This window comes from Babylonia areolata, chromosome 6 (genome assembly GCF_041734735.1).
Source record: "Babylonia areolata isolate BAREFJ2019XMU chromosome 6, ASM4173473v1, whole genome shotgun sequence".
Taxonomy (NCBI): Eukaryota; Metazoa; Mollusca; class Gastropoda; order Neogastropoda; family Buccinidae; genus Babylonia; species Babylonia areolata.
Window position 1 is genome coordinate 33,958,410 of NC_134881.1, and position 52,500 is coordinate 34,010,909.

At 43.5% G+C, this 52,500-nt stretch overlaps 2 protein-coding genes across 2 annotated transcripts; both read left to right on the forward strand.

The window, feature by feature from the left end:
• Positions 1–265: 265 nt before the first annotated feature.
• On the forward strand, positions 266–4,903 carry LOC143283499 (histamine H3 receptor-like). The gene is made up of 4 exons (XM_076589741.1): positions 266–551; positions 1,533–1,682; positions 3,822–4,041; positions 4,486–4,903. Exons 1-4 carry the CDS (start codon positions 266–268, stop codon positions 4,901–4,903), a joined length of 1,074 nt encoding a protein of 357 aa, XP_076445856.1.
• A 20,980-nt stretch (positions 4,904–25,883) lies between these two features.
• LOC143283500 (uncharacterized) lies at positions 25,884–49,212 on the forward strand. Its single transcript, XM_076589742.1, has 15 exons — positions 25,884–25,888; positions 27,586–27,684; positions 28,311–28,436; positions 29,210–29,214; positions 30,751–30,927; positions 32,194–32,258; positions 39,441–39,571; positions 40,133–40,239; positions 40,775–40,848; positions 41,031–41,138; positions 46,430–46,486; positions 46,935–47,038; positions 47,600–47,706; positions 48,249–48,322; positions 49,125–49,212. The coding sequence occupies exons 1-15, from the start codon at positions 25,884–25,886 to the stop codon at positions 49,137–49,139; spliced, it is 1,254 nt and encodes a 417-aa protein (XP_076445857.1). The 3' UTR covers positions 49,140–49,212.
• Positions 49,213–52,500: the final 3,288 nt, after the last annotated feature.

The following is a 52,500-nucleotide window of genomic DNA, read 5'->3' on the forward strand; positions in this document are numbered from 1 at the left end:
GAAAAAAGCAGGAACTATTGGACATATTTACACTGTCGAAGCAGACATATAGCCCCCCTTCATTGCAATATACAATCGAAAGTTGACTTTGGAATGTTAGAAACTGGTTCCCGATATAATGATTTTAGGTGTTGCAGAGAGAATTACACTATGATGACATAAGCCAAGAAAGAAAGAAACCAACAACACATCTTATGTGTCCTCTCATTCATCTAAATCGTTTGTTTCCAGTCTTGCACAGATGCCCAGCGCAACATCAGAGAACATGACGACCCCAGCAGACACAGCCGTCACAGTTTCACCCACCTCTTCATTCGAAGAAGAAGACGACGACGACAACCCCTCTGCCCTTCCTCTACCCTGGTCCGTCATTGTCGTCGTGTGTGTCACGGTTGCCATAGTGACGGCGGTGGGCGGGAACGTGTTGATCTTGCTGTCCTATGGGAGAGACGGACAGCTGAGAGACGTTCACAACCTGTACCTGCTGCACCTGGCTGTCTGTGACCTGTTGATAGGGGCTGTCAGCATGCCTCTCTACCTCATCTACACGGGTCGGTCCACGTTCGTAGAGTTTGTTTGGGTTTTTTTGTCAGTCATGTTTTCTGTTGTACAACCAACTGTAAGCAGAGCCACAGATTCCTAATAAAAACTAATTGCAGATAGAAAAAAAAAAGAATTTCAGCTATATGGTAATAGGATACAAAACACAAGACTTAAAACCCACTTGGGAGAGGAGAAGTTGTGTACTTAGAGTCTTCAAAGAAATTGAAGATGGCAGCATAAGTGCAGTTTTCTGGCTTTTGAATAATATTCACTTGTCTTCAGAACAGTTCAGTGTTGGTTTGAAAAAGGTGGATTGGTGAAGGAAGTGAGAGAGAATCTAGACAGTGAGAGTACATTGGGGTGGGGGAAGAGGAAAAAGAAGGGGAGGGGAGGGAAGGGGGAAATGGGCAGGGTGGGGATGAGGGAAGCTGTGATTTGGTTTTGTCTTTGATGCTGAGGCCATATGGTGCTGTAGTACTGAGATGGTGGATAATCTGTTTCTCCATGTTCTTTCATTTGAAGGAGTCACCAGTGCTGTTGCGCCAGACCACAGACATGGAGAAGTGGGTTATGCTGTGGGGATCAGTGTTGAAGTGTATAGCCACAGGGGTTTGCTTTTTCTGGAGGTTGCTGTCCTTGAAATACTTTGGAAGCGCGCATTGCTCTTAAATCATGCATCCTTCTAAGTCTCTCTCCCTTCTTTTTAATCCCCACCTCCCCCTGCCACCCCCGCCCTCCGACTCTCCCAACTCTTCTTCTTCTCTCGTTCCTACCCAACCTGCCAACATTGCTCATGTATTCTGGTGTGCATGTTTCTGTAATATAGACATTGTATAATCACATTATTCATGCCTTTATCATTTAGTATTGTGTCGTGTAGACCCTAATTATGGCGGAGACTGGGTGTAAAACTGTGCACTAGTAGTAGTGATTGTGTTGTTTTTATCCTCAAGGATAAGTAAAGACTGTTGTCTTGTTCTGTTGGCTAGTGCTGTACTGGAGGTGGCCCCTGGGGGTGGTCATGTGCAAGCTGTTCCTGGTGACGGACTTCACGCTGTGCTGCATGTCCACGCTGATAGTCATCCTGGTGGCTGCAGACAGGCTGGCCCTGCTCACCCTGGGGGCGTCCTATCAGGGAAGTAGGGGGTGTGGGGGGGAGGGGGAGGAGGAGCAGGAGAAGAGAACTGGGGGGGGGGGGGCGGGAGAGAGGGGAGGGGCTGAAGGGAGTTGTGTAGGAGCTGGGCGCTAAGAGGCGTCGGAAGGGGGGGGGAGAGGGATAGTGCGTGGAGGGGGCTAGGGAGGGGGGGGGGGGTTGGGGGGTTGGGGGCAGGAGTTAAAACAGAAAATGGGTTGATGTGTGGTTGTGGTGGTTGGCGCTGGTCATGCATTTGAGAAACGTTAATTTAAGAACTGATCGTGGTGGTTGACTGTGGTCATGCATTTGAGAAGCGGGGATACTTACGGATTCTCACCCTGGGAACCTCAAATCAGGATAGTGTGCGGGGGGAAAGGCGGGGGGTACTGCGGGAGGGAAGGGGAGGGGTGGAAGGAAGTTGTATGGGAAGAGGCATGCAAGAGCTATGTTGGAAAGGCTTTGAAAGGTGAGGGTTTTTTTGGGTTTTTTTGGTGGAGGATGGCAATGGTGAAGCCGAGGTACAGAGAGATACTCAATCTGGGGTCCTTTTGTCAGGGAAGTGGGGGAGGAGGAGGAGCGGAAGGAGAGGAGGGTACTCGAGAGGAGAATGGGTAGGGATGTAAAGGAGTCGTGGGAGAAGGAAGGGGCGGGGGGGTTGGATGGAAGAACTAATGTTGTAAATGGGATAGATGTGAGGTTTTTTTTATGGCTGCTGGCGGTGTTTATACATCTGTGAAGCTGGGGGTATGGATGGTTAATATCGTGACGAGCGTTGATGTACATCGGTGGTTCATGTTTAACGCCTTTGTGACTGCGCGAATGTGTATATGCAAACGTGATTTATTGCCCTGTGCCAACAATTCCTAATAACTACAACTAACAACTTATTCTTTTAAGTGAAATACTGACTCAAAATCTGACCAAGTGTTATGTCTGAGAAATATGTGTATACAAGTGCATGTCTTAAGTCATAATGTGATAATTTAAGTGATTAATGTTTTATTTATAACGCACGCATCGGTTATTGGCCAACAAGTTACATCCCCTCTCTCTCTCGGCCAAGAAAAAGATATAGGACAGTCGGAGCTGCGATGGACCCCAAAGGCCAACTAGCCCCCAAGGCTGCAGCACTATGAGTCAGGGCAATCTTGCTTCCTGGTTTGAGAGGGTCGCCGACCTTTACTGAAGACTAAGCTGCACATGAATTCCCATTGCAGTGGGAAGAAAAAAACCCAACACATTGATAATACAACTCTCACTTTTCTGTTGGCTGAAATGAAAGCGTATACATATCAATTTCTGATAATTATAAGCCTAGCGTCGAGGTCTAAGTAATATTGATAATAATGATGTTAACAGTAATGATAACAACATCAACAACAACAACAACAATAATAATAACCATCATCATCATCATCAGCAGCAGCAGCAGCAGCAGCGGCATCAGATGCAGCAGCATTATCATCATAATGATTATAATTATTATCACAATAATCATAATAAACAGGATAATATGCGGTGATAATTATGTTGATCACGAGAATTTCACCTCAGGGCAAATCTGTTAGAGAGTAATGTCATCGCACGAGATTATATTCAGGTGTAAAATCCACCAGGTTTTTGCTTCCCCGGCAGACCAAGATTCACTTCTTCCATGGAAAACGTTTGCCAACAGGATTTCGCCCTATTTCCCGTCCCCCTTAAGCACTCACACGCGTTCATTAACATATGCAAAGAAATACAATAAATATAGAGATACATAAAGACACACACACACACACACACACACACACACACACACACACACACACACCACACACACACACACACACACACACACACACACACAGAGAAGGAGACATATACAAACAGACGGACAGACAGAGACACAGGGAAAGAGACAGAGACAGTTAAAGTTTCAAATAGGAATAGAGAAGGGGAGACAAACACACACACACACACACACACACACACACACACACACACACACACACACACACACACACACACACACACACACACAGAGTAAAGACATCAGTTCACGCGACTCGTGTATATTCTGCACAGGTTGTGGAGACAAGAAAACGGGCCAAGATCAAGCTGACTATTTGCTGGATCTGTTCCTTCCTGTTGTTCTCGCCAGCCATCCTGCTGTGGGATGTAGTCCGCGGTCACTCCGTCATTCCTTCCGACGACTGCGATGTGGAGTTTTACGAAAACTTGCCCTTTGTTCTGATCACGGAAATCATCAGCTTCTCTGTGCCCTTTGTCTCTCTGAGCATCATCAACACACTGTTGTACGTGGCGCTGAAGAAGAGAAGGAAGCCGAGTCCTAGATCTGAGCAGGAATTGGCGGAATGCAGGTTTGAAGGCTGTGGAGTCAGCACGATACAACTTGGACAAAGAGACGGGAAAATGACGGAGACTTCAACCTCAGGTTATCGGTTTTGGTGTAAGTTGAAATCGAACGTGGTACATCAATCAGACAGAAGCCGGAGCAGTTCTGATTCCTCCTGCGATGACGGTGAAAAGGTTCCCAGTCTCTTGACACCATCTTCTGGTATACCGTGCATGTATTCTTCTGGCACCAGATTTCCTATCAGTTTGTCAAGCGATCAGTCTCAAAATACTTCGTTTTTCCAGTCCACGACTTTGACAAGCCAATCGCAAACACCTTCTGGCGGTGGCATATCCTCTAACCAGTCGCGAACGTGTTTAGTATCTCAATCGGCGGTGTCAACGGTCCAGTCACAAACGTTTTCACGGTCCGAAGAAAACCTTGTGTCAACCAGTCATATGTCAACCAGTCAGCTCCAGACGTGCTCATTGTCCCAAAACACCGTCTCGGACAACCACTCACGGGTGTTGTCGCTCTTCGCAGCGACTTCACAGATGCTCTCCACTTCCAGTCGTGGACACACGATGAAACAGAAGCCAGCACGTCAAGAGAAAGAGAAACGAGGAAAGAAAGTTGCCGTGATACTGACAGGCCTGGTCCTTGCCCTGGTGCTGTTCTGGTTGCCGTACAGCATCACCACGATCCTCCTGGCCGTCTGCCAGGACTGTGTGGACAAGGATCTCTACGAGGTCTTCAACTGGCTGCTGTGGCTCAAATCTTGTGTCAACCCTTTCCTCTACGCTTACAACTCTCCGCGCTTTCGCCGCAACTTTCAGCAGCTGCTCTCTGGCGCCCTGCCACCGGCGCTGAAAAAATTCCCCTGGTAGACTGAAGCCCGTCGGTAGGACACTAGGAAAGGCAGGCAACTGATTAGTGCGTCTAGCTGAAACTCACAGTCAACGAACCAGGGAGAAAAGCGAAACTTCTTCTGCGTTCCCCAGGTCCTGCTGTCAGATGGTCATTCCGGTCTGCAGTGCGAAGTACGCCGTCTTCCGCTAGTGCAGCAGGTGGTCCCCAGAGCCTCTCGTGGAGTTCCACCGCACGGGGCCAGGTCAACCTCCTCAGTGCACCAACAGTTGGGCAGAATGAAAAGTGAAACAGATGTAGAGAGAAACTAAAAAGAGTGACATGACTCCTCCCTCGTCAGCAGTAGTTTTCAGATATTAACTTCTTCTTCTTCTTCTGATGATGATGATGATGATGATGATGATGATTATTATTATCATCATTATTATTATTATGATGATGATGATGATTATTATTATTATTGTTATTATTATTATTATTGTCAGTACGATCATCATCAGTATTATTAGTATTATTATAATCTTGTCAAGATTTCACATAAATCCCTGTATCATTTCCAGTTTTCCAGTTTCCGCTTTATATTTCCGCGCAACATTTAATACTCAACATAATTATGCCTACTACGCTCAACCTTGGACTGGTTGCTAGCTATTGAATACAGTTATTGAATATATATATACATATATATATATATATATATGTGTGTGTGTGTGTGTGTGTGTGTGTGTGCGTGTGTGTGTGTGTGTACATGTATATATATTGCATGTAGTAGTAGTAGTCTTCAGTTTAACGTCTTCCACTCTAAGTGATATTAGACGAAAAAAAAAAAGGGGTGGGTGGGGGGGGTTGGGGGGTGGAAGGCGGTGCGTGGAGGTGGGAACGGTATTGAGTAGAGGGTGATGAATGATGTGTGTGTGCGCATATGCGGGGGGTGGGGGGTGGGGAAAGATACAGAGCATTGGAAAAAATAAGACATTATATTGCGTGTGTTTGTGTGTGTGTGCGCGTGTGTGTGTAACTGCGAGAACATCGTTATTGAATCAGAATCTGATTCAATAATTCTATGGATTTAGAAAGAAACAGGCAGATTATGTCTAACGTTCTAAACATCCTGATGCACATGAAACACTGTTTTCTCTTTCGTGTATCATGATAGTTTCAGTCAGCTCATATTGATGAGTAAGTAAAGAAACTGTCATCCTCATCTGTTTATTTTTTTTAATTCTTATTTATTTATTTATTTTCTAACTACATCCTGTCATAATATCAATCTCAGTTTTCTCAAAAGTGTTGTATCTGTCAGATTTAATTAAAGCTGGGATTTCAGTAGGGATTTCATTGTTGGTGCGAAATGAATATGCAGTATTGCCCCATACTGATTTTTGTAATGAAAGAAAATAGTTATTGATTTGCTGCAGTGAGCACGCTTGGTTCCAATTCATTCGTCGAACATAACTGTTTCTATACAAGACATATGAGAGAAATACACAATCAGATCAGAAGTGCAACGAGCATAAGATAACTCACTATATGAATGAGGACGATAGAAATCGACATTCACACTCTTAATCAAAACGAACTTCGGTGGATCAACCAGCGACATTCAAAACACACGTCGAACATCGGCGAGTGAGATGGAGGGTTAGGATTCATGTCACTTCGAATCTCCATCAGCATTGTCAACTTGTGGCGGAATCATATAATCATTATCAGACCAGAGAGGCTGATTGTTCTGCCATTCTTCGCGGATAATGTGATGGTTAAGTGTGTGACAAACTTCCTGCTAGCAATTGGGCAAATGCATAAATGGTGTTGGAAAGTTGGATCATTTTCAACATCGATTTATTCAACTTAAAATTTTATGTATACGTTATTTTGCTTATTTGTTTTATACTTTATATTGTGTGATCTTTTCCTTTTTATCTTATTTTGTGTGTGTGTGTGTGTGTGTTTTTATTCGCAGGTAATTTACCAGCAATTACAGAAGAGACTGGTGATATTTAAATTAAACACGCTTGTTTTACAATGGGTAGCTGTTTGATGTGTTATCAAAGAAGCTGTCGAATAAATAGAAGACTGTTATAACCTTGATGTTACAACCTCACTGAGCAGTTAGTAGATATATAACTATGGATTATATCTGATACACATGATTTTACAGTTCGGCGTACAGATCGATGAAAGATGCCATACATGTACATTATACATGTATTTAGTATAACACCATTTATATGCGTATGTGTCTGTGTGTCTCTTAGAACAACGGCAGATGTGTAAGTCGGCCAAAGTGCTAATATCTTCACCGTTGGAAAATAAAGATTCATTCATTCCTTCATTAATTCATTCACTCACTTATTCACTCTCTTTCTCTCTCTCTTTCTCTCTCTCTCTCCCACACACACATACTCTCACTCTCTCTTCCTCCCTCCCTCTCCCCCTCCATCTCTCTCTCTCTCTCTGTTTGCTTCTTTGTCCCATAATCTGTCTTTGCTTCTCTCATTTTTTCCCCATCGCCTCTTCTCTTTCCCGTTCTCCTCCCCCACACCCACCCCAATTATTCCTCCACACACTCTGTTCTTTCCTTGTTTGTATTCACTTGGTTTGCTTTGCTTGATTGTTTCTTTGTGATCATGTCTAAGATTGTTAACTGTGTAACTTTCCATTGTTTGTGTTTTTGTTTCGCTATTGTTTTTTGGGTTTGTGTGTGTGTGTGTGTGTGTGTGTGTGTGTGTGTGTGTTAGCGCTTTGCACAGTTATCTCAATTTGCTGGAACATTCTTTGTATATATTTTGTTAGTATTCGTTTGTCATTTCTCTGATGCTTTCACATTTTTTTTTTTAAATTAAAACGTTTACACGCACCATTTCTTTTTTTATTCAAACTCATGTCTTTCCTTTATTGGTCTTTTCGTTCCTTTTCTTTTTCTTGTTTCTATTTTCCAGTTTCTTTTTTCTCTCTCTTTTCATGTTGTATTATCTGACTAAAAACGTCTACACCCCTATTCTGTCTTGTGTATCTGGGCAGTTCATGTGCGTTTCCTTGTCATAGACGCATGCTTCAATGGTCTGGCAATGATGGTCAAGAGTGCGTGTATTTTGTGTGTATGCAATCTTGTAAACGCGAATACAATCTGATGTTTTATTTCCCTCCCCCAAAATAAATATTTGCTGAACGATATCATAGCAGAAATACAGAAAAATAGGAGCTGTCTTTTACACATCAAGTCAGGAAGTGTGTTCTACAAGAAAGTTAATTCAAGCGTTTCTGAACAGCACCGTTTTAAACATCGAGGGAAAGGCGAAATATTAATAAACAGCACAAAAGATGTGACTTTCGTGCATGTGTGCATGTATGTGTACGTGGCAGTGTGTACATATGAGTGTGTGTGTGTGTGTGTGTGTGTGTGTGAGTGTGTGTGTGTGCTTGTGTGAGAGAGAGAGAGTGGCAGACAGATAGAACACACACACACACACACACACACACACACACACGCACACACACACACACTAAGCGGGGAGAAGGGAGAGAGATGTGAACTTAAGAGGCTCCTAGTGGATGCCGACAATGCAAAACACAGGTATCACCCTTTCGACCGTCGTTTCCACGTTTTGCTACGCACACGACGATACTTCTTCTTCTTCTTCTTCGTTCACACACATACACACACACACCACACCACACCACACCACACACACAAACACACAGACACACACTCACCACACCACACACACACACACACACACACACACATATATATATATATATATGTATGTATATACCACACCACACACACACACACACACACAGAGATTAGAACACAAAACATTTAGTTTAGTTGTGTTGTTTTTGTGTTGTTTTTTTCTTTTATTTTTTTTACCCTTTATTGTTGTGTCTATAAACCTTTCATTCACAGTTTTCGTGACAAATAGATATGATTCTGATTCTGATTCATACACTTATGTATGTATGTATGTATGTATGTATGTATGTATGTATGTAATATTCAGCTGTCTGTTTGAAACAATTCCTTATTCTACTTCTTCACACGCACACCGTGGTATCAGACTAAAAGAATCGTCACAAGGAAAGGGTGATTTCAAACATTCTTTATTGCTCAGTGACACGAAAAAAGACTACAAATGGTGATAACACACGAAAGAACACGCACTAGTTGAAAATCGGTGTAAATGTGACAAATTGTGGAAGTATATATACAAGGCCATAGTTCTCACCACACTGCGCTATGGATGTGAATCATGGACGGTCTACAAACGCCACGCCAAAAAGCTGAACCACTTCCACACCACCAGCCTCAGAACACTTCTCGGCATAAAGTGGCAAGAGAAGATCCCTGACACAGAGGTGCTCACTCGTGCAAACCTGCCCAGCATCTACACCATCTTGATGCAGGACCAGTTGCGCTGGGCAGGCCATGTAGTTCGCATGCCAGACCACCGGCTCCCCAAGAAACTGCTGTACGGCGAACTCCAACATGGCAAGCGCTCCCATGGAGGCCAAAAGAAGCGCTTCAAAGACACTCTGAAAGCTTCTCTGAAGGCCTTCAACATCAGCCACGACACATGGGAGCTGAATGCAATGGACAGACCAAAGTGGCGTTCAGCTGTCCACACAGGCGCCAAATCCTGTGAGGCCAACAGAATCGCTGCAGCAGAGCAACGCAGACAGATCCGGGCGCGGATTGGCCTGACCAGTCATCTGCGCACCCACAGAGCCCAACCCACCCACCCCCAGGATGACTAGATGGTCCTCGTCGATCCCGACTTTGGTCTGTCCATTGCATTCAGCTCCCATGTGTCGTGGCTGATGTTGAAGGCCTTCAGAGAAGCTTTCAGAGTGTCTTTGAAAGCGCTTCTTTTGGCCTCCATGGGAGCGCTTGCCATGTTGGAGTTCGCCGTACAGCAGTTTCTTGGGGAGCCGGTGGTCTGGCATGCGAACTACATGGCCTGCCCACCCCAGCTGGTCCTGCATCAAGATGGTGTAGATGCTGGGCAAGTTTGCACGAGTGAGCACCTCTGTGTCAGGGATCTTCTCTTGCCACTTTATGCCGAGAAGTTTTCTGAGGCTGGTGGTATGGAAGTGGTTCAGCTTTTTGGCGTGGCGTTTGTAGACCGTCCATGATTCACATCCATAGAGCAGTGTGGTGAGAACTATGGCCTTGTATACTTTGAGCTTCGTCTCCAGGGTGATGCCTCTCCTGTTCCAAACGTTCTTATGGAGTCTGCCGAAGGCAGCGCTGGCTTTTGGCGCGTCTGGCATTCACCTCGTCGTTGATAACAACTCGTGTGAGAGAGTGTACTGCCCAGGTATGTGAACTTGTCCACCGCGTTCAGTCGTTGCCCGTTGATGAAGCTGTTTGGTTCAACGTAAGGCTTTCCTGGAGCTGGCTGGTGCATCACTTCAGTCTTCTTTGTTCTGATTGTGAGGCCAAAGTTGTCACAGGCAGCAGAGAACTTGTCGACACTGTGTTGCATGTCAGCTTCGGAGGCAGCGTTGAGAGCGCAGTCATCAGCAAACAGGAAGTCGTTGATGGTGTCTGTCCTCACCTTGGTTTTTGCTTGAAGCCTCCTGAGGTTAAAGAGTGAGCCATCTGTGCGGTACCTGATGCCAATGCCTACGTCAGCGTCTTTGAAGGCATCTGTCAGCATGGCTGAAAACATGAGACTGAACAGGGTGGGGGCAAGAGCACACCCTTGATTGACTCCGTTGGAGACAGGAAATGGTTCTGAAGTCTCTCCGTTGTCTTGGACCCGGGCCAGCATCTCATCGTGTAGTTGCTGTATGATAGTGATAAACTTTCTGTGACACCCGTACTTCGCCATGATTCTCCAAAGGCCATCTCTGCTAACAGTATCGAAGGCCTTAGTCAGATCGACATAGGTGGAGTAAAGGTCGGCGTTCTGTTCCTGACACTTCTCCTGGAGCTGCCTGGCAGCAAACACCATGTCGATAGTTCCGAGTTCTTTCCGGAAGCCACACTGGCTCTCTGGTAGGAGACCTTGCTCAAGGTGCGCTATGAGACGGTTGAGTAGCACTCTGGCCAGAGTCTTGCCTGCGACGGAGAGCAGGGATATTCCACGATGGTTGTCACAGGCCTGACGGTTTCCTTTGCGCTTGTACAGGTGTATGACGGAAGCGTCTTTGAAGTCCTGTGGAACTGCCTCATGCTGCCAGATGAGCTGGAACAGCTGATGAAGCTTCTCAGTCAGCGCCATACCACCTTCTTTGTAGACAGCTGGAATGGAGTCTGAGCCAGGGGCTTTGCCATTGGATAGGCAGACGGATAGCTTTCTGGGTCTCCTCCAAAGTTGGAATGGCATCCAACGACTCACTGACTGGCACCTGGGGGAGTCGGTCGATGGCTTCATCATTGATGGTGGAGGGGCGGTTCAGTACGCTGTCAAAGTGTTCAGCCAATCTCTCAAGGATTCCGTCCTTATCAGTGATCAGGGTAAAACCATCAGCACTGAGGAGTGGAGCAGATCCGGAGGTGGTGGGACCGTAGACTTCTTTCAGGCCGTTATAGAAGTTCTTCATGTCGTTCCTGTCTGCAAAGCCCTGGATCTCATCAGCTTTGTTGCTCAACCAGGAATCCTGCATCTGCCGCAGCTTCAGCTGGATGGTGCTGCGTGCGCTCTTCAGTATGTCTATCTTTGACTGTGACTTGGGATCTTCAATGTGGGCTTTGTAGGCTTGGCGTTTGTCTTCTAGCAGCTGCTTGATCTCAGTGCAGTTCTCATCAAACCAGTCTTTGTGCTTCCTGACAGAAGGCCCCTAGGCACTCCATGGCAGTGTTATACACCGTCTCATGCAGTGCAACCTATGCTGCCTCCACATTCTGGTTGTCCAGCACGGTGGACTCAAGGCGTTCCTCCAGGGTGTCAACAAAGCTCTGCTTGATGTTGCCTAGCTCCAGCTTGTTTGAGTGCTTTCATGCCCTGAGGCCGTCTCTTGGGCTGGATGCGGAGGTTGAGTTTGGAGACGATAAGGCGGTGGTCTGTCCAGCACTCGGCGCCGCACATAGCCCTCGTGACTCGTATGTCCTGCCTGTCCCTCTACCTGACGATGACAAAGTCGATGAGATGCCAATGCCCAGAGCGAGGATGCATCCATGACGTCCTGTTACGGGTTGGGAGGCAGAAGATGGTGTTTGCGATAAGAAGGTCGTGCTCGGCACATGTCTGGAGAAGTAGTTGGCTATTGCTGTTACAGTTACCAACCCCATGCTTCCCAATCACTCCTTCCCAGGAGGTGCTGTCACAACCAACTCTCGCGTTAAAGTCACCAAGAATGATGAGCTTGTCTGCGTTGGGAACAGTGGTGATGACAGCGTTCAGGTCCTCGTAGAACTTGTCCTTGATCTCATCCGGGTTGGTCATCGTGGACGCGTAGGCGCTGACAATGGTGGTAAATTTCTTCCCGTTGCATATAGGGAGTTTCATCGTCATCAGGCGATCGTTCACTCCTTTCGGGGGGGCAGCCAGCTTGCCAACGAGGGTTGTATTCACTGCAAAGCCAACTCCAGCCTCATGTCTCTCTTCAGGTCTGCGACCACTCTAAAAGAAGGTGTAGCCTGTGCCTCGCTCACAGAGTTCGCCTTCTTCTGCCAGTCTGGTCTCACTTAAGGCAGCGATGTCGATGTTGTACCTGGCTAATTCACTCGCAATGAGTGCTGTGCGTCTCTGTGGTCTGGCTGAGTCGCCTCTGTCCAGAAGCGTACGCACGTTCCATGTGGCAGTGGTCAATGGGGTGCTCCTTGTTTTCTTCTTTCTTTCCTTTGTGTGTCGACCGCTTGAGTAGGGTCCCCGTCAGCCGCAGTATGCTGACTAGGGTGGTGTGAAGCAGGCAATGTTTAGGGCATCTTTTCTAGCCCCTTCCTCATGCCATGGAGGTGAGCAGTGCTGTCCTGAAGAGGGCTGCTCAGTCGCTCAGGGGCCTGCCGATCTCCACCGCTGCTCCAGTCGGTGAAAAACGACCCTATGGCCTGAGCCGCCTGTGTGCAGGTCCGCGGCTACGACTGCCAGTGTACCCACACCTGTCGCTTCGTCGCTCGCCTGTCGCCACAGGGCTTGGGAAAAATGATGGTATGGGATGAAGGATGACTGATGACTTGCGCGATGACTTTGTTTATAGTGAGGAGGAGTTGCGCACCGTCGACCTCACTCTCGTGTCCGAGACCGTCTGTATCCAGTGGCAAGACGAGGTCAAGACGACTGGAGATGGAAACGGATGCAGTGGATGACCAGGATGTCCTATGTGCCTCATCCTGCCCTCAGCACTCCACAGTGCTCTGCTGCAACCGCCTTCCTCTCCGTTGAACCATGAAGGTTTCTTCCGCAGAGTCCGCCGGATCCAGTCTTCACATGCTTGGGTAGACAAGCCCTAACTCACCGAGGGTTTGACACCCGTCGGCTACACTCACCTAGTTTAGCCAACCTGTTAAAGCCGTTGCCCGGGGGTTGGGCGCTGCCGCAACACACACACACACACACACACACACACACACACACACACACACACACACAAGCAAACACTGACACACACATCTGATCATTGCTTATCAAACATTAACACACAACAGCGTGGACACACCACAACTCATCCCTGGACCACCTGTTGGAAGCATGACCCCAGCCGTGAACGTGACCCATTGAATCTCCGGGAAGCTTACACTACAGCCTCGACAGGCTATCATGCCATATTGACGTGGGAGAAAAAAAAAAAAACACGTAGAACTTCTTCTTCTTCTTCGTCCTCTTCTTCTTCTTCGTTCGTGGGCTGCAACTCCCACGTTCACTCGTAAGTATACGAGTTGGCTTTTACGTGTATGACCGTTTTTGCCCAGCCATGTAGGCAGCCATACTCCGTTTTCGGGGGTGTGCATGCTGGGTGTGTTCTTGTTTCCATAACCCACCGAGCACTGACACGGAATACAGGTTCTTTAACGTGCGTATTTGATTTTCTGCTTGTCGTATACACACGAACGGGGTTCAGGCACAAGCAGGTCCGCAAACAATTATGTTTGACCTGGGAGATTGGAAAAAAAAGTCTCCACCCTTTATCCACCAGGCGCCGTTACCGAGATTCGAACCCGGGACCCTCAAATTGAAAGTGCAACGCTTTAACCACTCAGCTATTGCGCCCGTCTGACCCATTCAATCCCCGGGAACTTACAGCCTCGGCAGGTTTCCATGCCTTATTGACGCGGAAAACAAAGAAACAAACACGTAGAACATACGAATGTATTCCTCCAAACGGAAATACTGTAAAAGCAAAACGAATTCTGACGCCAGAGCAATGCACAGAGTCACGAGTCGAGAGCTGTCAGCGAATCGGTCGCTGAACTCCGCCATGCCAGACAAGGCAAGTGTAGATGAAAGCCATGGAGTTATGTCAACCACCACCATGGCCATCCAAACCTCCTGGACAGGGTAAAAAGCCATGGAGTTATGTCAACCAGCGTGCAGCCATGCAAACCTCGTAGGTTCAGGTTTCCGAGTGAATAGATCGATCTGTTTTCCCCTCACTGTATACCCCTACCCCTATCTCCCCCCGCTCCAAAACGCCAACATGGTACCCTCTTTCACTGGTTACACATTGATTGATTGATATCGATATTTATATAGCGCCCATTCTCGGTCGGAGGAAGACCCAAGCTGTAAGCTTAATATGGTGGTCATTTGCACAACAGGCTGCCTATTCGGGTAGAGCTGACGCTAGTCGGCGGCTGTCGCTGGGCACCCTGGATGTATGTATGGTGTGTCCATCGAGATCGATGATGACCATCGTTGTCATCCAGATGGGGGATGGGGGATGGGGGGAGGGTGGTGGTGGGGTGGGGGAAGGATGCTCATGAATCTATCTGTGAGTGCGCAGATGGCTGAATAGTCCAATCTGCGCACGAAATGTTCGCTGACAGTTGGGGCAGACAAAGACAGGCATATCATTGTCAGGGAGCTTGTTTGCCCGTGACTTTCTGGCCTGCCTCTTCTCGACAGCTGCAGCAGTCCTGTTGGCCTCGCACAACCTGGCGCCTTTGTGCACAGCAGCGCGCCATTTGTCACGGTCCACTGCAGATTCCTCCCAGGAGTCAGGGTTGATATCAAACGCTTTCAGAGAGACTTTCAGAGTATCTCTGAAGCGCTTCTTCTGACCTCCGTGTGATCTCTTCCCTTGTTGCAGCTCGCCATAGAAGAGCCTTTTGGGCAGCCGATGGTCTGGCATGCGCGCCACGTGTCCAGCCCAGCGAAGCTGGGACTGCATCAGGATGGTGAAGATGCTGGGAAGGGTGGCTTTTGCGAGCACCTCTGTGTCAGGGGTCTTGTCTTGCCACTTGATGTTCAGTAGCTTCCTGAGGCATGTTGTGTGGAAGTGGTTCAGCTTCTTGGCATGTCGTTGGTACACTGTCCAAGTTTCGCAGGCGTACAGTAGTGTGGGGAGAACTACTGCTCTGTAGACCTTTAGCTTGGTCTCAAGACTAATGCCTCTTCTGTTCCAGACATTTGCATTGAGTCTACCAAAAGCTGCGCTTGCTCTTGCAATCCTGACGTTCACTTCATCGTCGATTGTCACATTTCGTGACAGTGTGCTGCAAGGTATGTGAACCGCTCCACCGCACTGAGTCTCTGACCGTTGACTGTGATGTTGGGCTCAACGTAGGGTTTCCCTGGGGCTGGCTGATGGAGAACTTCAGTTTTCCTCGTGCTGATGGTAAGGCCGAAGTGCCTGCTGGCAGTGGCAAACTTGTCGACGCTGAGTTGCATGTCAGCTTCAGATCCAGCGTTGAGGGCACAATCATCAGCAAACAAAAAGTCTCTGATGATGTCTGTCATGACCTTCGTTTTTGCTTGAAGCCTTCTGAGGTTAAACAGCTTGCCATCTGTTCGGTACTTTAGGCCGATTCCAACATCGCCATCCTCTGAAGGCATCAGTAAGCATTGCAGAGAACATGAGGCTGAACAGCGTTGGAGCCAGGACGCAGCCTTGCTTGACACCATTTGTGACAGCAAAAGGAGCAGATGTTTCACCATGTCCTGGACTCGAGCCTGCATGCCTTCATGGAATTGGCTGACCAAGGAAATAAATTTCCGAGGGCATCCGTACTTGGCCATGATCTTCCACAGTCCCTCTCTACTCACGGTGTCGAAGGGCCTTAGTGGAGGTCGACATAGGTGGAGAACAGATCAGCATTTTGCTCCTGACATTTCTCTTGCAGCTGCCTTGCAGCAAACACCATGTCAGTGGTTCCGCGCTCTTTCCGGAATCCACATTGGCTCTCAGGCAAATAACCTTGGTCAAGGTGTGCTGTGAGGCGGTTAAGTAGGATCCTGGCAAGTATCTTGCCTGCGATGGAGAGCAAGGATATGCCCCGATGGTTATCACAGGCTTGCCGGTTCCCCTTTCGCTTGTACAAGTGAATGATAGATGCATCTTTGAAATCCTGGGGGATCGTCTCTTCTTTCCACATGAGTGAGTACAGCTGATGAAGCTTCTCAGTCAGCACAGTGCCTCCATCCTTGTAGACCTCTGCTGGTATGGAGTCTGAGCCAGGTGCTTTGCCACTGGATAGCAGACGGATTGCTTTCTGGGTCTCAAGAAGTGTTGGCGGATCGTCCAGTGCTTCGTTGGTGGGGACTTGTGGGAGACGGTCTATGGCTTCATCATTTATGGAGGAAGGGCGATTTAAGACACTGTTGAAGTGCTCAGCCCATCGTTCAAGAATGTTCTCCTTCTCGGTGATCAAGGTATTCCCATCTGCACTGAGGAGGGGGGATGATCCTGAGGATGTGGGGCCGTAGACTTCTTTTAAGGCATCATAGAACCTCTTCATATCGTGCCTGTCAGCATATCCCTGGATCTCATCAGCTTTGTCACTCAGCCACTTATCTTGCATCTGGCGTAACTTTTGCTGAACAGTCCTGCGGATGTCATTGTATGCATCCTTTTTTGATGTGGACTTTGGGTTGCTCAGGTGGGCTTGATGCAGACGGCGTTTCTCATCCAGAAGCTGCTTGATTTCATCACAGTTTTCATCAAACCAGTCTTTGTGCTTTCTGGTCATGGGTCCCAGGTCTCTGAAGCTGTACTATAGATCAGCTCACGCAGGGTCCTCCAGTCAGACTCCACATTCTGGTTGTCCAGAGAGGCGGATTCCCAGACGATCTTCCAGCAGCTCCACAAAGGACTGTTTGATGGTGATGCTTTTCAGCTTAGCGATGTTGAGCGTTTTGGAGCCTTCTGGCCTTGGGGGCGTCTCTTGGGTTGGATTCGAATATTCAGCTTCGAGGACTACAAGGCGATGGTCTGTCCAACATTCGGCGCCGCACATGGTCTTTGTTACACGTACATCTTGCCTATCCCTTTTCCTGACGATGACATAATCGATGAGATGCCAATGCTTGAGCGAGGGTGCATCCATGACGTCCTGTTACGGGTAGGGAGGCAGAAAACTGTGTTGGTTATCAGCAGTTCGTGCTCTGCACAGGTCTGAAGCAAAGCAATCCATTTGGGTTGCAGTGGCCCACACCGTGCTTTCCAATCACTCATCCCAGGAGATGTAGTCAGAGCCAACTCTAGCATTGAAGTCCCCAAGAATGATGAGCTTGTCTGCTTTAGGGATGGCAGCAATGACAGAGTGAAGGTCCTCGTAGAACTTCGCCTTCACTTCATCCGGGTTGGTCATGGTTGGGGCGTAGGCACTGACAATGGTGAGGTGCTTCTGGCCAGATGCCAGTGGGAGTTTCATGGTCATAAGCCTATCGTTGACTCCCTTTGGGATTCCAGCTAGCTTGCTGACAAGTGCTGTTTTTACTGCAAAACCACGCCAGCCTCACGTCGCTCTTCGCTTCCTCGTCCACTCCAGAAGAAGGTGTGTAACCAGATCCCCGTTCACAGAGCTCGCCTTCGCCTGCAAGCCGAGTCTCACTCAAGGCTGCGATGTCGATGTTGTATCTGGCGAGTTCGGATGCAACTAGTGCTGTTCTCCTTTGGGGTCTGTCCGTGTTATCTCTGTCCAGGAGAGTCCTTATGTTCCAAGCACCAATGGTGAGAGGAACGATCCTTGTTTTTTTCTTTTCTTTCTCTTTGTTTCGACCGCTGATGTAGGGTCCCCGCCAGCCGCGGTATGCTGGCCAGGGTGATATGGAGCAGGCAATTTTTAGGGCACCTTTTCTAGCCCCTTCCTCATGGCAGGGAGTGAGCAGTGCATTCCTAAAGAGGGCTGCTCAGACGCTCAGACGGCTGCCGAGCTCCATCGCTGCTCCTGTCGACGAAGAACGACCCTATGGCCTGAGCCGCCTGCGTGCAGGTCTGCGGCTGCGACTGCCAGTGTACCCACACCTGTCGTTTCGTCGCTCGCCTGTCGCCACAGGACTTGGGGGTGATGAAATGATGAAGGATGAAGGTAATTTTGGATGACTGATGACTTGCGCGATGAGTTTGTTTAAAGTGAAGAGGAGTTGCGCAACGTCGACCTCCACTCTCTCGTCCGGGTCCACCAATTTTCCAGTGGCAAGACTAAGTCGAGACGACTGGATGATGAGCACGGATGCAGTGGATGACCAAGATATCCTTTCAGTGTCTCATCTTGCTCTCTGCACTCCACAGTTGCGTTGCTGTAACCGCCTTCCTCTCCGTTGAACCGATAGGTTTCTTCCGCAGATTCTGCCGGATCCAGATTTCGCATACATGGGTAGACACACCCCGGGGACCAACTGCGTGTGGCATGCACACAGCACAGTGGAGCTAGATGGCCGTCGGTGGCTCTCCTGAGCCGACGCCCCTTTTATGGATCTCCATAAGGGTGTCTAGCCACCCGCCTCACCAGTCCCAGAAGGGAGCGGTGGAAGTGCCGGTTGTAGTCGTCGGCAACCCGACCCTGAACAGGTTGTACTGGATTACAGGTTACCAGTAGCAGATCTAATGACCTGACCTGACATCACGGAGGCCAAGCCAAGGTGTGTGCTGTAAATAATACATTTGGCGGGACAGAAAAAGGAAAGGAAGAAAAAACACACACACAAAGAGACGCCCAGCCTGGTCTGTCATGTTGTTTTGAAAGAAAACCAAACCCCCCCTTTTTTTTTTCGTTTCATAGAAATGAAGCAGTTGCAGTGTGAATCTGGTTACTTGTTTGAGGGACCAGAGTGGGTAAATGAGGAGATCTTTGTCTTCTCGGATTGCGCGCGCAAGCAAACACACACACACAGACACACACACACACACACACTCGCGCCCACGCACACGCATACGCACACACATCCCCACACACTCCCCCCCCCCCCCCCCCTTTTTTTTTCCTGCATGTAGTTTTTTTTCCGATCTTGTCCTGCACAGATTCCTGATTTCGTTACAAAGGGAAGGTTGTTGTGCTTGCTGACGACCACATTCATTTCTCTCGTGAAAGGGGAAAAAGCGAAAAACGAAAACTCTTCTGTTCCAGCTGATCTTCCCAGCTGTCAAGGAGATTAAGCGTGCAGAAGCCATCGCGTGACGACTCACCCCATCTGTTTGAACGGAAGTTCAGAAACGTCATTCTGAGATAACCCTAATTCACATTTAAAGTGAATTAAAAACAACAACAACAAAAAAACAAAACAAAACAGCAACAATTAAACCCCCCCCCCCAAAAAAAACAAAAACAAAAAAAAACAAAACAAAAAAACAACAACCCAGTATGCACCAAAGTCCATGTTTTTGTTTGAAACTTTTTGGACCATAAGGGAATAAGTGATTTTAAGGCAGATTTAACCAGTTCAGTGCCAGAGAATTTTGTAAAAATAACAAAAAACAAAACAAAAAGGGCTCTCCCCTTGCCAGGGAATTTTGAGGAATTGGGGGTAATAAATCACAAAAATATTCTATCACGAAAGCTGTGGGCGATACAGAAAGAAAGTAAACGTTTTTGTGAGGGAAAATGAGTGTAGATTCTGCTTCTGGGCTCTTTTACCCAATCAGGTTGATTGTAGATCATTGTTCAGGCATATAAAGTCAAGATAATAATTTTTTGTGCAACAAAAAAGTCTTTTTCCACCTCCACATAATAACATCCATAAAGAAAAGAAACAAAATACAGCTAGAAATAGCATGCCTATTGTCAGATTATACCTGTAGAAGAAATTAAAACAGGCCATAAGTTTATAAAAGCAAATCACAGCTCGTGCAGACATGTGAAAGTAAATCACTGTCCCAACAATGACAAAGGTTGGTAAAAGGTCAATCACCGTCTCAGAAGCTGAGCTGGTAAGCTTTTTGACAGCTAAGAGCGTTTGGGAGTGAGAGGGTGAAGTTCTTTGTTGACATTCAATCCTTTCAAGTTGCACGTGGGCCGATTAAAACCTCTGGCTGTGCATCCGGCTTGCCACCTCTTCAAACAGGTCAACCAGCTGATTCAGAAAAAAAGCGTAAAAAAAACCCAAAAAGCGTGAAAAACAAAAAGCACGTGTTTCACGTCCCAGTGCAGGTAGCACCGTGCGTTTCGTGAAAATCGTGGAGCATTGGCAGTTGTCATCCTGCAGTCTGCATTGGAGTGGAGCACACTCATTCCTGAAAGCCACGCCTCCTTCATGAACTCTGGCTGACATTCGACCTATCGTCTTACATCACTCCTCTCCCTCTCCTCCCCTTCTTCCAACGCTGGCTGCACGTATTCTGTCAGTCATAGCCACTTGTTTAAAAAAAAAAAAAAACACCAAAAAACGCTGTCTGACTGGATAGGTGGACTGAATTACCATCAAATAGGCTGTCAGTTTCGTCACTGTCGTTGTCAATCACCTTCGTTTTCAAACCAATCTTCAGAAAAGAGAGATCCTTCTTCATCGCGAAAGCTGTCCATAATCACAAGCAGAGCTTTCACATTTGTGTACATCTGCTGACCGTGACCACCTCCTTTACTGGACGCAGTTTTCAATGCCTTTTTTGCACATGAGGCAGCCCGCTTTTTCACGGTGTATCACGTGGTCAGTTTGCAAATTATTTTCGAGTGGAAAGGGGTCTTCTACCTGATGAATATTCATTTAAATAGTATTTTTTTTATAATCCAGACACATCAGAATAACTGTTGAGAGTCTGTTTATGTGAACTGAACCAAACTCGGGAAAATCGGAACATATACAGGACGTCAGTGGACGTCTTATCGGCACTGTGGCAATACTTTATGTTGGACGTCAGCTGACGCCTTATGGGCACTCTACTGGTTTTAAACATTGCGATTTTACTGGAACATGCCTTGTTAGCACAGACTTGGAATAAGTGATTAAGTCAGACTTATTAAAGTATCGAGCTTACTTACTGGAACATGTCTTGTTTGCACAGACTGGGAATAAGTGATTAAGTCAGACTTATTAAAGTATCGAGTTTACTTACTGGAACACGTCTTGTTTGCACAGACTAGAAATAAGTGATTAAGTCAGACGTATTAAAGTATCGAGCTTACTTACTGGAACATGTCTTGTTTGCACAGACTGGGAATAAGTGATTAAGTCAGACTTATTAAAGTGTCGAGTTTACTTACTGGAACATGTCTTGTTTGCACAGACTGGGAATAAGTGATTAAGTCAGACTTATTAACCCGTAGGCTGCCTATATGACGAGATAACTCGTCATAGAAAGCATGTACGCTTCGCTGCCACAATGACGAGATAACTTGTCATCGAAATATTCTGACTTTTCCCTGCTTTGCATTCAGTTCGTTGACAAAAATGCTGGTAGCTTTCGGTTGGGGAATCTTTCTAGATTCTCTTCATAGCTAGAAATACCATCTGCGTCATTAGACAGTCCTTTATTTGAACGTTTTGGTTGGGTTACTGGCCGCAGTCTTGCCTGGCTCCTCTCCTTGCTTGCTCAACAAAATGTCCGACTGACTCTGTGCTCAAGACATGCGATCGTGACGAAATAAATCAACCAAGATTACTTTCTTTAGCTGATGCTCAGAAAGAACTGAAGCATAAATTCGAAGGAGAAGAAAGTGGTAAACATTTATAGGACGATTTGATAGAAAATAAAGGGAACAATCAAGAGAGTGGCCAAGATTCGACTATCAGTGAGTGATGCCGGCTATTCAGCTCTAGCAGGCGACAGAAGTCACCGAATTTTTAGCAGTGTGAGCTATTTTCTTGGCACTCAGCCAATGCAGTCTGGTGAGAACTGGATAAAGTGACTGTGTGAGGGGGGTGAAGAGGAGGGGGGTGGCGACTGAGGGGGCGTGGCCTCACATCCATATTATCACTTGCAGAAGTCACAATGTATTATGTATCTATTTCTTTTTCAGTTTTTTTGACTCACTTGTGTAAACAAAGTGAGTCTATGTTTTAACCCGGTGTTCGGTTGTCTGTGTGTGTGTGTGTGTGTGTGTGTGTGTGTCTGTGTGTGTATGTGCGTCTGTGTGTCCATGGTAAACTTTAACATTGACATTTTCTCTGCAAATACTTTGTCAGTTAACACCAAATTAGGCATAAAAATACGAAAAATTCAGTTCTTTCCAGTAATCTTGTTTAAAACAATATTGCACCTCTGGGATGAAAAAAAAAGCGCCAAATTATATGCAAACTGCATTTACAGTTATATTTATATTTTTTGTATTCTCTAAACTTGGCACTTTGATCTGATATTCTGACACAACAACAAGAGCAGTCATTATCATTTTTTTATTCAAACAGGAATTCTTTTGCTAAGCATGGAAGTTTTATTTATTTTGCAAACGTTTTGGTCCAGATAGTAAAAAAGGGAAATTAATCTGCAATTAATGCTATGGGACTTAATTTGCTTTAAACTGATCTTTCTCATCTTAAACATTACATTTTGAAATTATACTCAAAACATAAAAAGCTTGTGTTCACTATGTTTATTCGCCCAAGTGGTCTTTTTCGGAAAAAACTAAAATCAATACGACGAGTGGACTTTACAGATCTATTGGCTGAGCCCTGAAGGTCATGGGCAAAAATCAATTGCGTACACATATTTATATACATTCAAAGCGCATGCTCATATTCTTCGCGAACGCGAACGATGCCATTTTGTTTCAAGTTGTTGACCTGCCCGTTCAATCCTATATTCAATCGACAATACACGATTACATGTGATGGAAAGTTGGAGAAGGAGACCGTGAAATATTTATCCAGAGAAAGATTTGTGAACGCCTCATCACTTACTGGATTATGCCCCAAACTGCCATAAAAATATCCACAGAATCAGTCGGAATTCATAGTTAAAAATTGTAAACCTGTGAGTTAATACCCATGAACTGATTACGATGAAACGAAAAAATTTCCAGTCTTGACTTTTCTCAAAATTAAGTCCTTTTCACTTCTTACGGCGTTTAGAAGTACTTGTACTTGGCTCTACATGTTATTAGTTTAACAAAATACTAAATTTTCATGTCAATTTTAAAAGTATAAAACTAGAATGAACATAAAAGGGAAATTGAATTGACCGTGTCGTTCTACATGCCCAGCGGGTGTAACTAAACTTGTACATCTATCTAGATCTAGAGAAAACAGCTAAATGTTGCAGTGTGATTGCAGGATAGCCACGTCTCCTTTACCGCGGACTTAAAAAGATTTTTTTTTTTTTTTATTGCCCTTAAAGATTTTTTGAATGCCCAAGATACACCAGAATAATATGATTTAAAAAGCATTCTCACTGTAGTGCCAATACCGCAATTGATTTATCGCCCTTTAAAAAAGTATGTTCAAATATTAAATTTTAGAACGTCAGTTAAGGAGCCACGATAGTGTAATGGGAAGACAGTTTCTTCTCACCTGAACATGCGGGGTTCAAATCTGATTATGACTTCTTCTTCTTTTTTTCTTTTTTTTTAACCCAAAGCTTTATAATAACAAATACAGAACACATTTTAACGATTAGATTTTTTTTTTTTTAAGTGTATCACAAGTGAGTCTTGAAGGCCTTGCCTCTGTTGTGTATATTTTTTTTAATTTGCAGATCTAAGCGCGTGCAGCGCTGATTTTGAATCTACTCAGAGAGGAATTTGACCGTAATCATTTTTATGAAAATCTAGAATGTGAATCAAAGTCATGAGTATGGCCACGAGGTCAGCAGTAAAGACTGTAAATTGTTTGTACAATTACAAGTGGTACTTTTTCTCATGGTTCAATTCCGGATTTCCAAAAGCTGCTCCCGTTTTGCCATTATCAAGAACCGATTCACCTGTATACATTTTTTGATATTATTACTATTTCTATATTTATTTTCCACAATCATGAGAGCATGCAGAGCTATTTAATATATTAGTCGATTTATTTTTCGAGATTTGTGTAGTCCATAACAAAGTTGGGTTTTCTCAAGTCCCACGATGGTGTGGTTGAGAATGGCGGTTCTCTCCCTCTCTTTCTCGATGCACACTTCCACTGTCCATTCCTTGGCAACTTCGAACACAGTTACGTTAGCACAGTTAGCATTGTTTCGGGGTTTGTCACTGATCTTGTTCTGTGTGTAATGGTTGCCGTTGTGAGGCCACACATTGAACTAGCGGGTATCAAGTTTCCCCCACCGATCCTCCCCCTTCCTCCCACTCCAAATCTCGCCACCTGGGACCCCCCCCCCCCTCCCACCAAATCTCGCCACTTGGGACTTCCCCCCCTCCCCCACCCCAGATCTCGCCACCTGGGACAGAAAGAGAGAGAAAGAGAGATCAGAGAGAGAGAGAGGCAGCAATGTGGTTTTGTGGTGCTTGGGATAATCAAAACAGAGCGGTGGTTCACACCGAAGAAAGAGAGAGAGTCAGGCCCAATGATAAGGATTTCAGCCTTGCTTTTATTTCCCATCTATCCTAACCAATCTACATTCACAACATTTTGTACACAAATATACCTACACGGAGGAGGGGGATGGTGAAAGGAGAAAAACAACCCCGTGCAAATGAATATGCATGTCGAAGAAGGTACACACACACACACACACACACAAGCGCGCGCGCACACACACACACACACACTCGCTCACTTACACATGATACGTATTTATATAACATACACAGACACGCTCACACAGAGATGACAGGTGGACGGGAGAGATAGGGGTGAAAAAGAGAGTGCGGAATGGAGAGGGTAGGGTGGGGGTCTCCAAGTGCTGGTGTGAGCGGTTTACAACTGTTCACGATTTTTTTTTTTTTACCCGCAAGCTCATCTCGCCCGTGGGGTGAAACGATGTGAGTTCGTGTTTCTGCAGTCAAAAGCGCCATTTTGTCAGGTTCAGTCGGTCTGGAGGAGAGAAACCATACAGCCTTGGTTGTCCGGCCTGGTAAGTACGTAGCTGTGTTTAAATGAAATGTTTAGTTTTGTTAATAACTTTGTAAATGAACTCATTCACCATCCCAGTACTGCTGCAAGAGAGCCTCTTACCTGTTTATATCTGTCGCAAAGGTAGTCATCGATAAATCGCCAGTTTACCTTCACTGGGTGTCCACAGGAAGGAGTATTTGAAGTTCTCGTTTAAAGTTCTATAAACTAAAATGGGAAAACATTACAACCACACCTCCCCCACCCCGTTTCGGCTTCTTTTCACACCCATTTATTTATGTTTTAAATCAGAAGGTAGGGATTGATCCCAGAACGATAGCAAGCGTGTTGAAAACATCGGAATGGGAATATTACTCATTGAAGAAGGAACAATGTTGGAAAGATAATCACCCCAGACCTCTCCAGCCTTTTCCCAATTGAGTAAAGAGGGCAGGGGATGGGGACAAAAAGGAGGTATATTTCCAATATGTTTCCAGCAGCAGGAATGGTGGGGGTGGTGGGGGCAGGGTGGAAATCATGTCCAAAAAAGACGAGAATAGTTTACATTATAGTGACAGGTTTTGGTAGCAGGGATGGTGGTTCCCATTCCTAGCCAAAGTGGCTAAAAACAAACAAAACAAAATATTTCATTATTGATATTTGAAGTCATCTCTCATTTTGTTTTCAGTTTATCATTTTTGACTGGTCACCTTAATCATAGAAAACAGAAAAATCTGGTTACTGCAAAATGTGGTCAGTAACTTTTAGTTCAAGCATTGAATGGCAGATTTCTTTGTTCACCCCTCCTCCATCATAACTGTCAAGTTTTTGTATACATTTTAGATCAGCTTTTTTATTCTTCATTGTGATATTTAAAAAGTTTTAAAGGGTGTTCAAATCATCACAGATTATTGATAGTGGTGTAGAATTGAGAAAGACAGAAAAATGAAACTGAACTCAAAGACATACATGAAACGTAAATCATTGATCAAAGATCTCTACTGATACGTTGTTGAAACATTAAAAAAAAAAAAAAAAAAAAAAAAAGTAAGACAACATGCATGCCCACATATTATGCACGACCCAAGCACACATAAAAATCCACACCTGCACTCTCTCTCCACCCCCCCCTCCCCAACCGCTTCCCTCCCCACACAGCTTAGTAGGGATGGTGTGGAGGGGGGATGTAGTAACAGGAGGGGCAGGGTGGAAGTCTTGCCCAAAAGTGTTGGATATAATTGTGGTTTACATTATGCACAATTTTAATCTTAAGTCAGCTTTTCATTTTTGCAGTTTGTTGAAAGGTGTGAAAAGAGTGCCTGAAAGTGTTCCTTTTTTTTCTTTTTTTTTTCAAAATGAAAAGATAAGAATTTTAATGATCATTTATATTTGTCACCCCCCCCCCCCCACACACACACACCTTTGAAATCAATGTTTTCATTTGCTTTTATATTTAATTTTGTTGAAAAATATCAACGGCGTTATTTAATATCCTCCATGCCCCAAAAGGGATTAAAAGATGAAAAAGAAAATGTTCAGGGCATTATAAAACTATTTTGAAATTTCTTTATGCCCCCCCCCCCCCCCCTCGCTCATTCCAATTGTCAAGTGGGTTTTTTATGCATTTTACATTTAGATACTCTTTGTTACCACATTTTTTTCTTTTTAGACGCAGTTACACAACATGCATACTTACTTACTCAAAACGCTGAAGCAGAAGGTGACCATTTCCCCATGGAATGCTACTGATGTGATGGAGACATTTACAATTTAGTGATGCTTGCAACCTCTGTGGGATGAATATCAAAAGGTCATGTATCATTGCATCTGTTAGCTTTCATTATTGACATTTTCTAATATATTTGTTTTGTCTAGACATGCACCAGTTGTCAAAATGATCCAATATGCAGCACTATGTACCAATAATGTTTTAGCATAACTGTTTTGTAAACCCAACCATTGACTTTACTTGATATATTTTTGCTTGAATAAAACACCCCTCACCCTTTCCCAGGGATCCCAGAAAGCCCTGACACCATGTTTAAATACTTTGATTGACTGTCTTAAATGTATCTGACCATTTGTATGTGGTCATGTTATTAGGGATCAAGGACGCGAACAAGGGACTTCATGAGGCCTCTGAAAAAGCTAAGTCAACCCCCCGCACCCCCCCCCCCCCCTTATCTCTCCATTCTATCTGTCTTGTCTGTCTGTCCGTGTATGTGTGTGTGTGTCCGTCCATCTCTGTCCCTCCCTGAGGATGGTTGCCTTGAGTGGATGTGCACACTGAGTTGAGCATGATGTTGAGCTTAACTCTAACCCTCTAACCCTTACTAACAACCTAAGCCTGACACACTGCACAGTATGGGTGCCGTGGGGGTGGGTGGGGGGGGGGGATTGTGAAGAACAAATAACTGCGGTGTGAATGCCCTTAGTTTCCATGTTTTCAGGCAGGCCACTGAGGACAGTGCCACAACTTGGGACAACACCAGGGCTGAGCAGGACACCACCAGCAGGATCCAGGAACATGGGGCCACTACTGCCTTTGGGTGAGAGACTGCTGTTAAAATCGGATCTTGCACCTTGACCAGATGGTAAGGCAGATAAGACAGGTGGGGCCACTGAGGCCAACAGGTGAGGCACTCCTACCAAAATCAGACTGCACTTAAACCAGAAATCATGTGGATAACAGGAAGTGTAGCATAGCTTTGACTCATAACAAGATCATGTCAACAGTCAGTATTGGAAGAACAACCACAAACTTAGGCTTTGCAAATGATCTTAAATGTCTAGCAGGCAGTGAGGAAGAACTCGTCATTCAAGTGTCTGTAACTAATTTATAAAATGAAACTTGGATAAAGGATTACCTGAATCTTTTGTAAACAAATTTTGAGGATTTTGTGACATCTTTGGCGGATTCTAAAAAATGGAATAGAATGGTGGGAGATTACAATGCAGATGAAAATGTTAAGAATTAAAATACAAACGTATCAAAGTAGATGAATCAGTTTTCAGATTTTTTTTAACCTACACATATTTATTTATCTTTGCAAAATAAAAGGAGTTGAATTATAAGTATTCATAGGTATCATTTTTGGTTCTATTTTCCTTGAAACTGTCAAAAGATATTTAGTGCATTTAACTATTAAAATGAAGTATCTGTCATAAATGTCAGTGACGAAAAAATATGTCCAGGGGGACAGGACGCCTACACCAGCACCGGGGTGGATACTGGTGATGTCAGCACCCAGGACGCCGCTTCCAGTGGGTTCCAGACAGATGGAGCCACTGACGCTGACGGGTGAGATATTCCTATCGAAATCAGACAGTACTTGGACAAAAAATCTTGTGGATTTCAGGAAGTGTAGCATAGCTTTGACGAATTCACTTGAAGATCATGTCAGCAGTCAGCATTGGAAGAAGAACCACCGCAAACACAGGCTTTGCAGATGATCTTAAATGTCTGGCAAGCAGTGAGCAAGAACTCATCGTACAAATAGCTGTAACTAATTTAGAAAATGAAACTTGGATAAAGCATTATCTGAATCTTTTGTAAACAAATTTTGGGGATTTTGTGTTTGGCGGATTCTTAAAAAATGGAATAGAATGGTGGGAGATTACAATGTAGATGAAAATCTTAAGAAATAAAATCCAAAATTATCAAAGTAGATGAATCGGTTTTCAAATTTTTTTTTTAACCTACGCATATTTATTTATCTTTGCAAAATAAAAGGAGTTGAATTATAAGTATTTGTAGGTATCATTTTTGGCTCTTTTTCCTTGAAACCGTCAGAAGCTGAAAGTGATTGTATTTAAATATTAAAATTATCAGTTATAAATGTTACTGGCAAAAAAAAATATATATATATATGTCCAGGGAGACGGGACGCCTACACCAGCACCAGGGTGGATGCTGGTGATGCCAGCACCCAGGACGCTGCTTCCAGTGGGTTCCAGACAGATGGAGCCACTGACGCTGACAGGTGAGATATTCCTATCAAAGTCAGACAGTACTTAGACTGAAAATCTTCCGGATTTCAGGAAGTGTAAAATATGAGGCTGATTCTCTTGAAGATCATGTCAGCAGTCAGCATTAGAAGAACCACCACCGCAAAGACAGGCAGATGACCTTAAATGTCTGGCAAGCAGTGCGCAAGAACTCATTGTACAAGTGTCTAATTTAGAAAATGAAACTTGGATAAGGCATTATCTGAATCTTTTGTCAACAAATTTTGAGGATTTTTTGTTGGCTTCTGTGAATTGTATAAGTGGAATTGAATGGTGGGAGATTACAATATAGATGAAAATGTTAAGAATTTTTATGCAAGATTTTTTCAACCAATGGATATTTATCTTGGCAAAATAAAAGGCATTAAATTGTTAAATAATATTGATAGTTATCAGTTTTAGCAGGTTTTTCCTTGACACTGTCAAAAATAAAATTAAGTGGGTTTAACTATTGAAATATCTGTCATAATAATTGCTGATGAAAAAATACACTCGGGCCCGTTTATAAGGAGCGCTCGGGGACCAAATTTTTTACTCCTTATAACCGAGGTTCCTTATAACAGAGTTCTCGGATATAAGGAGTAACCCAAGCCCAACTACCTTATAAACGGGCTTCTGCATTTTTTCGGTGTCAGTATCAGCAATTCTTCTTCCTCCCTCCCTCTCTCTCTCTCTCTCGCACAGCAGATTGAAAATCAATGCCCCTTTAGGCTCATGTCTATGGAACAACAGTAATTTGTTCCTCTCTGTTTTGTTTCTTCGGCCATTTTTTTCTGTATTTCTGTCTCCCTTCAACTTCTTTTGGTTTTCAAACCACTATAACAGTACTTAGAAGACAGCTTGCGACAGCTGCCCTGGTGGCAGATAAATAATGTCACACAAGTAAAACTCATCCGAGTCTAGCGGAATGACCGCGGGGCGCCTGAACGCTCTAGAAGAAGAAAATGTTCCTCTCTGTATATGTAACGCCAGCGATGAGTTTGTTGCGGGTGTTAAAAAAGTTTTGTTGATACCACAGTGACACAACAGGACAACAAACACTTCAAGCCCTGCCCTGGTCTCCATTCAGTCAAAGGGAACTTGAGACAGTGATACTGAAAAACAACACGATAACAGCCCCTTCAAAACCTTACATATCAATGCAGCCACACCCACACCTCCATTCATGCACAACACATAACAAACATAATTGTCGCTGTCACTGATACACATACATACAATGAAACAACATTCAGTCCGAGAACACTCATGAAGCGGCTATAATCACCTTCAAATTACATTCCTTTATTAAAAAACAAGAAACAAAAAACGCACACATTTTTTCTCACTAGGATCAATACGCTCATCAAAATGAAATGGAAAAAAATAGGGCCTGCTGTCACTGGCTAAATTTCACTTTCTTGTGAGAATAACAATAAACAACAATAAACTGAAAAATGGCTGTAGCAACCAGCGACCAAACGGCATTACGTTACGAAGGAACTAATAAAGGAACACTGGCCGTTATTCATCATTTTAGTTCCAGAAATCCAAGGATTGCGCCTGTTTGAGAATTTAGCCTGCATGCTCAAACGGTACTTGTCACCCTTTCAAAATGTCCGCATAAGTTTCGGAGATAAATCTTCTCCTCAAAGCGTGGGACATCTGGGATCCGGAAGAGAGGGGCATGGGTGAGCCACTTTCTGGAGAAAGGGGCGATGGCCGTGTAGACAACCACGGATGTCTGACGGAGGGTAGCGGCAGCGAAGATTTCCACGTCGGACCCCCATGCCCTGGCCTGCATTGTATGTTCCATCAAGTAACTCCCAAGGTCATCACCAACATATCCGGCAAATGTTTCCTGGTTTTCAAGCATGAAATCTAACAATTTCCTTCAAGCGCCCGTGCTGGTCCTGAGTCCCGCAAAGCTCAAAGCTCAATGCTCTATAGAGACAATTTCCGTCTCCAACAATTTTATCCACTTGCGAAGGTGGGCGAAGCTGTTGCTTGATTTCTCTGTCTGGTAGATCTTTGGGATAGGGAAAGCCCAATCTTGAACATTGCTCTTTTCGCCAATGTTTATTAGTCGGGTGGAATCGATCTGGCTCAGGATTTTGTACCCTGGTGATTTTTATACATGTGTATACATCATCATGTTCTTTTCTCGCTTCATCATCATTTTCTTCTCCACACATTTTTTCCACATTGCAGTTATTTCTTTCATTTCCATTGTCATCTTCTCTCCTTCCTTGCACTCTTTCATCTTCATTCTTTCCTGTTTCTCCCTCTGCAGGTCGATTCCATCCACTCCCTCACTCTTCTCTGCTCATCCCCCTTACTCCTCCGCATTCACTCCTGCATCCTTTTTCTCCGCCTCTGTGTACCTCTTCTCCATCCCTTCTCTTTTTACTCGGCGTTTGCATGCTTCTCTTTTCCTCTCTTTCAGTGAAATCATCCTCTCTCAAATCCCAGTCATCTTTCGTTCCTCCTCCATCCCCTTCTCCCTTTCTTTCAAACCACCCATCCTTCCTTCCTGAGATTTCCGAATCATTCTGTCTTTTTTCGTTTCCGCCCTTCTGTTTCTCTTCTCATTTCTGTCTCTTCGTCCTTGTTCCCCGCATTCTCCCCCCAGCTCTTTTCCTTCATCTCCCTTTCTTTTGTTTCGCTTGCTTTCTCTTTTTCACAATTTCCCCCTGTTTCTGTATTCCCTGCTTTCCCTCCCTCACTTCGATCATCTCCATCCTCCCCACCACTTGTTTTGAACCCTTCGCTGTCTTTGTCTTCTCTACGGTTCAGATTGTCACTGGAAGTTGAAGTAAAGAAATCTGTGATCTGTGTCTGATGGCGGGCATTTACTATGTGTTTCATCAACAGGTCAGTAAACACATGAAAAGATTTGTTGACTGCATCACCACACCCTGATTGCAGACAGTACAAGTTAATTTGTCTCACATAGCCTAACACTTCACCAACTGAGACTCTTTCTGTCTCTTTTTCGCTTGCTTCGTCTTCCTCTGATGATTCCGTGGCCCCTGCTCCTGCAACATTTGATGCCGAAGTGGATGTAGCAGATGCTGAGAGCGTTGCTGGCTCCGTTGTCGGCAAGTGGTTGTCCACACTGATGTACTCTGGTCAGGTCAGGTCATTAGATCTGCTACTGGTAACCTGTAATCCAGTACAACCTGTTCAGGGTCGGGTTGCCGGCGACTAAACCGGCACTCCCACCGCTCCCTTCCGGGACTGGTGAGGCGGGTGGCTAGACACCCTTATGGAGATCCATAAAAGGGCGTTGGCTCAGGAGAGCCACCGACGGCCATCTAGCTCCACCGTGCTGTGTGCATGCCACACGCAGTTGGCTCCCGGGGTGTGTCTACCCATGCATGCGAAGTCTGGATCCGGTAGAATCTGCGGAAGAAACCTATCGGTTCAATGGAGAGGAAGGCGGTTACAGCAACGCACTGTGGAGTGCAGAGAGCAAGATGAGACACCGAAAGGATATCTTGGTCATCCACTGCATCCGTGCTCATCCTCAGTCGTCTCGACTTGGTCTTGCCACTGGAAATTGGTGGACCCGGACGAGAGAGTGAGGTCGACGTTGCGCAACTCCTCTTCACTTTAAACAAACTCATCGCGCAAGTCATCAGTCATCCAAAATGACCTTTCATCCTTCATCATTTCATCACCCCCAAGTCCTGTGGCGACAGGCGAGCGACGAAACGACAGGTGTGGGTACACTGGCAGTCGCAGCTGCAGACCTGCACGCAAGCGGCTCAGGCCATAGGGTCGTTCTTCGTCGACAGGAGCAGCGATGGAGCTCGGCAGCCGTCTGAGCGTCTGAGCAGCCCTCTTTAGGAATGCACTGCTCACCTCCCTGGCATGAGGAAGGGGCTAGAAAAGGTGCCCTAAAAATTGCCTGCTCCATATCACCCTGGCCAGCATACCGCGGCTGGCGGGGACCCTACATCAGCGGTCGAAACAAAGAAAAGAAAAAAAACAAGGATCGTTCCTCTCACCATTGGTGCTTGGAACATAAGGACTCTCCTGGACAGATAACGCGGACAGACCCCAAAGGAGAACGGCACTTGCTGCATCCGAACTCGCCAGATACAACATTGACATTGCAGCCTTGAGTGAGACTCGGCTTGCAGGCGAAGGTGAGCTCTGTGAACAGGGATCTGGTTACACCTTCTTCTGGAGTGGACGAGGGAGCGAAGAGCGACGTGAGGCTGGCGTTGGTTTTGCAGTAAAAACAGCACTTGTCAGCAAGCTAGCTGGAATCCCAAAGGGAGTCAACGATAGGCTTATGACTATGAAACTCCCACTGGCATCTGGCCAGAAGCACCTCACCATTGTCAGTGCCTACGCCCCAACCATGACCAACCCGGATGAAGTGAAGGCGAAGTTCTATGAGGACCTTCACTCTGTCATTGCTGCTATCCCTAAAGCAGATAAGTTCATCATTCTTGGGGACTTCAATGCTAGAGTTGGCTCTGACTACATCTCCTGGGATGGAGTGATTGGAAAGCACGGTGTGGGCCACTGCAACCCAAATGGATTGCTTTTGCTTCAGACCTGTGCAGAGCACGAACTGCTGATAACCAACACAGTTTTATGCCTCCCTACCTGTAACAGGACGTCATGGATGCACCCTCGCTCAAAGCATTGGCATCTCATCGATTATGTCATCGTCAGGAAAAAGGATAGGCAAGATGTACGTGTAACAAAGACCATGTGCGGCGCCGAGTGTTGGACAGACCATCGCCTTGTAGTCTCAAAGCTGAATATTCGAATCCAGCCCAAGAGACGCCCCCAAGGCCAGAAGGCTCCAAAACGGCTTAACATCGCTAAGCTGAAAAACATCACCATCAAAAACAGTCCTTTGTGGAGCTGCTGGAAGATCGTCTGGAATCCGCCTCTCTGGACAACCAGAATGTGGAGTCTGACTGGAGGACCCTGCGTGAGCTGATCTATAGTACAGCTTCAGAGACCCTGGGACCCATGACCAGAAAGCACAAAGACTGGTTTGATGATAACTGTGATGAAATCATGCAGCTTCTGGATGAGAAACGCCATCTGCATCAAGCCTACCTGAGCAACCCAAAGTCCACATCAAAAAAGGATGCGTACGATGCCATCCGCAGGACTGTTCAGCAAAAGTTACGCCAGATGCAGGATAAGTGGCTGAGTGACAAAGCTGAGATCCAGGGATATGCTGACAGGCACGATATGAAGAGGTTCTATGATGCCTTAAAAGAAGTCTACGGCCCCACATCCTCAGGATCATACCCCCTCCTCAGTGCAGATGGGAATACCTTGATCACCGAGGAGGAGAAAATTCTCGAACGCTGGGCTGAGCACTTGAACAGTGTCTTAAATCGCCCTTTCTTCATAAATGATGAAGCCATAGACCGTCTCCCACAAGTCCCTATCAACGAAGCACTGGACGATCCGCCAACACCTCTTGAGACCCAGAAAGCAATCCGTCTGCTATCCAGTGGCAAAGCACCTGGCTCAGACTCCATACCAGCAGAGGTCTACAAGGATGGAGGCACTGTGCTGACTGAGAAGCTCTATCAGCTGTACTCATGTGGAAAGAAGAGACGATCCCCCAGGATTTCAAAGATGCATCTATCATTCACTTGTACAAGCGAAAGGGGAACCAGCAAGCCTGTGATAACCATCGGGGCATTTCCTTGCTCTCCATCGCAGGCAAGATACTTGCCAGGATCCTACTAATCCGCCTCACAGCACACCTTGACCAAGGTCATTTGCCTGAGAGCCAATGTGGATTCCGGAAAGAGCGCGGAACCACCGCCATGGTGTTTGCTGCAAGGCAGCTGCAAGAGAAATGTCAGGAGCAAAATGCTGATCTGTTCTCCACCTATGTCGACCTCACTAAGGCCTTCGACACCGTGAGTAGAGAGGGACTGTGGAAGATCATGGCCAAATACGGATGCCCTCGGAAATTTATTTCCTTGGTCAGCCAATTCCATGAAGGCATGCAGGCTCGAGTCCAGGACAATGGCGAAACATCTGCTCCTTTTGCTGTCACAAATGGTGTCAAGCAAGGCTGCGTCCTGGCTCCAACGCTGTTCAGCCTCATGTTCTCTGCAATGCTTACTGATGCCTTCAGAGATGGCGATGTTGGAATCAGCCTAAAGTACCGAACAGATGGCAAGCTGTTTAACCTCAGAAGGCTTCAAGCAAAAGCGAAGGTCATGACAGACATCATCAGAGACTTTTTGTTTGCTGATGACTGTGCCCTCAACGCTGGATCTGAAGCTGACATGCAGCTCAGCGTCGACAAGTTTGCCACTGCCAGCAGGAACTTCGGCCTTACCATCAGCACGAGGAAAACTGAAGTTTTCCATCAGCCAGCCCCAGGGAAACCCTACGTTGAACCCAACACCACAGTCAACGGTCAGAGACTCAATGCGGTGGAGCAGTTCACATACCTCGGCAGCACACTGTCACGAAATGCGACCATCGACGATGAAGTGAATGTCAGGATTGCAAGAGCAAGTGCAACTTTTGGTAGACTCAATGCAAATGTCTGGAACAGAAGAGGCATTAGTCTTGAGACCAAGCTAAAGGTCTACAAAGCAGTAGTTCTCCCCACACTACTGTACGCCTGCGGAACTTGGACAGTGTACCAACGACATGCCAAGAAGCTGAACCACTTCCACACAACATGCCTCAGGAAGCTACTGAACATCAAGTGGCAAGACAAGACCCCAGACACAGAGGTGCTCGCAAAAGCCACCCTTCCCAGCATCTTCACCATCCTGATGAAGTACCAGCTTCGCTGGGCTGGACACGTGGCGCGCATACCAGACCATCGGCTGCCCAAAAGGCTCTTCTATGGCGAGCTGCAACAAGGGAAGAGATCACACGGAGGTCAGAAGAAGCGCTTCAGAGATACTCTGAAAGTCTCTCTGAAAGCGTTTGATATCAACCATGACTCTTGGGAGGAATCTGCAGTGGACCGTGACAAATGGCGCGCTGCTGTGCACAAAGGCGCCAAGTTGTGCGAGGCCAACAGGACTGCTGCAGCTGTTGAGAAGAGGCAGGCCAGAAAGTCACGGGCAAACAAGCTCCCTGACAATGATATGCCTGTCTTTGTCTGCCCCAACTGTCAGCGAACATTTCGTGCGCAGATTGGACTATTCAGCCATCTGCGCACTCACAGATAGATTCATGAGCATCCTTCCCCCCATCCCACCACCACCCTCCCCCCATTCCCCATCCCCCATCTGGATGACAATGATGGTCACCATCGATCTCGATGGACACACCACCACACCATCTCTCCATTCTCTCTGTCTGTCTCTGTCTTGTCTTGTCTGTCCATGTGTGTGTGTGTGTGTGTGTGTGTGTCCGTCCATTTGTCTGTCTCCCTGGATGGTTGCCCTGAGTGGATGTGTGCACCGAGTTCAGCATGGTGTTGAGCTTAACCCTAACCCTTCCTAACCCTAACACACTGCACAGTATAGATGCAGTGTGTGTGTGTGTGTGGATTGTGAAGAACAAATAAGTGTGGCGCGAATGCCCTGAGTTTCCTAGTTTTCAGGCAGCCCACTGAGGACAGCGCCATGACTTGAGAAACACTGGGGCTGAGCAGGACACCGCCTGCGGGATCCAGGAACATGGGGCCACCACTACTTTAGGGTGAGGGACTGCTGTCAAAATCAGGTCTTGTGCCTTGACTAGATGTAAAGACAGACAAGACAGTAAGGCACTCCTATCAAAATCAGACTGTACTTAACCCCTTCACTGTCACAGTAAATAACCCTTTTAATTACACATACTTAACTGTGACCCAACTGGTGCAGACTCCGGCAGGGGTCTGACATCCCTGCCAGATAGAAAATTTCCTTTTTGGATTGCTGTGTGCCAGGCCTCATTTTAGCTTATTTTGGGTAGGTTCACCAAAGTTTTCACTGCTCATTCATTTATAGGGGTATCTCAAAGATTTTTGGCATGTTTTTTTTCCCTCATACCCTTGGCAATGAAGTGACAGCATTATGTTGTGATGTTTCCAGTTTTTGTGTTATCCTTGGTAATGTATATTTTAAAAACAACACACTTTTGGAACATACACTCACACATTCCTGACCATAAAACATCAAACGTACTGGAAAAAAGGGTTTTCTTGTACATTTACTGAGAATGAAAATACATCACTCGGTGTTAGTGCCAGTACACAAACTTGGCATGGTAACCCATGAAACAACCCTACTGGTATTACTGCGTGCCAGGGCAAAATACTGCTTTCCTTGGTATGTTCACTGAACAGTTCACTGCTCATTCAGTTATTGAGATATCTCAAAGATATTTGGTATGTGTTTTTCTCACATCCTTGGCTTTGATGTGACAGTACAATTATTTGATATTGGTAGAATAAATATGGATACACCTGATATTTAAAAAAAAACAACACTCACTTTCAGATCATAAACACGTATTACACAACATAAAATGATACAAGTACAGGAAATACTGGCTTTCTTTGTACATTTACAAACTCGGAATGAAAATACGTAAGTTGCAGGTAGTGCCAGTGCACAAACATGGCATGGAAGCCCATGAAACAACCCTACTGGTATTTGTACGCATGGAAGGACTTGGCCAGGGAAAATATATTCACTGAATAGAAATCATATTAGGCTTAGGCTTTTCAGATGACAGTAAATGTGTGGCAGGTGGTGAGCAGGAAGTCATTATATAGATGCCTGTACCTTTAAGAAAATGAAACTGGGATAAAACGATCTAAATCTTTTGTAAACAAATATTCAGGAATTTGTGACACCTTGGATTGTAAAAAGTGGAATAGAATGGTGGGAGACAACAATGCAGATGAAATTAACAATTTAGATCCAAAAAAACACCAAAGCAGATCAATCAATTTTTAGATTTTTTCAAACTGTGAATAATTGTTTATCTTGGCAAAGTAAAAGGAGTTGGATTGTTAACAATTTATAGGTATCACTTTTAGCTCTTTTTTTTTTTTTTTTTGAAACTGTCAAAAGTGAAATTGTGTTACTATTAAAATAAGTATCTATCATAAGTGTCAATGACAAAAAAATATATGTCCAGGGGGACAGAGGGTGCCAACGCCAGCACTGGGGAGGACACTACCGCTGCCAGTGGGTTCCAGACAGATGGAGCCACCGACGCTGACAGGTGAGATATTCCTGTCAAAATCAGACTGTACTTAAAACTAGAAATCATGTGGATTTCTGGAAGTGTAACATAGCTCTGGCTGACTCACTTGAAGATCATGTCAGCAGTCAGCATTGGAAGAACCACCACCACAAACACTGGCTTTGCAGATGAGCTTAAATGTCTGGCAGGCAGTGAGCAAGAACTCATCATACAAGTGTGTGTTAACTAATTTAGAAAATGAAATTTGGATAAAGCATGACCTGAATATTTTGTGAACAAATTTTTTTTAAAGGATTTTTTGACAACTTTGGTGGATTCTATAAAATGGAATAGAATGGTGGGAGATTACAATGTTAATGAAAATGTTAGGATTTAAATCCAAAAGAATCAAAGCAGATTAATCAGATTTTTTCAAACTACACATATTTATTTGGGTAAAATAAAAGGAGTTGAATTGTTAGATAATTATAGGTGTAATTTGTGGCTCTTTTTTTCCTTAAAACTGTCAAAAACTGAAAGTAAGCTCGTTTAAGTATTACAATTATCACTCATAAATGTTGCTGACGAAAAATATATGTCTAGGGGGACAGAGGATGCCTACATCGGCATCAGAGAAGACGCTGCTGATGCCAGCGCCCAGGACGCCACTTCCAGTGGGTTCCTGACAGATGGGGCCACCGACGCCAACAGGTGAGGTATTCCTATCAAATCAGACTGTACTCGACTAAAAATCGAATGGATTTCAGTAAGTGTAACCTAGCTTTGACTGATTCACTTGAAGATCATGTCAGCAGTGGGCATTAGAAGAACCACCGCCACAAAGACAGGCTTTTCAGATGACCTTAAATGTTAGAAAATGAAACTTTGATCCAGCATTATGTGAATCTTTTGTCAACAAATTTTGAAGATTTTGTGTTATCTTTGGTGGAGATGAAAATGGAGATGAAAATGTTAAGAATTTGAATCCAAAAGTGTCAAAGCAGATCAGTCGGTTTTCAGATTTTTTCAAACTACGCATGTTCATTAATTTTTGTAAAATAAAAGAAGTTGAATTGATAGATATTCATAGAATATTCCTGAAACTGTCAAAAACTGAAAGTAAGTAAATTAATTATCAGTCATAAATGTTACTGATGAAAAAATATATGTCCAGACAGAGGACACCAATGCCAGCACCGGGGAGGATGCTGCTGATGCCAGCACCGGGGAGGATGCTGCTGATGCCAGCACCCAGGACGCCACTGCCAGTCAGTTCGAGAAAGATGGAGCCAGCGACGGCGACATGTGAGATATTCCTATCAAAGTCAGACTGTACTTAAACTAGAAATCATGTGGATTTCAGGAAGTGTAACATAGCTTTGATTGACTCATTTGAAGATCATGTCAGTAGTCAGCATTGGAAGAAACACCACAAAGATAGGCTTTGCAGATGACCTAAAATGTCTGGCACGCAGTGAGCAAGAACACATCATTTAAATATCTGTAAATTACTTAAAAAATGAAACTTGGTTAAAACATCACCTAAATCTTTTGTAAACAAATTTCTAGGAATGTGTGTTACCTTCTGTGGATTCTAAAAATGGAAGAGAATGGTGGGAGATTACAATGTAGATGAAAATGTTAGGAATTTAGATCCCAAAGAATCAAAGCAGATTAATCAGTTTTCAGATTTTTTCAAACTACGCATATATATTTTTGTAAAATAAAAGAAGTTGAAATGTTAGGTAATTATAGGTGTCGTTTTTGGCTCTTTTCTGCTTAAAACTGTCAAAAACTGAAAGTAAGAGCGTTGACTATTGAAATTTATCAGTCATAAATGTTACTGACGAAAAAATGTATGTCAAGGGGGACAGAGGACGCGTACACCAGCATCGGGGAGGACGCTGCCGATGCCAGCAGACAGCCGCCACAGCCAGTGGGTTCCAGACAGATGGGGCCACCGACACCGACAGGTGAGATATTCCTATCAAAATTGGACTGTACTTTGACTAAAAATCATGTGGATTTCAGTAAGTGTAACATAGCTTTGACTAACTTGAGTGACTCACGAGCAGTCAGCATTGGAAGAACCACCACCACAAACACACTTTGCAGATGACCTTAAATGTCTGGCAGGCAGTGAGCAAGAACTCATTGTACAAGTGTGTAACTAATTTAGAAAATGAAACTGGGATAAAGCATGACCTGAATCTTTTGTAAACAAAATTTGAGGATTTTGACCCAGCTTTGGCAGATTCTATATATGGAATAGAATTGTGGGAGATTACAGAAAAATTGAAAATGTTAGGATTAATATTTATATGTAAGATTTTTTCAACCAATAGATATTATTTTGGCAAAATAAAAAGAATTAAATTGTGAAGTAATATTGATAGGTATAATTTTTGGCAGGTTTTTCCTTGAAACTGTCAAAAACGAAATTAAGTGGGTTTAACTATTGAAATGAAGTATGTGTCAAATGTTACTGATGAAAAAATATATGTCCAGAGGGACAGAGGTCGTCGACACGACACCGCCTCTGCCAGTGGGTTCGAGACAGATGGAGCCTCCGACGCCGACAGGTGTGGCATTACTATCTAAATGAGACTATACTTTAAACCAGAAATGATGTGGATTTCAGGAAGTGTAACATAGCTTTGACTCACTTGAAAATGTGTTAACTAATTTAGAAACTGAAAGTAAGTGCATATAAATATTAAAATTATCGCTCATAAATGTTACTGATGAAACAATATATGTCTAGGGGGACAGAGGATGCCTACATCGGCATCAGGGAAGACGCTGCTTATGCCAGCGCCCAGGACGCCGCTTCCACTGGGTTCCTGACAGATGGGGCCACCGACACCAACAGGTGAGGTATTCCTATCAAAATCAGACTGTACTCGACTAAAAATCGAGTGGATTTCAGTAAGTGTAACCTAGCTTTGACTGATTCACTTGAAGATCATGTCAGCAGTGGGCATTAGAAGAACCACTGCCGCAAAGACAGGCTTTGCAGATGACCTTAAATATTTGGCAAGCAGTGAGCAAGAACTCATCGTACAAGTGTCTGTAACTAATTTAGAAAATGAAACTTCGAACAAGCATTATGTGAATCTTTTGTCAACAAATTTTGAAGATTTTGTGTTATCTTTGGTGGATTCTAAAAAATGGAATAGAATGGCGGGAGATAATAATGGAGATGAAAATGTTAAGAATTTGAATCTAAAAGTATCAAAGCAGATCAGTCAGTATTCAGATTTTTTCAAACTACGCATGTTCATTAATTTTTGTAAAATAAAAGAAGTTGAACTGATAGATATTCATAGAATATTCCTGAAACTGTCAAAAACTGAAAGTAAGTAAATTAATTATCAGTCATAAATGTTACTGATGAAAAAATATATGTCCAGACAGAGGACGCCAATGCCAGCACCGGGGAGGATGCTGCCGATGCCAGCACCCAGGACGCCACTGCCAGTCAGTTCGAGAAAGATGGAACCAGCGACGGTGACATGTGAGATATTCCTATCAAAGTCAGACTGTACTTAAACTGGAAATCATGTGGATTTCAGGAAGTGTAACATAGCTTTGATTGACTCGTTTGAAGATCATGTCAGCAGTCAGCATTGGAAGAAACACCACAAAGACAGGCTTTGCAGATGACCTAAAATGTCTGGCACGCAGTGAGCAAGAACACATCATTTAAATATCTGTAAATAACTTAAAAAATGAAACTAGGTTAAAACATCACCTGAATCTTTTGTAAAGAAATTTCTAGGATTTTGTGTTACCTTTTGTGGATTCTAAAAATGGAAGAGAATGGTGGGAGATTACAATGTAGATGAAAATGTTAGGAGTTTGGATCCCAAAGAATCAAAGCAGATTAATCAGTTTTCAGATTTTTTCAAACTACGCATATATATTTTTGTAAAATAAAAGAAGTTGAAATGTTAGGTAATTATAGGTGTCATTTTTGGCTCTTTTCTGCTTAAAACTGTCAAAAACTGAAAGTAAGAGCGTTAACTATTGAAATTTATCAGTCATAAATGTTACTGACGAAAAAATGTATGTCAAGGGGGACAGAGGACGCGTACACCAGCATCGGGGAGGACGCTGCCGATGCCAGCAGACAGCCGCCACAGCCAGTGGGTTCCAGACAGATGGGGCCACCGACACCGACAGGTGAGATATTCCTATCAAAATTGGACTGTACTTTGACTAAAAATCATGTGGATTTCAGTAAGTGTAACATAGCTTTGACTAACTTGAGTGACTCACGAGCAGTCAGCATTGGAAGAACCACCACCACAAACACACTTTGCAGATGACCTTAAAATTAATGTCTGGCAGGCAGTGAGCAAGAACTCATCGTACAAGTGTGTGACTAATTTAGAAAATGAAACTGGGATAAAGCATGACCTGAATCTTTAGTAAACAAAATTTGAGGATTTTGACCCAGCTTTGGCAGATTGTATATATGGAATAGAATTGTGGGAGATTACAGAAAAATTGAAAATGTTAAGATTAATATTTATATGTAAGATTTTTTCAACCAATAGATATTATTTTGGCAAAATAAAAAGAATTAAATTGTGAAGTAATATTGATAGGTATAATTTTTGGCAGGTTTTTCCTTGAAACTGTCAAAAACGAAATTAAGTGGGTTTAACTATTGAAATGAAGTATGTGTCAAATGTTACTGATGAAAAAATATGTATGTCCAGAGGGACAGAGGTCGTCGACACGACACCGCCTCTGCCAGTGGGTTCGAGACAGATGGAGCCTCCGACGCTGACAGGTGAGGCATTACTATCTAAATGAGACTATACTTTAAACCGGAAATGATGTGGATTTCAGGAAGTGTAACATAGCTTTGACTCACTTGAAAATTATATCAATCAGCATGGGAAGAACTAGCACAAACGTAGGCTCTGCGGATGACAGTATATTTCTGGCAGGTAGCCAACAGGAACTCGTGATACAAGTGTCTGTAATCCATTAAAAAAAAAATGAAACAACATGCATACTTACATTCTTAAAACGCTGAATCAGAAGGAAATGTCGTGATTCTGCCATGGCACTTCCTGATGATGAACAGCAAGAAATAAGTCGCCAAATAGAGAAATGGGTGCTAAGGACAGTGATACGGACCTGTGAACTCCTTACTGAGCTATGTTAGTGACCAGTTCGCCATGGAATGCAACTGGTGTGATGGAGACATTTGCAATTTAGTGATGCTTGCAACCTCTGTGGGATGAAAATCAAAAGTGAATGATGTCTCTAGAGAAAACAAATATATCAGGAAATGTTAATAATGAATGCTAGCAAATGCAATGATAAACGCCAACTGTTACTAGAAGACATTTATAAAAATGATGCACCAGTTGTCAAAATGATCCAATATGCAGCACTATGTACCAATAATGTTTTAGCATAACTATTGTTTTGTAAGCTCAACCACTGGCTTTATTTGATATATTTTTGCTTCCAAAAAGCCCCTCTCCCTTTCCCAAGATCCCAGAAAGCCCTGACGCCATTCATGTTTAAATAATTTGACAGTCTTAAATGTATTTGACCATTTGTATGTGGGCATGTTATCAGGGATCTGTGACATGAACAAGGGACTTCATGAGGCCTCTGAAAAAGCTAAGTCAACCCTTCCCCCCTTATCTCTCCATTCTCTCTGTCTCTGTCTTGTCTTGTCTGTCCATGTGTGTGTGTGTGTGTGTGTGTGTGTGTGTCCGTCCATTGTCTGTCTCCCTGGATGGTTGCCCTGAGTGGATGTGTGCACCGAGTTCAGCATGGTGTTGAGCTTAACCCTAACCCTTTCTAACCCTAACACACTGCACAGTATGGATGCAGTGTGTGTGTGTGTGTGGATTGTGAAGAACAAATAAGTATGGCACGAATGCCCTGAGTTTCCTAGTTTTCAGGCAGCCCACTGAGGACAGCGCCATGACTTGAGAAACACCGGGGCTGAGCAGGACACCGCCTGCGGGATCCAGGAACATGGGGCCACCACTACTTTAGGGTGAGGGACTGCTGTCAAAATCAGGTCTTGTGCCTTGACTAGATGTAAATACAGACAAGACAGTAAGGCACTCCTATCAAAATCAGACTGTACTTAACCCCTTCACTGTCACAGTAAATAACCCTTTTAATTACACATACTTAACTGTGACCCAACTGGTGCTGACTCCGGCAGGGGTCTGACATCCCTGCCAGATAGAAAATTTCCTTTTTGGATTGCTGTGTGCCAGGCCTCATTTTAGCTTATTTTGGGTAGGTTCACCAAAGTTTTCACTGCTCATTCATTTATAGGGGTATCTCAAAGATTTTTGGCATGTTTTTTTTCCCTAATACCCTTGGCAATGAAGTGACAGCATTATGTTGTGATGTTTCCAGTTTTTGTGTTATCCTTGGTAATGTATATTTTAAAAACAACACACTTTTGGAACATACACTCACACATTCCTGACCATAAAACATCAAACGTACTGGAAAAAAGGGTTTTCTTGTACATTTACTGAGAATGAAAATACATCACTCGGTGTTAGTGCCAGTACACAAACTTGGCATGGTAACCCATGAAACAACCCTACTGGTATTACTGCGTGCCAGGGCAAAATACTGCTTTCCTTGGTATGTTCACTGAACAGTTCACTGCTCATTCAGTTATTGAGATATCTCAAAGATATTTGGTATGTGTTTTTCTCACATCCTTGGCTTTGATGTGACAGTACAATTATTTGATATTGGTAGAATAAATATGGATACACCTGATATTTAAAAAACAACAACACTCACTTTCAGATCATAAACACGTATTACACAACATAAAATGATACAAGTACAGGAAATACTGGCTTTCTTTGTACATTTACAAACTCGGAATGAAAATACGTAAGTTGCAGGTAGTGCCAGTGCACAAACATGGCATGGAAGCCCATGAAACAACCCTACTGGTATTTGTACGCATGGAAGGACTTGGCCAGGGCAAAATATATTCACTGAATAGAAATCATATTAGGCTTAGGCTTTTCAGATGACAGTAAATGTGTGGCAGGTGGTGAGCAGGAAGTCATTATATAGATGCCTGTACCTTTAAGAAAATGAAACTGGGATAAAATGATCTAAATCTTTTGTAAACAAATATTCAGGAATTTGTGACACCTTGGATTGTAAAAAGTGGAATAGAATGGTGGGAGACAACAATGCAGATGAAATTAACAATTTAGATCCAAAAAAACACCAAAGCAGATCAATCAATTTTTAGATTTTTTCAAACTGTGAATAATTGTTTATCTTGGCAAAGTAAAAGGAGTTGGATTGTTAACAATTTATAGGTATCACTTTTAGCTCTTTTTTTTTTTTTTTTTGAAACTGTCAAAAGTGAAATTGTGTTACTATTAAAATAAGTATCTATCATAAGTGTCAATGACAAAAAAATATATGTCCAGGGGGACAGAGGGTGCCAACGCCAGCACTGGGGAGGACACTACCGCTGCCAGTGGGTTCCAGACAGATGGAGCCACCGACGCTGACAGGTGAGATATTCCTGTCAAAATCAGACTGTACTTAAAACTAGAAATCATGTGGATTTCTGGAAGTGTAACATAGCTCTGGCTGACTCACTTGAAGATCATGTCAGCAGTCAGCATTGGAAGAACCACCACCACAAACACTGGCTTTGCAGATGACCTTAAATGTCTGGCAGGCAGTGAGCAAGAACTCATCATACAAGTGTGTGTTAACTAATTTAGAAAATGAAATTTGGATAAAGTCTGACCTGAATATTTTGTGAACAAATTTTTTTTAAGGATTTTTTGACAACTTTGGTGGATTCTATAAAATGGAATAGAATGGTGGGAGATTACAATGTTAATGAAAATGTTAGGATTTAAATCCAAAAGAATCAAAGCAGATTAATCAGATTTTTTCAAACTACACATATTTATTTGGGTAAAATAAAAGGAGTTGAATTGTTAGATAATTATAGGTGTAATTTGTGGCTCTTTTTTCCTTAAAACTGTCAAAAACTGAAAGTAAGCTTGTTTAAGTATTAAAATTATCACTCATAAATGTTACTGACGAAAAATATATGTCTAGGGGGACAGAGGATGCCTACATCGGCATCAGGGAAGACGCTGCTGATGCCAGCGCCCAGGACGCCGCTTCCAGTGGGTTCCTGACAGATGGGGCCACCGACGTCAACAGGTGAGGTATTCCTATCAAATCAGACTGTACTCGACTAAAAATCGAGTGGATTTCAGTAAGTGTAACCTAGCTTTGACTGATTCACTTGAAGATCATGTCAGCAGTGGGCATTAGAACCACCGCCGCCACAAAGACAGGCTTTTCAGATGACCTTAAATGTTAGAAAATGAAACTTTGATCCAGCATTATGTGAATCTTTTGTCAACAAATTTTGAAGATTTTGTGTTATCTTTGGTGGAGATGAAAATGTTAAGAATTTGAATCCAAAAGTATCAAAGCAGATCAGTCGGTTTTCAAATTTTTTCAAACTACGCATGTTCATTAATTTTTGTAAAATAAAAGTTGAATTGATAGATATTCATAGAATATTCCTGAAACTGTCAAAAACTGAAAGTAAGTAAATTAATTATCAGTCATAAATGTTACTGATGAAAAAATATATGTCCAGACAGAGGACGCCAATGCCAGCACCGGGGAGGATGCTGCCGATGCCAGCACCCAGGACGCCACTGCCAGTCAGTTCGAGAAAGATGGAACCAGCGACGGCGACATGTGAGATATTCCTATCAAAGTCAGACTGTACTTAAACTAGAAATCATGTGGATTTCAGGAAGTGTAACATAGCTTTGATTGACTCAATTGAAGATCATGTCAGCAGTCAGCATTGGAAGAAACACCACAAAGACAGGCTTTGCAGATGACCTAAAATGTCTGGCACGCAATGAGCAAGAACACATCATTTAAATATCTGTAAATTACTTAAAAAATGAAACTAGGTTAAAACATCACCTAAATCTTTTGTAAACAAATTTCTAGGATTTTGTGTTACCTTTTGTGGATTCTAAAAATGGAAGAGAATGGTGGGAGATTACAATGTAGATGAAAATGTTAGGAATTTGGATCCCAAAGAATCAAAGCAGATTGATCAGTTTTCAGATTTTTTCAAACTACGCATATATATTTTTGTAAAATAAAAGAAGTTGAAATGTTAGGTAATTATAGGTGTCATTTTTGGCTCTTTTCTGCTTAAAACTGTCAAAAACTGAAAGTAAGAGCGTTAACTATTGAAATTTATCAGTCATAAATGTTACTGACGAAAAAATGTATGTCAAGGGGGACAGAGGACGCGTACACCAGCATCGGGGAGGACGCTGCCGATGCCAGCAGACAGCCGCCACAGCCAGTGGGTTCCAGACAGATGGGGCCACCGACACCGACAGGTGAGATATTCCTATCAAAATTGGACTGTACTTTGACTAAAAATCATGTGGATTTCAGTAAGTGTAACATAGCTTTGACTAACTTGAGTGACTCACGAGCAGTCAGCATTGGAAGAACCACCACCACAAACACACTTTGCAGATGACCTTAAAATTAATGTCTGGCAGGCAGTGAGCAAGAACTCATCGTACAAGTGTGTGACTAATTTAGAAAATGAAACTGGGATAAAGCATGACCTGAATCTTTAGTAAACAAAATTTGAGGATTTTGACCCAGCTTTGGCAGATTGTATATATGGAATAGAATTGTGGGAGATTACAGAAAAATTGAAAATGTTAAGATTAATATTTATATGTAAGATTTTTTCAACCAATAGATATTATTTTGGCAAAATAAAAAGAATTAAATTGTGAAGTAATATTGATAGGTATAATTTTTGGCAGGTTTTTCCTTGAAACTGTCAAAAACGAAATTAAGTGGGTTTAACTATTGAAATGAAGTATGTGTCAAATGTTACTGATGAAAAAATATGTATGTCCAGAGGGACAGAGGTCGTCGACACGACACCGCCGCTGCCAGTGGGTTCGAGACAGATGGAGCCTCCGACGCCGACAGGTGAGGCATTACTATCTAAATGAGACTATACTTTAAACCGGAAATGATGTGGATTTCAGGAAGTGTAACATAGCTTTGACTCACTTGAAAATTATATCAATCAGCATGGGAAGAACTAGCACAAACGTAGGCTCTGCAGATGACATTATATTTCTGGCAGGTAGCCAACAGGAACTCGTGATACAAGTGTCTGTAATCCATTAAAAAAAAATGAAACAACATGCATACTTACATTCTTAAAACGCTGAATCAGAAGGAAATGTCGTGATTCTGCCATGGCACTTCCTGATGATGAACAACAAGAAATAAGTCGCCAAATACAGAAATGGGTGCTAAGGACAGTGATACGGACCTGTGAACTCCTTACTGAGCTATGTTAGTGACCAGTTCACCATGGAATGCAACTGGTGTGATGGAGACATTTGCAATTTAGTGATGCTTGCAACCTCTGTGGGATGAAAATCAAAAGTGAATGATGTCTCTAGAGAAAACAAATATATCAGGAAATGTTAATAATGAATGCTAGCAAATGCAATGATAAACGCCAACTGTTACTAGAAGACATTTATAAAAATGATGCACCAGTTGTCAAAATGATCCAATATGCAGCACTATGTACCAATAATGTTTTAGCATAACTATTGTTTTGTAAGCTCAACCACTGGCTTTATTTGATATATTTTTGCTTCCAAAAAGCCCCTCTCCCTTTCCCAAGATCCCAGAAAGCCCTGACACCATTCATGTTTAAATAATTTGACAGTCTTAAATGTATTTGACCATTTGTATGTGGGCATGTTATCAGGGATCTGTGACATGAACAAGGGACTTCATGAGGCCTCTGAAAAAGCTAAGTCAACCCTTCCCCCCTTATCTCTCCATTCTCTCTGTCTGTCTCTGTCTTGTCTTGTCTGTCCATGTGTGTGTGTGTGTGTGTGTGTGTGTGTGTGTCCGTCCATTTGTCTGTCTCCCTGGATGGTTGCCCTGAGTGGATGTGTGCACCGAGTTCAGCATGGTGTTGAGCTTAACCCTAACCCTTTCTAACCCTAACACACTGCACAGTATGGATGCAGTGTGTGTGTGTGTGTGTGTGGATTGTGAAGAACAAATAAGTATGGCGCGAATGCCCTGAGTTTCCTAGTTTTCAGGCAGCCCACTGAGGACAGCGCCACGACTTGAGAAACACCGGGGCTGAGCAGGACACCGCCTGCGGGATCCAGGAACATGGGGCCACCACTACTTTAGGGTGAGGGACTGCTGTCAAAATCAGGTCTTGTGCCTTGACTAGATGTAAAGACAGACAAGACAGTAAGGCACTCCTATCAAAATCAGACTGTACTTAACCCCTTCACTGTCACAGTAAATAACCCTTTTAATTACACATACTTAACTGTGACCCAACTAGTGCAGACTCCGGCAGGGGTCTGACATCCCTGCCAGATAGAAAATTTCCTTTTTGGATTGCTGTGTGCCAGGCCTCATTTTAGCTTATTTTGGGTAGGTTCACCAAAGTTTTCACTGCTCATTCATTTATAGGGGTATCTCAAAGATTTTTGGCATGTTTTTTTTCCCTCATACCCTTGGCATTGAAGTGACAGCATTATGTTGTGATGTTTCCAGTTTTTGTGTTATCCTTGGTAATGTATATTTTAAAAACAACACACTTTTGGAACATACACTCACACATTCCTGACCATAAAACATCAAACGTACTGGAAAAAAGGGTTTTCTTGTACATTTACTGAGAATGAAAATACATCACTCGGTGTTAGTGCCAGTACACAAACTTGGCATGGTAACCCATGAAACAACCCTACTGGTATTACTGCGTGCCAGGGCAAAATACTGCTTTCCTTGGTATGTTCACTGAACAGTTCACTGCTCATTCAGTTACTGAGATATCTCAAAGATATTTGGTATGTGTTTTTCTCACATCCTTGGCTTTGATGTGACAGTACAATTATTTGATATTGGTAGAATAAATATGGATACACCTGATATTTTAAAAAAAACAACACTCACTTTCAGATCATAAACACATATTACACAACATAAAATGATACAAGTACAGGAAATACTGGCTTTCTTTGTACATTTACAAACTCGGAATGAAAATACGTAAGTTGCAGGTAGTGCCAGTGCACAAACATGGCATGGAAGCCCATGAAACAACCCTACTGGTATTTGTACGCATGGAAGGACTTGGCCAGGGCAAAATATATTCACTGAATAGAAATCATATTAGGCTTAGGCTTTTCAGATGACAGTAAATGTGTGGCAGGCGGTGAGCAGGAAGTCATTATATAGATGCCTGTACCTTTAAGAAAATGAAACTGGGATAAAACGATCTAAATCTTTTGTAAACAAATATTCAGGAATTTGTGACACCTTGGATTGTAAAAAGTGGAATAGAATGGTGGGAGACAACAATGCAGATGAAATTAACAATTTAGATCCAAAAAAACACCAAAGCAGATCAATCAATTTTTAGATTTTTTCAAACTGTGAATAATTGTTTATCTTGGCAAAGTAAAAGGAGTTGGATTGTTAACAATTTATAGGTATCACTTTTAGCTCTTTTTTTTTTTTTTTTTTTTTTTTTTTTGAAACTGTCAAAAGTGAAATTGTGTTACTATTAAAATAAGTATCTATCATAAGTGTCAATGACAAAAAAATATATGTCCAGGGGGACAGAGGGTGCCAACGCCAGCACTGGTGAGGACGCCACCGCTGCCAGTGGGTTCCAGACAGATGGAGCCACCGATGCTGATAGGTGAGATATTCCTGTCAAAATCAGACTGTACTTAAAACTAGAAATCATGTGGATTTCTGAAAGTGTAACATAGCTTTGGCTGACTCACTTGAAGATCATGTCAGCAGTCAGCATTGGAAGAACCACCACCACAAACACTGGCTTTGCAGATGACCTTAAATGTCTGGCAGGCAGTGAGCAAGAACTCATCATACAAGTGTGTGTTAACTAATTTAGAAAATGAAATTTGGATAAAGCATGACCTGAATATTTTGTGAACAAATTTTTTTTAAGGATTTTTTGACAACTTTGGTGGATTCTATAAAATGGAATAGAATGGTGGGAGATTACAATGTTAATGAAAATGTTAGGATTTAAATCCAAAAGAATCAAAGCAGATTAATCAGATTTTTTCAAACTACACATATTTATTTGGGTAAAATAAAAGGAGTTGAATTGTTAGATAATTATAGGTGTAATTTGTGGCTCTTTTTTCCTTAAAACTGTCAAAAACTGAAAGTAAGCTCGTTTAAGTATTAAAATTATCACTCATAAATGTTACTGACGAAAAATATATGTCTAGGGGGACAGAGGATGCCTACATCGGCATCAGAGAAGACGCTGCTGATGCCAGCGCCCAGGACGCCGCTTCCAGTGGGTTCCTGACAGATGGGGCCACCGACGCCAACAGGTGAGGTATTCCTATCAAATCAGACTGTACTCGACTAAAAATCGAATGGATTTCAGTAAGTGTAACCTAGCTTTGACTGATTCACTTGAAGATCATGTCAGCAGTGGGCATTAGAACCACCGCCGCCACAAAGACAGGCTTTTCAGATGACCTTAAATGTTAGAAAATGAAACTTTGATCCAGCATTATGTGAATCTTTTGTCAACAAATTTTGAAGATTTTGTGTTATCTTTGGTGGAGATGAAAATGTTAAGAATTTGAATCCAAAAGTATCAAAGCAGATCAGTCGGTTTTCAGATTTTTTCAAACTACACATGTTCATTAATTTTTGTAAAATAAAAGAAGTTGAATTGATAGATAGTCATAGAATATTCCTGAAACTTTCAAAAACTGAAAGTAAATTAATTATCAGTCATAAATGTCACTGATGAAAAAATATATGTCCAGACAGAGGACACCAATGCCAGCACCGGGGAGGATGCTGCTGATGCCAGCACCCAGGACGCCACTGCCAGTCAGTTCGAGAAAGATGGAGCCAGCGACGGCGACATGTGAGATATTCCTATCAAAGTCAGACTGTACTTAAACTAGAAATCATGTGGATTTCAGGAAGTGTAACATAGCTTTGATTGACTCATTTGAAGATCATGTCAGTAGTCAGCATTGGAAGAAACACCACAAAGATAGGCTTTGCAGATGACCTAAAATGTCTGGCATGTAGTGAGCAAGAACACATCA

Bases quoted from the DNA above. Each gene is read 5' to 3' on its own strand.
- LOC143283499 (XM_076589741.1), top strand. From the start codon at position 266: ATGACGACCCCAGCAGACACAGCCGTCACAGTTTCACCCACCTCTTCA. The intron at 1,683-3,821 runs GTAGGGGGTGTG...TGTTCTCGCCAG, and splicing joins GGGGGCGTCCTATCAGGGAA to CCATCCTGCTGTGGGATGTA. The intron at 4,042-4,485 runs GTTTGAAGGCTG...TATGTCAACCAG, and splicing joins CAGGAATTGGCGGAATGCAG to TCAGCTCCAGACGTGCTCAT.
- LOC143283500 (XM_076589742.1), top strand. The intron at 32,259-39,440 runs GTCAGGTCATTA...ATATATGTCCAG, and splicing joins CACTGATGTACTCTGGTCAG to ACAGAGGACACCAATGCCAG. The intron at 41,139-46,429 runs GTGAGGTATTCC...TGCTGATGCCAG, and splicing joins GGGGCCACCGACACCAACAG to CGCCCAGGACGCCGCTTCCA.